Consider the following 65458-nt stretch of genomic DNA (forward strand, 5'->3'; position numbering starts at 1 on the left):
GCAATCCCCCACCTCCGCAGGCTGCATGCAGAGGAGGGCGGGGAGCAGGGGAAGGCCGGCCGCACCCTCCCACCATGTCCCGGGCCACAGACCACATCCAACCCGGGAGGGGAAAAAGGGGAGGAGATTTGCAGTGGCCGGAACCCGACTTTCCCTAGCTGAGCCCTCTGAGATCTGCCGGAGGTAGAGATCATGGAACAGCCGGCCAGCAGAGCTGGGGGCAGCACGGACGGAAGGAAAAGAACCTTCTGCTTTGTCCCCCCAGGAATGCAGGCTGCTCAGTGAACCGGTAGCAGTGAATTAGGAAGCTGGGCCTTGTGAAGGAAGAGACGGGGGCTTCACGGGGCACCAGGCTGCAGCCCAGCTGCAGGAGGCCCCCATCCACCAAGTCAGGCCCCCACCTGCCACGCAGACTAAGGGGGTCTCCGTCCGCTCGATGACTTTGCCAGTGGCCACCAGCCTCACACATCAGGAGCCCCCCCCTCCCCAGAACCCCCCAGGCTGTACAGATGAGCTCAGGTCTACGCAGACCCAGGAAGCTGCACCCGCAATGACCACCCAGCCCTCGGTCTTGGGGCCCCGTCCAGCTTAGATGGCTGAGCTGGTGAGAGCATAGCGGGGCAGGGGGAGCTAAGAAATAGAAGACTCCCCCAAGTACAAGGAAGGACAAGCACAGGCCAGTCTCATCCAGAGACACAGATGCAAACATCCTGAACAAAAATGAACAGACCGAATCCAGCCGCCTCTGCAGAGGGAAGGCTTCACGTGCACGCACAGCCCATTCGGGAGCCTGGCCTCACCTGTAGGGCAGGTGGGCCGGGTACTGGAGACGCAAAAGGCCATTCCATCGTCTCAACGGGCACGGGGAAAAGTGCTTAATGAAGTCAACGTCTTCGCACAGACTGGGGTGGCGAGTAACCTGATAAAGTGTGTAAATATATCAATTCCACTCCTGCAGAAGATTGAAGGCAGGGCTGGACGAGCCCATGCCTAGTGTCCAGTCTCATCTCAACACCGATGGCTCTTCCAGACAACAGCGTCCCTCAGCACCTCCCGGGCCGGACCCATCACTCTGCTGATGTCGTACAACAGCACTGGGTCCCCACCTGGTGGACTAAATACCCCGTGGGCCGTGCAGAGCCCTTGCCTTGGGGCAGAGCTAGCTGCCCTGGGGCTTTGGGAACAGGCAGCACCGGCCCTGGCGCCACCACGCCAGCCTCCCCGGCCTGCCTTTCCCCTCCCCACGGGAACATCACGGCCACCGTCTTTAAATTGTAGTCATTTATACATAGCACATAACTGTAGTAAATACACATAATGTAGAATTTACCATCTAAACTGTTGTTGAGAGCACAGTTCAGTGGCCTTAAGGACATTCACACTGTTGTGCAGCCGTCACCACCATCCATCCCCAGAACTTTCTCATCTTCCCAAACTGAAACTCTGTCCCCATTAAACACTAACTCCCCCTCCCCCATCCTGGCCCCCACACACATACACCCGCCCATCCTCCTTTCTGTCTCTATGGATTTGACTGCTCTAGGGGCCTCATATAAGTGGAATCATACACTATTTGTCGTTTTGTGTCTGGCTTATCTCACTGAGCAATGTCCTCAAGGTTCATCCATGTTGCAGCAGGTGTCAGAATTTCTTCCTTTTATGCCCAAATAATATTCCATTACATATACAGACCACATTTTGTTTATCCATTCATATGAATGAATGAATCAACCCTGGGGTGTCCAAGCCAGTCCACCTTTGGCTATTGTGAAGACTACTGCTGTGAACATGGATGTGCAGACATCTGTTCAAGACCCCACTTTTTTTTTATTTTTTTTTTGCAGTACGCGGGCCTCTCCCTGTTGTGGCCTCTCCCGCTGCGGAGCACGGGCTCCGGACGCGCAGGCTCAGCGGCCATGGTTCACGGGCGCAGCCGCTCCGCGGCACGTGGGATCTTCCCGGACCGGGGCACGAACCCGTGTCCCCTGCATCGGCAGGCGGACTCTCAACCACTGCGCCACGAGGGAAGCCCAAGACCCCACTTTTAATCATGAAATGGAAATATTTTATGCCTGGACAAAAACATGCACCCACCAAGTGAAAGCATTTCTCTCAGAGTTTGCATTTTTTTCCCCACTGTTTTTAGATTTTAAACCCAAGTAAAAGCTCTATGTGGTCACATAGAAAGAACAATAGTAAGTCAAGTTCTGCTTTTCCATCTTTATAATCCCCGTGCAGTCACCGATTATTTCCAATCACTGCCTAAACATGGGTAGTTGGCACCACAGGCAGTAGAGACACCAAATGCACCGTAAGTGGCCTCGGTACTCTGAACCATCACCAACTTACCCCCCAAACACATGCCTAGAGCTGAATCCACAGGTGCCAGGGCGACTGGATCACGGGGACTTCAATGAAATTCCACATACAACATAATGCTTATGAAAAGATACGTCATCAAAATTCGCACATCCGAAGCACGCATCTATGTTATTCAAACAACCGTATCCACAGCAATGGTTGGGCACAGTGAAGTATTTTATCCTTGACCTCTTTTTAGACGTTTTGGCGCGTGGTGATGATACAAAGCAGACTGCCTTTATTATTGATTCAAATCATGTACAGGCAAGGCCCCCATGTTCGTTATCAGGGGCATGGGGGGCTGTTCCCCCTGGTCCACACAGCCCTGGGAAGTCGCCAGCTGTGAGAAAGGGTCCTGCTCCCCAGGCCTTGCCCTGGGGCCACCACGCGGGCCCTGTGGCTGGAGCCTTTGTCTTGTTTGCTGGGCCCACCCGGTGGGCATCAGATCAACAGGGTCTTCGCCCTGACTGTGTCCCACCTGGAGTGACCAGCAGGCCTCTGATCTGAGTAGTGGCAGGGCTGGCCCGGGGGGGAATCTCTGAGGATGCGGACATTTCCGGCTCTGCCCTGTTACCCCAGAAAGACACTTGTCAGGCTCTCTCTGGCTCTCGTTTTCCCAGCCCAGATGGCCGCGAGCCCACCACTGCAGAGACGTGACCCAGCAGCCAAGCCCCGTACCAGCAGGGAGGCCGTGCCCAGCAGGCAGCCTGGATCAACCCATGGCTGCTCTGCCAGACTGATGACCCTCATCCCACGTGCAGACGGGGCCGGCCAGAATCCCTCCTACGCACAAAAGGCCTTTGTTCTGCTGCCCTTGCCCCTGGCCCCCCATCTCAGCCTTCCCTGAGGCCAGGGAGGAAGGAGGTTTCCTGCCTAGCATCTACCACCGCCAGACCCTGTGCAGGCCAGCCCTTGTGTTGCAGCTGCGGAAAATGCTAGAAAGGTCAAACGTGGGCTTTGGTGTCACACCCAAGGGGGCCACTCCTGATGGCCAAACACCAGCTACACAAGTCTGAGCCCCACTTCCTGGACAAAGAGATGTTCTAACTCCCGAAGCAGATCTTAGGGCAGTGGGAGTCCCCGTTGTCCCCATGTGTCCCCTGCTCCTTGCTGTGTCCCCCACCCCCCAGCCTGCCTGGACCCTGGGCCCTGGCGTCTGTGGAGCCCTGTGTCTGGGCCCTGGTGTCACCGTGGCCCTGATCATGCTGAGCAAGCAAGCTCTCCCTCTCTGTCTGCATTCTTACCCGGTGTAACACCTACAGGTGTATAACCCAGTGGGCCGCAAATAGTTTCCTCTCTGGATCCTTTACTAGGGTTGCCAGGTTTAGTACATAAATAAAAATACAGAATGCCCAGTTCAATTTGAATTTCAGATAAATGACAAGCAATTTTTTTAGTGTAAGTGTGTCTCAAATATTGGACATACTTGCATTTTATCTGGCAACCCTCTCCTTTACACTCTTAACAATTATTGAAAACCTCAAAGAGCTTATGTTTATGGGATTATAAACATTGATCTTTACTGTATTAGAAACTAAAATGGAAAAATTGCTAAAATATTTATTTTTGAAAAACAAGAAATAACGTATTTTTATGAAAAAGAGCTCCGGGGCTTCCCTGGTGGCGCAGTGGTTGAGAATCTGCCTGCCAATGCAGGGGACACGGGTTCGAGCCCCGGTCTGGGAAGATCCCACATGCCGCAGAGCAACTAGGCCTGTGAGCCACAACTACTGAGCCTGCGTGTCTGGAGCTTGTGCTCCGCGACGAGAGGCCGCGACAGTGAGAGGCCCGCGCACCGCGATGAAGAGTGGCCCCCACTCGCTGCAACTAGAGAAAGCCCTCACACACAAACGAAGACCCAACACAGCCAAAAATAAATTAATTAATTAATTTAAAAGAAAGAAAAAGAAAAAGAGCTCCATTTTGGGCTTCCCTGGTGGTGCAGTAGTTGGGGATCCGCCTGCCGACGCAGGGGGCTTAGGTTCGTGCCCTGGTCCGGGAAAATCCCACATGCCGCGGAGCGGCTGGGCCCGTGAGCCATGGCCGCTGAGCCTGCGCTTCCGGAGCCTGTGCTACCACAAAAAAAAAAAAAAGAGCTCCATTTTGCAAAACAAAAGAAATTAATAAGAAAAGTGGCATTGTTTTGCACTTTTGCAAATCTCTTTAATGTTTGGCTTAATTGAAGATAGCTGGATTCTGCATTCAGTTTACTGTGACATGTGATTCTGGTTGGACGTCGTGAGGAATACCTGACCTCACACAGATAATGTAGTAAGCAAAGGAAGGAGTATTCTAATAGCCTTTTCAGATTGCTGTGAATAATTGTCTTTGCTTTCACACCAAAACTCAACAAATGGTAATTTCTTAAACTTCAGTTGCTACATGGAATCTGAAAACATATGAATGAACTTTTCATACTTGGTTACACAAAAATCCATTTGTCTACCTTGCACTTTGAATGGGTCTTTTATTTACACAGGATTTTGTATTAATAACAACCTGCATTAGTCATTTGAGAAATACAGGTTTCCTGGTCTTCCTAATGTTTACATATTTCATTAACTAGCTACTAAACTTCACATGTGTTGATAACACTGCCTATCTCATCAGAAAAGCCTTAAAGTTTTGGCTTCTAGTGCACATGGAAGTTTTCCCATATTCTAAGTTTCTAGCTCAAATTTTATCACTGGCAACAATTACTGTCAGCTGCTCCCCTTGAAGTGACAGCTCTCTTCACTTTCGAGAATATGTCTGTCAGATGCCCAAGTCTGGATAACCCGTGCTTTTCTTTCAGTTTTCCTTTCCATAAAAAGGCAAGTGGTCGAGCTAGCGCCTCAAATAGTCATACACGTGCTTTTTCCTGAGACAACCATCATACTTGGGGCTGCTTTCTGTGTGCTTCCCATGTCTTCACACAGAATAGGAAAAAGACGCGTGCTCAAGAGCAATACAGTCAGTTACGTCCTCGCTTTAGCAAGGACACAGCGCAAGGGCATGGTGGTGAAGAGTCCAAAGACCACTACTGCAGCTGTGCTGTGGCCCTGATCCATGCTGGACCTGCCATTTTTTGCATCATCAGTGCAAGTATCAGCAAGAGAAAAGGGCAAATAATATCTTAGGATTATTAGGAAGGTAGTTTTGACCTTGCGGATCTTCTAAGAGAGTCGTGGGGATGGCCAGGGCTGTGCGGACCACACTTTGAGAACCTCTGCGTTAGCATGGACTCTTAGCCCCTCCACCGGTGCCTGGCACTTAGGCAGTGCTCCCTAACATACCACAGAGGAGGCTGATGTCTCCTTAAGACGCAGGATTGACCATCACGGCTTCTCCTCACTGCCCAGAGGGACCCATGGCCACGACTCTGCTGCATAGACATTCAGACATTTTTCTATGGGTTTCAATATATGTATAACACACACCCCTAGTAAATAAGTAATATTAATTCAACACATACTTCCTGAGCACTGACTCTGTGCCCGTCACTGCTCCAGGCACTGGGGACGCAGCAATCGACAAGTCAGATTCTCCGCTCTCATGGACCTAACGGCTTAGTGGAAGAGACCACTGGACAAGACAGTGTGTCCGACGGTGACTCAGGCAGCAGGAGAAATGCAGGAAGAGCTGGCACCTGCTGGAGGGTGAATATTTAGCAGGGAGTCAGGCTCCTCTGAGAAGGTAACATGTAAGCAAAAAACCAAATAAAATGATGGAGTAAGCTGCGTGCATATTCAGGGAAAGAATGCACGTGCAAAGGCCCTGAGGCGGGAATATGCCGGCTTCCTGTATTAGCCAACAGTACACGGGTTCATTCAACACCCCTGAGATATTTACAAAGTAGACTGCCAGGCACTGTTCTAGACCCTCATGGAGCCAGACACAGAGAGAGGAGAGAGACAGTAAAAAAGAATAAATGAACAAATAAATAGGTAACATGTCCGAAAGCGGTAGGTAAAAAAAAATACATCGGGGAAGGACAAGGACAGACTGGTTGCTGTTTTTAAAACAGAAGCTAGGGACGGCCTCCCCGAGGACGTGACATGAGGAAGAAGAGGAGAGCCTTGCTGGCTTCATTCCCATTTCACAGACAGGGAAACTGACCTGCCAGAGGCACAACCACCCAAGGGCACGCAGCTGTACAAGAAGGAGGCAGGAGGGGACCCAGGGGTCCCAGAGCAGAGCCCCCTCTTGCTGCCTCAAGCCAGCGGGGCCCAGAGCTCAGGGTGGGGCTGCAGGGGGGCTGGGCAGCTCTCACTACCAGGCTCACACTGCCCCAATCACTTCACGAGCACCCAGTGAGAACGCGCAATTGTTACCCACATTATATAGGCAAGGAAACTGAGGCTCAGAGAAGACATCTCACACTTGGGGCTACGGGCACACTGACTCTAAAACCATGATTTTTTTTTTACAATTTTCAATACAAAACACTTCATTATTTAATACTGACGTATTCCTATATGCCATTCCAGGTCCGACCACAGTGTAACAGGGGCCAGCCCTTTGGGCCTTGTTACGGCCCAATAACATTCCGCTGTGTGGACAGACCACATTTACTGTACACGTTCATCCACAGATGGACATTTGAGCTGCTTCCACTTTGGGGCACACATTTATTTGCACGAAACTGTAAACCATAGTGCCCGTCCACACCCACGTGAAGGCAGAATACTTCCCCACATTGTCATAAATAAAACAGTCCAGGGCTGAGGATTCAAAGTGAGAAATTTCACACCACAATAGACAAAGCACTTTGCTATCCTTTAGGATTTGCTTCATGACTTTTTACTACCTCAAATTTCCAGCAGAAGTAGACAGCACGGTGTAACAGCCACGGCAGGTGCCCACCGCGAGGCTCCCTGAGTTCCCGACCCCAGGACGAGTCTGCCCTCACCCCGAGACCACCACAGCCCAGGGTCCTGCGGGGCTGTCAGGAAGGGGTGCTGGCACTGGGCCTGCTAGGGGATCGTCCAACTGGTGGCCACCCAGGTGTCCCTGGTCACACTGCCAGCTTCCCCCAATTGAAGATTTTGGCCTGGGCTCAGGCAGCGTTATCTCTGGGTGGATACCTTCCCTGTGGAGCCGTCTGGGCAGGATGGAATGCTCAGAGGGCGGGGCCTCCCTGAGGGGGCCCCAGCACTGTCCCCACCTGGGCAGCTGGCCACCGTCCCCTGCCTCATCTTTCCCTGCCCCTGACCTCGTAATCCCCTCCATCCATCCAAGGACAGCCTGGCTGGAGCTGGAGTTGGGGAAACAGAGGCCCAGAAGGGTCAGGGAAATCTCCCCACATCTCTGGGGGCACACTCCTCAGAGAGCTCCTCCCTGGGGTGCCGCAGAGGGACGGCCGCTCTGTCTCAGCCTGGCGCTGCCCGGGGTGGGGAGGGGAGATGGGGGTCAGGTGGGACGGGGCTTCCGCAGCGCCCCAGGGCGTGGGGTGAAGACGCACCTGCAGGAGGGAGCCAGCCTCAGCCTGAGCCTGTGGGTACCTGTGGGGGCAGCTGGGCATCCCTTTGGTCACACACGGTGACCACCGTGGTCTCACTCTGGGGCCTCACTTCCCTCTGGTGGTGCTTAAGTCTTCACAGGGTTTTCTAAACGGTCCAGCCCTGGTGCAGGACCCCAGCACACTGAGGTCAGGGCGTCAGAGAAAGGTCACCCCCAGCCCACCCCAAGGCCTGGAGTCATGGGTGAGGGGGGAAAGACACTCAAGGTCAAGTTCAGTGGGGGCACTGTGATCCAGCTTCCCCACCGAGGAGGCTGCCCTTCCAAGACCAGCCTTGGGGAAGGGAAGCACCAGCTCTGAGGACGACCAGGGCGGCTGTGTCTAGTGATGCTAGGACACGCGGGCATGGGAAGCCGTGCCCCCCACCAAGCCTGAGCACGCCTGCTGTGTCTGCTGAAGGGTCACCTTCTTGCAACACACTCAGAGGCATTCTGAGGTCTACAGCTGCTCTGCGGGGCCACACAGGCTGGGTCCGCTGGGCCCTGCCAGCCCACCCAGGGATGGAGATCTGACCCCAGGAGTCCTGGCCCCAGGCCTGGAAGCCTGGTCCCGGCTCCCTGGCTCCGCACGCCATCTGCCAAGCCCTGCTAGACGTCCTCCCCTCACTCTCAGCAGCTCCCCTTCCCCGCCTCCCCAGGCCACGTGTCCAGCTGCCACAGGGAGCTCCCCGAGTCAGCCCTGTTCCAAGCATCCTTTGGGGAGATATTTGCTCACAGCCTGCAGGCTTCCCCAGCTCCCCTTTCCAGCCCTCAGTGGGGAGCACTGCTGTTTGCTCTAGACCCTGGCCAGAAGCCCCTGGCGCTGAACCTGGCGGGCAGTGCCCACTCTCCGTCCCAGGCCCAAGAGAGCTTGGCAGACCCCTACCCTCCCGTTCCTGGGATGGACCCAAGTTCCCACGGGCAGAGAATCTGTCTCTGGGTGGGCGTCGTCCGAGAGAGGCAGCCGAGGGCTGGCCTGGAGGTTCCCAGGGCCATGGGAACCAGAGCCGGTGCCCACACTACCCACATCTGCATCCTCAGCTCCCCGGACAGAGAAGGGGGGATGGAGGTGGCCAGAGGCACAGAGCACCAAGTGCTTGCGGGCTGTTGGTACACACGAGGGCCAAGTTGCACACGTTGGGGGCATTACTTCCCCGCTTTGTGGAAGAGGAGTGGGGACTCAGAGAGGAGAAGGGTACTGGCCAAGGTCACACGGCCGGGAAGCAGCCCAGGCAGGATTAGCACCATGGCCCTGTCTCCTCAATGCTCCTCAGGCCGGCCTCTCCCTGCCTGGGGCCCGGGCCTTCCTGACCAGGGAGGGAGGGGACAGCAGCCTCTCTCCCATCAGCAGGTAGGGCTGTGGGCCCTGTCCTGACCACGACCCTGGGGCCTGAGTGCCCACTTAGTAGCTGTCTCCCTGCTGGGTCATGTTCATCAGGTCCTATAACTGGGCTCCTGCCTCCATTTTCCTGCTGCCCCAAAGGCTGGGCCCTGCTGCCCCTGCTGGTTCCAGCAGGCAATAACAAGAACCCACATGGGCCCAGCCCATCCCCAGGATCCACCTGGCCCGGGACAAGCTCCCCAGGCCAATGTTATAAATCTCCCCCCAGCTTCCCGAGGGCCCCTGTCCCATTCTGGGCAACGTGGTCCTTCCACAGCCCAGGAGCTGCCACTCAGCCCAGATCCAGATGGGTCAGGGTGGGAGGAGGGGGTGGTGAAGGAGTGCAGGCAGGGACTCTGGGGGAGGTGCCCCACCCCTGGAGGCGCACCTGGGCATCTTCTCCCTAAAAGGGCAACGGCCATTTCTGCCTCTCACATGCCATCAGGAGGTGGCTCCCGGGGCCCTGCCCCGCCCGCTGCGCCCCGTCCGCCGTCCCCCAGGCCTGGAGTGGGAAGGGCACGTGGAGACCCACAGCTCCATCCCCTAGTTTTCGGGTGGAAGCAGGGAATGGAGGGCCAGAGAGCACCAGGCCTACCGCTGGCTACCCAGGGCATGACGCGGTCAGCCAGGGGCTGTCCCAGGCCAAGGAGCCGGGGAAGCCAAGGGGCAGGGGGGCTGCCAGGGGCTGATGACTGCCGTCTCCTCCAAACAACAGCGTGGGACGGCGGCCAGGCGGGTGGGGACAGCTTGTTCTCACAGCCGGGCCCAAGGGATGTGACTGACCACATCTCAGCTATGCTGGACCTCACATCTGCTCGGCAGCAGCCCTGTCCCCACCGCAGCCTCGGTTTTTAATTCTGCGCAAAGGGGGCCGGGACATGGCAATATCCGGGGCCATAAGTCCACCGTTTCTACGGCCAAAGGAGCTGTCCCCTGCCTCTCGGGGCAGCTCCCAGGCTAAAAGAAGGAAGAAGGAAGACAGAAGGGGAAGGAGAGCAGGAGGGGGGAAGGGGCTTCCACCTACCCCGTGTCTATTGGCTCACAGCTTCCCTACGCACCGGGTCCACTGAGGCTCGAGGCCAGACAGACCTACTTCACCGTAACAGTAGAACCCACAAGAACGATGACTTACAATCATAATAATCACGGCAACGCAATTCTGGAGTATTCATTCTGTGCCAGGCATTATTCTAAGTGCTTTGCGTGGGCCGACAGCAAGGCTGAGAGGTAGGCGCTGATGTCATCCCCATTTTACGGATGAAATTGAGACCAAGGACGTTAAGTCACTCACCCAAGGTCAGAGGAAAGTGCCAACCAGCACCATCCACTTCACCCCTGTGGATGGAGAGGGTGAAGCTGCGCTCCTCCCGTGCCCGCCAGCGTCTCACCCCGAGCCCCCCAGCTTGGCTGCCAGCAGCTCCTTGGAAGCTCCAGGTGGAAAAACAATTGTGGTGTTGGCCCGGGGCTGCCGGAAGGGCCCAGGGCTCCCTCCTCCATGCCCCACAGATGCCAAGCTGCCCTGACGGAGAGACCTGCGAAGGGCCTGGGCAGGGGCTGGGGATGGGCAAGTGATGGGGCACTTGCTCAGGATTCAGAGGGGGGGTTGGGCTCCCCCCGCAGACGTGGGATGGGGAGGTGGTCTCTAGGCTTGCCTGGCAAAGACTGCTCCTGGCCTGTCCCCACGCCCAGCCTGCAGGGCGCAGACCAGCCTGACGGGCACCAGCCGGTCCCCCTCGCCGCCGGAACACAGATGGAGTGCTTACGGAGCACCTACTGCGTGCCAGCTGGCCCTGTTCCGGGGATGGTGCTGGGGGGCAGACCCCATCCCTGAGCGCTTACTGTCCGGCGGGGAGCACAGAGAGCGGAAGCAGAAAGGGCCCGACTGCTTCCCACACCCTGCGAAGTTCCATCTGATGGATAAGGAAACTGAGGCTCCACACAGTGAAGCGACTTGCCACCACGCCCTGTGCCAGCCCGTGCGCTGAGCACCCTCTAGGTGCCAGGGTGCTCCCATGCCCACCTGACCCCCCCGACGACCCAGCAGGTGGGTGTCAGCTTTCCGTCTCTTTTGAGAAGTGGCAACTACGGCTCCGAAGCAGGGAGCGCTTGCCTGGAGTCATCTAGCTGGAAAAGGCCACGCCAAGACGCCACCCCAGGTGGTCCGACACCAGAGCCCCCAGCCTTCCCCAAACCTTTCCTGGAAGCTCCCGGCATTTCAAGTCGTGAGCTCTCCTGAGCCGGGCAGAGTGGGGTCAGGGCGCTGGCCTCTGGGCAGACCCTCCTGTGCAGGGGACAGCTGGGGGCTGGACCTCGGCCAACACCATCCTTTCACAATGATACGTTATTTATCTAGCTTAAGCCACACACACATGTGCCCTCTCCAGATAATTTTGGTCTATCCTTTTAAGCAACAACACAGTTATACTTAACCATTCAAGAGGAAGTGAAGCCCACACAATGTCTCCTCTGTGCTCCTAAAGAAAAACAACCGCGCCGACCATGTTCAGGCCACAGCACAGCAGAGCAAGAAACTAGGTGCTTGTGGAGAGAGGGGTGGTTACTCACGCCTACATAAAAGGCACCAAACTGATACTTTGTTGATGCTGTTCTTGTGTCTGCTTTTAATGGTTGTTCTGTTTCCTCTCTTATTGTTGGACTGTTACTTCCAGAAGCACCTAGGGTTTGCTTGGAAAGCGGCTAACAAGCTTGATGCGTCTTGCTGGTCAACGACTGGACAGTCAAAGACTCTTAACGACAAAGGGATTCATCACGAGAACAAATGCCACCAAGTCCTGCTCGAGCTCCGGATGCTCTGGGGACTCCAGGACTGAACTCGGGGACGTGACACTGCAAGGCTGCCATCCTGGACAACAGTTCTGTGCCAAGTACAGCAAGGTTCCACTTCCTTGAGACACTTTACTGCCACCTGCTGGAAAACTGTCCTGATAAATACACACATCTACCCCGATTACTGTGCGAACAGGACACTTCAGAGTTGTGCCGTGCGCAACTTGCACAGCTGTCCATGGCAGCCCTATCTTGACGCCACCAGGATTCCCTCTTTCTCCATCATGTTTTATCTTTTTCTCCCTCCATTTCACTCTCTTGTACCTTAGACAGGCTTTATCTTTGTGATTGAAGTAGGGCTGCTCTGTAACTCGTTAGACAAGGTCCCTTCCCTTCCTGCCCCCAAATTTAAAAATCTAGGTAAAGACTCTGGTCCAGCTTGAGTCACACTGCATCACTGAACCATCCCCATGGTCAGGGGAAGGGGACGGGTATCAGTCAGGACCGTCAAGGTTGTGCTGTGCAACACGCCGTGGAAACCCTCAGTTCATTTCTCGCTCACACTGAATGTCTGCCCCCGTCTGCCTGGGGGCTCTGCTCACCGGGGGCTTTCAGAAACCCAGACTAACAGGTGCCACGGCTCAGAATGTGCTCCCGCCATTGCTGCAGCCAAGGGGAGGCACTCGGAGAATCGCCCCCTGGCTGGGGAAGCTTCCCCCCCGGGAGACACACAAGCACTGAGCTCACACTTCTTGAAGCAAGTCCGTGGACACATCCGAGTTCCGAGGGCGGGGAGGTGCAGCCCTCTAGGGTGATTGACCTTGAATCACATTCTACTCTTGGGGCAGCGGGGGCTGGGCTGAGGGGGGCAGGGGACCGTGCCTGTTACAGGCTGGGACTGAGGGGTGGGAATTCCTCCAGGAAGGGAGGAGGGTGCCAGCGGCTCTAAACAATTGTTCAGAGCAGCAGCTAAGCGTGAGCCAGGCCAGGCGGGAGGGCCGTGTGTGAGCGAGGCCGCCGAGCGGCCACACCAGCCTCCGGACGCGGCCGCAGCAGGAGCCCCGACGGACCCACAGGGACCAGCACCCCGGGAAGAAGAGCACGAGGGGCCCGGCCTGGACTCCACATGGATGTTTTAGATGAGGAGCCTCTGTATTCGTTTCTCCTCTGGTTCTAGGGATGGCTGTGGGTGGGCGGAGGTGCCAGGTGAGTCAGGAATGATTATCGACATCCCTCAGAGCTGTAGACCCCATTCGACAGAGGCTACTGGCGCTTGGATTGGTTAAGGAACTTTCTTGGGTTCATGGAGCTGATTGGGAAACTGGTGCTGACTAGGTACCCACCACATGCCAGGCTAGTGTGCCCCCCTCCAGGAGCTCCTGTCTCTGCTGCACGGGCGAGGAAGCACAGAGGCCAGGGGCACATAACACAGCCAGGCACCCCCCTCCAAGGTCTTAGCCCCCCACGGCATCTCAGGACTCCCGGGGAAGGAGCCGCAGCCTTTAAAAGGATGATGGGTCCTCACGTGATCGAGGATCTCGGGGAACCAGATGGGCGTTTGCCGGCCTGTGTTCTCGGCACATTCCTGAGCTCCGAAAGGAGAAATAAAAGTGTTGCCTTGTCTGCAAACTGAAGAGACAGCAATATTGTGGTGTAACTAGGACCAGATGGGCTCCAGGAATTTCCAAAGGCCTTTTAACATATTAGACAAAATAGCCTCCCAGCCACACACCATAACTCCGTCTGGCCGCCTGGGTATCGGTTACCGCGACGACTGGCGGGCTGCAAGCACTGGCTCGGGGGTCCCAGCAGGGAGGAGTCTCTGGCCGGGCCCTGCCCACTCCTCCTGGCCCCGCGGGAGCGCCCCTCGGATGTGACCCTTCCCTGGACCTCCAAGGCTTGCCAGGGAACCTGCCAAGAATCTCACGCTCAGAGTCAGAAAGGGGTGGGAAGTCCCAGCAGCCACCTAGCTGGATCCCTGACCACCCCTCGCTAGCACACCCCCTGGGAGGGGAGGTCATGGCCAGGGGGCACCCAAAGGTGGGGTACCTGCAGCATGCTGGGCCCAGCCTCTGGGGTGGGCAGGGGCCATATCCGGGTGGAGACCCACCCTCCCTGCGCCCCTTTCCTCCTCCACAGACACAGTTGTGTTGAGAACAAAGCGGTTGAACACACGCTCGTGCGTGAACCGTGCCGTGAACCCAGAAGCTGCATTGTGTCCCGGCTCTGAGAACACCCGTCTCGTTCCCACCTGAATGACATCATTAGCTAACGTTAACTAAGCACCTGTGCTGATGCCAGGGCACCGCACGGGGGGAAGATCGGGGCTCAGGGAGGTGACTGCCTTCCTCAGGGCCGCACAGGTGGCGGAAAAGCCAGGATCCGACCACCATGTACACCGCCTCCCGATGGATGAGCTCCCACATGCGGCGAGGTCCCCGTCTCTCCGGGTCTCCATTTCTGTCTGTGCAGCGAGAGGGTGGGGAGCAAGCCAGAAGGATGCATCCCACACTCACGCTTTGGACACTAATTCTGCCCTCAAGTGACCCAGAGAGTATAGGCCAGCACACTTCCGTCACCTCACACAGGCCTCTGCAGAGGGAGGGCCAGCTTCCGAGCGGGGACACACCTGCCCAGGGTCACTCGCAGGCCAGTGGCAGAGCAGGTTCAAACCAAGGCTGGCCAACCCCAAAGTCCACGTCCTTTCTCCAGAGGCCCCCCGCCGTCCCGGCAGAGCTCAGGACTCCCACTTGCCCTGTCAACCGTGCCTTGACCCTGGTGGCAACAAGGGGTGCAGAGGAAAACGCCCGGGGTGGTGGCGGAAGCGATGCTTGGCCCGCCATGGGAGGAAGCCAGGAGGCGGGCTCTGGTACCAGTTGGCCGCCAGGGGTGTCAGGCTCCTTAATAGCCCTCCCTGGGCCTCACTTTCCCCATTGATAAATTGACGGTGGTGACCACCAGCAGCGAGCCAGGATCCCAGCGGGCCCTCCACGAGGACAGCCTGCCCTCTCCTGCAGTGCGTCCCACCCACCATCCAGCTGCCATGCACGAGGTGGCCTCTGGGTGCCATGTGCACGAGAGGTGAACAGGTGGCCCCGGGGCAGGACGCGGAAGCCGCCTGAGCAGACAGCCACTTAAAACCGTCACATGTACCTCAGCCTGGCCCTGACACCACACTGCAGGACCCAGGAGGGATGCCTTCCCTTTGGGGTCCGCTGTCTCATCTGGACATCGGGGTCTGACACCTGCCTCTCCCAGGCGTGAACCAGGGAACAGCTGAGAGGTCCAGGTGGGCAGGGGGACACCATGCCCCCCAAGATACTCTCATTCCAAACCTTTGCCAGAAGGTCTGGTTGTGGGAAAAGGGCACTCGTTCTAGTCAGGTGGCCTTGGGTCCCTTCCCTGGCCTTTCCATTGCCTGACTGTGTGACCTTGGACAAGTCACTTGACGTCTCTGAGTCTCGATCTCATCATCTGTAAAATGGTAATGATGACGATGATGGGTAACTTGTACTAAGTGTATGCTCCATGCTGGGACTGCGCTAAGCACTTTAGAAATATTAACTCGTTTAATTCTCATGACAGTCGTCCCCATTTGGGGTATCATCCCACTTTACAGATGAGTATATTAAGGCACGGAGAGGTCGAGTCACCCAGCTAGCAACGGCAGGAGGTAGGACGCAAGGCCAGTCCAGTGAGGCATGGATTAACCACTGCCCCCCGCAGCCTGGCTAACAATCACGGGACGACATCGCTCCCAGGGTGGCACCGAGCTTCCCCGTGTTGGCCCTGGGCTACGAGCGGAGCATCTCCAGCCAGTGTTGGCTGAGCTAAATGAAACCAACTCAAGGGCAGGCGGCCCTGGAGGAGTTCCTGGCCCTAAACCCCAAGCATTTGGCCGAGGAGCCAGGGAGGTGTCCTACGTCTCCTTCAGCTCTGCCCAGGAGTCCTGCTAGGCTGGGGGGCCCTGCCAACGCCCCCGCCTTTGTTTATGCGCCAGGCATCAGGCTGGGTACATTCGTTCCTGCCTCTGCCCCCACCAGCCTCAGGAGGGGGTAGGTGGGGGGACACTGCTGCCCCAGTGCTGCCTGACAGCCCGCCACCGGCCCCCGGCAGAGAACAGGGCTAGGGCTCCGCGAGGGCACCCCCTTCCCCTAGGTGCGAGGGCACCCCCTTCCCCTAGGCCTAGCAGGCTCCCGCCAGCGCCAGGCACGGTGCGGGGTCTGGGGGGGGGAGGAGAGGGACGGCAGCGATCACACAGCACTCACGTGGTGCCAGGTTCTGAGCTGCCTCCGGGGTCACCCGACACCCCTGCTCAGCCCTGCAGGCTCAGGATGTGACCCACCAGGAGGGCTGAGGAAGGAGGCTCCGAGAGGCTGTCACTCGCCCAAGGCCCCACACCCAGGCCCAGGCCCTGCAGGGCTCCCCACGTGGCGGGCTTGGGGTCCCAGGTCTGCCCACTCCCCAGCATGCTCCCCAGCACATGGTGGGGGGAAGGGGCCTCATTTGAGCTCAGACATTCAGGAGGCTCTGGAGCCGTCTGTTGCAGAAATCCCACGCCCGCCAGGACCTGGCTGGCCCACACGGGCTCCTTTTTGGAGGTTCTCCCCGGAGCACGTGTCTGACCCCAGAGCTCCCGGCCCGGCCCCAGTCTCATCCTGGGCTGCCCCACCCGCCCGGACAGCCAGGGTTTGGAATGTGCCCCCTGGGTTTTGATAACTTGGAGAATAATTTGCAAAGAGGACAAAGTGCACAGACCTTAAGAACAGATTCTGAACACCTCACCGGAACTGGCCTTGGCTCTTCTCTCTGCCCTTCAGGAGAATCACCCTCATTGCTAACACCCCCTGGGCACTCGCGGCGTCCTAGGTGTTTACTCCTGGGCCCACCCTCCAGGTGACTACGGTGTCCTTAAAGGCCCAGAATACAGAGGAGGAAAGAGCTGCGGGTTCTGGAACCAAGGCCTCGGCTGGAACCCTGCTCCTCCGCCTGCTAGCTGTGTGCTCTGAGCAAGGAACCAAGCCCCCGTGCCTCGCTGTCTGCCTCTGGAAAACAGAGAGGACGGGGCCGTGCCAACCTTCATCCCCCTCACACCTAGCACAGGGCCCACCACCCCGATGTCTTCATCTCCTGCCCTTGCCCCGGCGCTGACCCTTGTGGAAGCGCCCATTCCCCACCCAGGCTGTGCCACTAACCCTGGGGGTGCCCTGGTCACCCTGCCAGGCTGAGGACAAGGTCCTGCTCCCCAGCGGCCCCCACCCAGCCCATCCGCACCTGTGCTCCCAGCCCAGGCCTGGAAGACCCCACACACACACACACCACCCCACCAGGGCCCCCAGCTGCCTCCTACACTGGGCAGAGCCCAGCCCAGCCTGCCCTCCCATCCCCACCCTTCCCCGCCCCTGCACCCCTCTCTGTCTAGAGAGCACCCTTCACCCTTGCCTAACCTGACACAGCTGAGAACACATACTTTGGAAACTGGCAGAGCTGAGGTCAAACTTGGCTCTACCATTCACGAGACATGTGGCCTGAAGCAAACGCCTCGCCGACTCTCAGCGACCTCATCTGTAGAATGGGAATAATGACCTTCTCCATGGGACTCTGTGCATGGGCTAAAACACTAGCGTTTATCAGGCAGCTACCCCACGCCAGGCCTCTTGCCGTGTGAACTTTCAATCTTTATTTCCTTTAATCCTTAGGAGTTATGGATTCTTCACCTCAAGAACACACGGCAAGGCTTCCCTGGTGGCGCAGTGGTTAAGAATCCATCTGCCAATGCAGGGGACACGGGTTCGAGCCCTGGTCTGGGAAGATCCCACATGCCACGGAGCAACTAACCCGGTGCGCCACAACTACTGAGCCTGCGCTCTAGAGTTCACGAGCCACAACTACTGAAGCCCGCGCGCCTAGAGCCGGTGCTCCGCAACAAGAGAAGCCACCGCAATGAGAAGCCCGTGCACCGCAACGAAGAGTAGCCCCTGCTCGCCGCAAGTAGAGAAAGCCCACGCGCAACAACGAAGACCCAAGGCAGCCAAAAATAAAATTAATTAATTTTAAAAAAACACACGGCAGCCAGGTCGGATCAAAAGAGCCTTTATGGTTCTCTGGAGCAGAGGCTCCGTGGTGACAAGCCTGTCGCCGCCTGCCCCACAAGGCTGCAGGCCGTGTCGAGGTGAAGTGGTGTTAGGTGCCTCGAGTCCGATGCAGGGACCAAGGGCAGGGGCGGGGCAGGGACGGGGTGGGGCAGGGCGGGGCGGGTGCGACGTCCAAGCCTAAGGAGTTCAGCCTGTTTGACACTTGGTGATCTTGGAACCCTTCCTGCCCCGCCCCCTCCAGCAGAGGGAGCGGCGAGAGGGGTGTGAGGGAGAAGGTAGGAGAATTCAGGAGACCCCCAGATGGCAATGAGCACAAGTCCCGTGGGGGGGTTGATCAGGGACGGCCCTCTTTCCCTCCCCACCTGCTTTGACCACTAAGAACACACCCAGGCAATGGAGCAGTGGACGCTCCCCCCGACCCACAGCTTCCTGTGGGGTCCTGAGCATCCCCTTCAGAGTAGAGCTGACGACAAGGTCAGGGCCCCCCTGGGCAGTGCACATCAGGGCCTGGCATTTTGGATGAGCCCAGTGGAGGCTGCAGCCCCCGCCGGGGCCCCGCCCCAACCCCCTACGCGTACAACCCTCTGCTCCCCTCCAGCAACGCCAGCCTGGCCTCGCCAGCGCCTCACTCCCCACCTGGGCCTCAGGGCCTGTGGGACCCAGCTTGGCCACCTGTCCCTCCCCGATTACCTGGTCCAGGCCTCACCTTCCTCTGTCCCTCAAGCCTCCAGAGCTAAGGCCTGTCCCTGAGCCAACAGTTCTTTCCCCCAAACCCGGCGCCCTCCCTGGACGGGCAAGATGCTGCTGAAGCAGGGGTTTGGGGCTCCTCAGGCCTCCCCTCCCCTCCCCACCAGGGAGGGGCTCTCGGACAGCAGGTCCAGACCTCGCTTTATTGAAGGAGAAGCCAGATGGGAAAACCCACCTGCATCCCCTTCCCTGCCACCCCCTCACATCCAGGACCAGGGCCCCTGCCTGCTGGCTGGGAACCCAGGGACCCCCGACGCCTGGCTCCAGCCCCCTCTCAGGTCTCCCACCCCTGAAGGGAGGAGGAGAGGGTGCAGAAGAGGAGGGAGGGGGCCCAACTGTGGAAGAGATGGAAGCTTCCTTGGTCTGAAACGGTCGCACTGTTTTGAAAACCAGAACACCCCACCCCTGGGGGCCCTCCCTGCGCCTGGGAGCTTCAACTGCCCTCCTCCCTCCTGGGAGAACTGCCGCCTGGTCAGGCCGTGACCGTGACCGTGTGGGTCTTTCTGGGACTCAGGCCCTGCCCTCTGCCCCCACCCGCAGAACGGCCCGGAGACCGCGACACCCAGTGCGGAGAGTGCAGCTGCGCGCGAGGTCCCCCCCCCTCATTTGGAAAAGGAGAAGCACTGAGGGGCAGGTGGGCGGGCGGGCGGGCGGGCGGGTGGGCGGCAGGCAGGGAGCCACTCAGAGGGCAGTGTCGTCAGGGCACCTCCAGGGGCAGCAGGGGTGTGTCTGAGTTCTGTGCTGAGACGTTGGCTGGCTGGGGCCCGATGAGCCCCTGGCCATACAAATTAAGGATGGAGTCGGCAATGATGCGGGCTGTACGCTTCTGGTACCCGCCCGAGGTCACCATGAGGATGGGCACCTGGTGGCCTCGGACCAGCCGGAACACCAGCTCATCCCGCTTCACGACACCCTGGTGTGGGGGATGGGGAAGGCTGGAAAGTCCTGCTGCAGGTCTAACCCTGCTCCAGACCGCTGCTGCTTTTGCCCTTCCCCTCTGGCTTCAAGAGAAGCACCACTGCTGCCCACCTGCCCTGCCGCTGCTGTGTCCCTGGACCCTCCCCTGCCCCAGGGTCAGGAGGTACCTGCGGACTGATGGACAGCCCCCCGAGGCGGTCCCCCTCAAGGACGTCAGTGCCTGCGTTGTACACCACCACGTCGGGCTGATGCTCCTGGAGGGCTTTCTCCAGGTTCCTCTCCACCTTCCTCAGGTACTCATCATCCTCCGTGCCCCACTCCAGCTCCACCTTCCGCCTGATGGCCTCTGCGAGGGAGACAGCAGTAGCCCCAATGTGCAGGGGTGGGAAACTGAGGCTGGGGAGGGCGAGGACGGCCCATTTCCCCATCTGACTCCCCAGTGCTCGACCTCTTATTCACCCAAAACTAGGCTAAAAAAAGAGCACACAAGCGGCAAGGGGGACCCAAAGGAAAGCAGGGGGATCACAGATGAAACACTGCCTTGGGGATTCAGGGACCCACGTCAGGTGTCTGAGCCCACTGTCTCCGTAAGTCCTTGCCTGGACACCCCATGTGCCCTTAGGTCCAAATCCAGAACATCTGACATTCAGTTCAGAAACGGGTCCCTGGGGCGGCAAAGCGGCTGAGGTACGCACAGCAGCTCCGCCGGCTCTTACTGCGCAAATGTCCCTTCCCCACAGGGTGGGCAGGTCCCTGTGTTTCCAAAGCTCATCTGAGAGTCTCTACCTTTTAATTAATCCACCTGCATTTACTTAGTAACTATTATATTTGAACTAATTTCTGCCGTCTTATTTTATATGTATTTTTCCTTCTTTTTTCTTTTTGTCCTTCCCTGTTTTTGACCAGACAGCTGCATACCTAGTAGAAAAGGCTACTTTAGTCTTCTGGTGGTTACCCCAAAAGAAGGACTCACAGTGTTTATTGGGCAGGTTTATGTGGTCTTGGGTGGGTCAAGTGACCTTTTTAGGTCTCCGTTTCCTCGTCAGTCTCCCCCTCGCAGGGATGCCGAGGATAAATAAATGAAGGGGCCTCTGCAGGTCCCAGCATGTAGGAAAGGCCCCAGAGAGAGCCCCATCCAAGCAAGAGGCCCTGGGGCTGAGGGACAGGGCAGCTTACGCTTGGCAAAGCGGTCCCCGGGGTAGATGTGGCGGTTGTAGACGTCCATGATGTACACGCGCTTGTCGCCCATGAAGTCCCGCTCGTGCCCGTTGCCCTGTGGGGAACACACGGAAGCCACTCACAGGCAGGTGCCCCGGGAAAGGCACCCCCAACCACACCCCAGGAAACACCCCACGTGCCTGGGTGCGGGCGTGCCTGGGTGTGGGCGGCAGAGGCCCAGCCTGGGGCTTGGGGGATGCTCCTGGGGGAGCAGAGCCCACAGCACGGTGGTGCGCGTCAGAGGCAGCTGGGGAGTGCGGGGAGGTGGCCCGGGGGGCGGGCCTGTGGGACCCCGGGCCCCACCAGGCACTCACCTGATGGGCATCGAGATCAACGATGGTGGCTCTGGAGACACCCTCCACTCGCTCAAACAGAAACTGCCCAGGGCGGGAGAGGGGAGAGGTAAGGACCACACAGGCCAGAGGACACAGCCCTGTAGAGGCTCCCAGTTAGCGAGGGGGTGGGCCGAAGCCTGTACATGCTTATGGGAGATCAGGCCACCAGGCAGAGCCCTCGGGAGCTGTGTGGCTCTGGAGAAGCCTGTGTGTGTATTCAGGGAAGGCTCCCTGGAGGGGCACGTGCTGTGCCCTGAAGGGCCAGAGGTGAGGAGGTTAAGAGAGTTGGCCCTCCGCGACAGCTCAGGATTCCCGGGGAAATGCTGGGGTGCAGAGCGGGGAACCCCCCTCGAGGCTGTGCCTGGAACTTCATTCTGCCATCTCCACCTTCCTACAGGGCCCAGCCCTAAAGCCTCCTCCTCTGAGAAGCCCTCCTTCCCCTCCCCCACCCTCCAAGAAGGTCTCCTTGCGTCCCCCTCTCCGAATGCCCAGGGTCTGCTGACTTGTCCCTCCTCCCCGTGGCGACAGGAGCCACGGGGCCCATGCCAACCCCGAGCACGAGGCCACGCGCGGGTGCTGAGGCAGCACTGCGGTCTGACCGACGTGGAGACCGCTGCCAGCTCTCCCCTTCCGGCTGTGCCCTCGCCCCTCTGGGCCCGTTTCCTCATCTCCTCCTCTGTAAAACGTGAGGATGCAGGGGCGAGCCCTGGAGGATGGAGGCGGCCACAGGGCCGGGCCCGCGGTAAATGCTAGCCGTTGTCACCACCATCAGGGTCATTATTTCTATCTCACCCTTCTCATAATTTAATATTGACATGGAAACTGTTCCCCTCCGGTCCCCTGCCACTGTTGAAGGCTGTCACCTCTGGACCGTCTCAGGCAACACGAAAAAGCAAGTGTCGCATCTGGGTTTGGGTCCCAGCCCGGCTGAGGGACCCGGGCGAGCTCCCGCCCCTTCTGGGCCTCAGCTGTCTTCTCTACAATGCGGGGTGAGCACACCAGATTGGGGGATTCCAGGGAGGCTCTCGGAGGTGACCCCCCCCACATGCTCTCGGGCACACCTTGATGGCGAGCGTGATGTCTGCGTAGGCGCAGAAGCCCCCGCCCCGGTCGCTGGAGCAGTGGTGGAAGCCGCCGCCTGCGAGGACAGCCGAGGTGTTGCCAGGGCCAGGCTCAAGGCCCAGACGCCCCCCTCCCACCTTCCTCCCAGGGCCCCCCTCCCCGCTCAGCTCCCAGGGACGGCTCCGGGCTCCAGGCTGCCTAAGTCAGCTGACCCCACGTGGGCATGTCACCATCCCTGGGTCAGGAGGCAGCTTTGCCATCGCGGCCACCCCTGTCCACAGTGGCACCAGAGCTGCTGCCCCCAGGACCCAGGCCAGGCCACGGGGCACTCACCTATGTTGATAGCCCAGCCTCGCTCCACGGCCAGCTTCCCCGCCTTTGGAAACAAGCACAGGATGAGGGGTGCGGGCGGCCAATTCCTGCACTTACTTATTCATTGAATCACTCATCCCATAAACACCATTTCCAGCCAGCTCCAAGGTGGGGATGAGCTGGGAGGTGGGGTACAGGAAGCACCCACCCATCCCCAGCAAACCCCGAACTGGCTGGCTTATGAGACATGCGGTGCGTAAGCCCCTGTGCAATTTGGTGAGGAGACTGGAGGAAATCAAAGTTCAGTTCTTAGGATGGAACGTGAGCTGACAAGGGTTCTCAAGCAGCTTTTAAAGGGAAAATGGACAAATTTTTGTTCCTGGAAATACTGTCGCCTTATTACTGAAATCCTATAGGAAATCATAATTTTGGGGTGGGCAGTAATATTCTAATAAACTTTCAAAATGCACAAATTTGCAAAGCTGAAAAGAAAACTATAGGGGTCAACAGGTATTAATCCCTGTCTGGGTTGGATCATTGTACATTCAAATCATTTCAGCTCCTCTACCTCCAATCAACTCAGCAGTCTGTGGTGAATTTTAGAGAAAACTACACACAGAATGTGAAACCCAGTTTTGCTGCAACTGTTTGTGACTGTCACACCCACGATGGGGGGGAGGGGCACCATCCATCGCTGACGTCATAGGGGTTTGTTTCCATCTGAAATTTGAGTAGCTCGGAGTCACAGTTTTAGGACATACTCTCCAGGGGGTGGGATACATCTTATACACCAGCAAATACGGTAACTCTAACAGGTGGTCTTGGGGGCAGAACAGTGAATTCTAATGTCCCAGCCAGGCAGGAGAGGCTTTGGAAGAAAGAGTTCTTGTTGCTGCCTTGAGGAATATTTAGGATTTTGCTCAACTACTCAGCAGCACGAGGCATTCTAGATGGAGAGCCCAGGGTGGGCAAAGACCCAGGGTGGGAAGGAGCCTGGGGTGGAGGGCCCAGCCCAGCCGCTGCTCCCCGCCCCAAACCAGCTCCCCACCTACCATTATGGTTCCTCCCGTCTGGGTCCGGAGGGGCTTCAGCACCTTCCTCTGTACCAGGAAGTTGGGCAGGAAGATGACAGGGGGGATTTCTGTGATGGTTGCGACAGCAAAGGACCACTGTGGAAAGAGATGTGGGCCATTGGCCTCCCTCTGCCCGGTGAGCCCAGAGGCAGCAGCGGGGAAGCAGATTCCCCCTGGGCCAGCTTCGGGGTGGCGCGGGGTGGGGGGACTTTGGGCGAGCGCAGCTCCTTGGGTGAGAAATGGGAGCTCCCACCGTGGCTGAGCTCTGGGCTCAGTACAGAGATGCTCACAACCGCACTCTCCTTAAAGCTAAGTCAGCCCTCGGTCCTCGTGCTCCAAGGCCCTCGGCTGCCCTCTTGTGCCCAGAAGGAGAGCTGCAGGGGACTCCAGGTCACCACGGAGCCCACCCAGAACTGGCCCAGCCCGCCCACTGCACAGAGGGGCACTGAGGCCCCGGAGAGGCGGGGGGCTGGGGGGAGGATCTTTCCTTCCAAGGTCACAGGGAGTCACTGACGGAGCCAGGACTGGACGCCCAGGGCTCCTGCTGTCCAGGCACAGCACAGCCTCCCCATCCACCGGGAATCAGTCATCCCTTCAAATGGGGCTGGATGTCCTCATCCTCCACTGCTGAGGCAGGAGGGTCTGGAGCACCGAGAAGGCGTCTGCACCAAGATAAGGACACAGGCCTTCCCTATAACCTCCCGAGCCCTGGGCAAGCATCCATGCACCCCGCTCCTAGACCATCTCCTGCCTGCCTGGGAACGCCCGAGGTCCAGACCCTGCTCTCCACTGACCCCAAGCAGGGCCCTGGAGGGGCCCCAGCACTTGGTAGGTATTTACTAAGCGCCTGCTAGGCTGCAGGTCCCAAGATGGCACTGCTCCTGGCCTCACGGACACATAGCAGCCCAGCAGGGAGGCGCTGATATGCAACGCGACAGCCTTGCTGGGGAGAGGGAGAACATGGTCTGGCTGGACAGCTGCGAGACCCATGTGTGTGTGTGTGTGTGTGTTTTCGTGCATGTGTGCAGAGGTGTGCATATGCACATGCATTCATGTGTATGCGTGTGTGGTAAGGGGCAGACCCAGAGAAGGGAAGACAGCCAGCTCCACCCATCTGTCCCGCCAAGCCCATCACCCAGCACCGGTCCGGCACACGTGAGGCAGAGAACCACTGTTCGCTACAAGTGAGCAACGAGCCCGTGAAGGAAAACACTGAGTCGATGCCCCCCTCCCACCCTCGGCAAGCCAGCAGGGGACAGAGAATGAAAGAAGAGGAAGCCATAGCCCCAGACAGAAATTAAGAAAGCAATTTCATTTACAACACCTTCAAAAAGAATAAATTTACCAAGCAGGTATAAGACTCATACACGGAAAACTACAAAACGCCGCTGACAGAACTTAAAGAAGATCTAAATAAGTGGAAAGACATCTTGTGTTCATGGGCTGGAAGACCTAACATTGTAAAGATGTCAGTTCTCTCCTAATTCATCTCCAGACGCACAATTCCTGCCAAAATCCCAATGGCCTTTTTTTTTCTCTGCAGAAATGGAGAAGCTGATCCTGTAACCCCGGGCGTCCTGTTTCCCTGGGACTCTCCGAGACTCGCCCCCCCGGCTGCTCCGTGGCACACACGGGGGCCTGTGTCTCTTCTCCCACAGGCGCCGGGCGCTGTGAGGGTAGCAACAAGGCCCAAGTTGTGCCCAGACTCCCTGGGGCTCCAGCCACAATTTCTGGGACATCCTTGGCATCCTTGGCTTCCTTGGCTTGCAGACCCCACACCCAATCTGAACAAAAGAAAATCCTATTGTTCCAACTTCATAACAAACCCCAAGTTCTGCCACGTACCCCCCCCAGGTCACAGCTACTTCCAGCCTCATCTGAGAGGCCAGGCTCTCTCACCAGGATCATTGCAACCACCTGCTCCCTCCCAGGCTCCCTGCTTTTGTTCTGACAGACTGGTCTCAACCATTCCCATCACAGCTGCCAAGCAATCCTGTTAAAATCTAGGTCAGATCACGTCCCCCTGCTTGAAACACTCCTGGGCTCCCACCTCCTTCAGAGCAAAGCCACAGCGACCACAGGCCCTCTGTGGCCTGGCCCCAATCATTTTCCGACCCCACCCCTTACCGTTTCCCTCCCATTCCTCCCATCCAGTCACTTAGTCCTCGCTGCTGCTGGAACACACTGGAGATACTCCTGCCTCAGGGCCTTTGCACTTGCTGACCCTTCTGCTCGGAATGCCTACCCCCAGATGCCCACCGAGCCCACTCCCTCAGGGCCCTCAGTCCACGGTCACATGGCAGTGAGACCCCCGACCTCCTATTTTGAAGGGCGGTCCTCCCCACCCCCTTTCCTGCTGTCCTTTCCCCAAGGCACTGAGCGCCTTTTAACACACCAACTCCGTCCCATCAAGAGAGGGATTCAGTCTCTTCTGTTCCGCCATCATCCTACACCCAGAGCAGAGCCCGGTCCTCTAAACACTCACTACATAAATGTGTCCCGAGCACTGCCCAGCACAGGGCACACAGGGACTACATGTCGGGTCTGCATCCCACCACCCGGCGCCCCACGGCAAACTGTCACAGGGTCAGCACAAGGCAGGAGCCTGGCCCTGGCCCGACCCAAACCCCACCCTCAGTGGGGCCGACTCTGGGCCTTGCACACAGCAGGCGCTCAATAAACACTTGTTTCCCTGAATGGACGTCATCTGGCAAACATCAGGCCACTGCACCTCGTTCAATGCCCAGTGTATTAAGCATTGAAGGCCACACCAGTGCAGGGCCAGGCATGAGCCCGGAACACGGGTATGGGGCAGTACGGGCATGGCACACACAGGACCGCTGAGGAGAAGCAGCCCTGGGGGTCCTGCAGCAGAGAAAAGAGGAAAGAAACGTCATGGACATCAGGGGCCAGGGGGCTGTTCCCGAGAGCAGCCCCTAGACACCACACAATGCCTGGAATGTGCATGGGTCTCACCTGAGCGTCTGGGGCATCGGACCCCACATCACTCTCCTGTGGCACCTGGAACAAAATCCAAACTCCTCCTGAGGCCTGCAGGGCTTGTGGACCAGGGCTGCTGGCCTCCCTGACCACATCATGTGCCACGTCAGTGTTTCATTCCCTTCAACCTGGCCACTCAAGCAACCCTCTCCCCTTCGGGAGGCCAAGCCCCCTCCCTCTCCAGGCCTGAGACTCTGGACATTCTTCTTTTAAAACTCCACGAGTATCACCTACTCCTCATTCTTTGATCTCTGCTCACACCTCACCTCCTCTGTGAGGCCCTCCCTGACTGCTCAAGCTAAATGAACGTACCTCTGCCTAATTACCCTTTTTTTTCCCTTCATAGCCCTTGGTGCTCTCCGAAATGCTCTTGTACGGTTACTTCTTATTTTCAGTCTTCTTTAATGAAATACAAATCCATGGGAGCAGGGAAACTTGCTTATTCTTTTTTTTCTTTGCACCCAGTACACAGTCAGTATTCGATATAGACGTGCTGCGTGACTGAATACTTCTTCATCTTAGTAGGTCATGTGGAAATCATCATGTTTCTCCTTTTGCTCTGGCTGCCAGGGAGCTCCAAATACATGGCACAACCATAGCATCTTGGTTATGTTGGCGTATCCGAAGTCTCCTCCTGTCCTTGACCTCAATTTTCTATTTGGGGCTCTACTTGTTTGCATTATTGCTTATCACATAGTAAGCTGCCTTCAGGCTTCTGGGGTCCCAAGGCCAGGCATGCAGTCAGTCCCACACCGTTTCCTGAAAAGCCCCTCAAACGGATGGAGCCCTGGAGCCCTGGAGCCCATCCCCCATCCCCAGCGTTATCCTGGCACTGGCTCCAGCCTGGCGCCACTCTGTTCTGGTCTCTCCCTGCCCCCACCCTCACCCTCCGGACTCTGGCAGGCATGTCCTCCTGACCGAGCTGCTGGGCTGTGACCACGCATGTCCGGGCCCTGGGAAACCAGAGCAGCCAAGTGCTGGGCTTCGTGCCAAGGCCTCGCACACCTCGCTCTCCCGGGAGCCAGGTTTCAACCTCTTCCTGGTAATCTTTCATGAGCTCACACTGTCACGGATCCATCTAGAATTCTCACAGCTCAGGCCGGCGTGGAGGAGGACGGAGGGCAGCTGCCGTGGCCTGGAACCCGGAAGACCTGACCGGATGCCCTGCCTGGGGTCTCCCCCGGGCCTGCTGGACTTCCCAGGTGACCTTGAGCAGGTGGGGCCTCTTTCCGGGGCTAGGTGTTTCCACCTATGGGGAAGAAGCCTGGTGACCTCTGGCACCCACTCTAGCTCTGAGTCTAAGATGAGTCCTGCTGGGAAGCCTAGCGGTCAGGGGTCAGGACTCCACGCCCTTGGGGACAGAGAACCTGTGGCATCCCTGACACACCAGGTTCTGATGCCACCCCGAGCCCAGCCTGCCCTCTTCTCCCACACAGGGGACTGACTGAACGCCTCTACCCTCAGAACCACGCTGAGGAGAGCCATGCAGCTCCTCTAGAAGGAGGTCACCACGGGCAGACCCCATGTGCTCTGCAGGTGGGCTTCAAAAACCTTCCAATGAGTTGCTACATTAAGAAATCAGGAACTGTCACTTAACATCTGGATTTCTGGCTTCTCTTTGAAAGCTAGGCCCACGGTGGACGCTGAGTGACGGCCACCAGCTTGGGAAGGGCAGGAGCTCCACTTGTCCCAGACACCACCCACCCCTTGTTTATGTTTCCTGCTGGGCCCTGGGGCGTAAAAACTCGTTTGCAGCCCAACAGTTTCCAACACGTCTTTAGCCGCAGAAGCCCTTGAAACAGCATCTTATACTTTAGCCCGAGGTAAAAGTAGGCCAAAGTGGAATAGCTTTGGTTGAATGGGGACAAGGGACTGGGCCCCCCCCCCCACCCATCATCCCAGCAGGGGTCTTTGAGGCCTGTCCACATAGCACAGACTGAAAGTCACTCATGCAGAAGCCCAAAACCCCAATGAAGGTTCAACCCCCACCAAGTGGCCATCCCTGCTTTCATACTCCCAAGGATGGGGAGCTCACTCTACCCTGGAGTAGCCTAGCCCACCCCTGGCATCTGCCTTTCTAGGACACCTCTCTCCTGTCGGGGATCACAGACTCACATGCTCCCCCTGCACAGGGACAGGAACGGAGCCCCTCGAGGCTGTGCATCCCCAGGCTAAGGGCCCCCTCCTCCAGCCCCTCCTTCTGGCTGGCAGCCCCCAGGCCCTGTACCTTCAGCTCGTTGAGATAGCGTCTCGTGTGCACCACCAGCAGGTCTTCGTCCGAGGCCTCCCGTGCCTCCACCAGCATGCTGTCTGATAGAAGTTTCTCTTCTGAAACCACAAAGCAGGCCCCATGCATCCCTGCCGCCTCCAGGCCGGGCCCAGCCCCAGCCCCTCCCACAGGCTGGCAGCCCTGCCCCAGGACAAGGTGGGCCCTGGTGGCTTGTGGGCGGTCTGAGAACGGGCCACCTCTCAGGCCAGTGGGGACAGCGGCCAGGCCCTCGGGCCAGGGGACATACGACATTGTGCACAGTGATCCTCGTGCTTCCCAGGCCCCTGACAGCCGGGAGGCGAGCTCAAGTGTGACTGGATACCTTTAGAGGCAGGTAGCACACGGCTCATTAACGCTGACTCTCAAGGTGAGAAAAAGCTCTTCTGCTCGATTCTCCCTCCACCTTGGGATGACATCATGGGGGGTTTGGTATACGGGGGGCCTCTCTTTAACACCTGCCTGACCCTTGTTCATCTCCCTTTTTTTAACCCCCCAAAAGGAGCAATCAGTTTCACGGTACGCAGCAACAGTAAGCTGCCTGAGCTGAAATAACACTGTTGTTTTCATTGCATTTATTTTTTACCGTGACCTTCTATTTATGGCAAATGAAACTGGCTTTTTCCATTTAGATGACATGTTTCCTTTTAAAACAGGTTTATTTAAGTTTCTTAAAACGAAGGCTAAGTCAATAAAAACTATGAAGTAAATAATGGAACAGGTGGTATGAGGCGATGGCAAGGGACCAAGAGTGGTTTGCAAATGACTGATGTTTGGGAAAAACCATGTTATTTCATTACCATATACGCATACACCAGACAAGACTTGCTCCCTTTTGCAACAGAAGAAATAAGGCAGAGAGGACGAAGTGCTCTAGGGCACAGTGACAACAGGACCATGATGCTCTGGTTCTAGGGAAGTCGAAGGACAAGGTCAGAATCTAGGGGACCTATGCTAATGTGTCACTCTTAGAAACCAACCCTGGTAGAAACCAACTAGTTCCATACACTTCTCACAAAGAGCTCCACATATAGCAGGTATCCCCCCCAAACACTCCATGGCTCCCCACTGCCTTCCGGCAAGGAACCAGCTGTTTTCTTGGCGGTACCCAAGGCCCTTCACCATGTGGCCCTGGCTCCTTTCCACCCACATGCTCAGTGGAAACTCAGGAAAATGGTCAGCTCCGAGTGAGGGGGACAAGGAACCCTTATGTTGCGTTACTGGGTGACACAGGAGCCCAAGAAGGGGCAATGAACACAGAGACTCAGGACCACTGGAAGCAGAGCATAAAGGACCCCATTCAGGAAGGCATGAGAACAGCCAGGGGAGAGGCAGGATGGCTCCGCTCACCTCACCAGAGCTCTTGCCATGGCTGCACACCACTTGTACTCTTTTCTACTTAATATTTTTCTTTGAATATGCACTCTGGTCACTATTGCAAGTGGAAAATCAGTATCCCTTGCCATAAACAGAAGTTAACCAAAAATAAAAACAAAAAATATAAAAACAAATAACAGTGTTATTAATCTCTAACTTGACTCTATTTTCTGCCAGGTGCAGAGACTGAGGCTCGCTCTAGATTTGTTAAAAAGGGAGATGGGCTTAGGTGTTAAAGACGGGCTAGCCCCACAGTGAAACTTCCCCCAGGTGTCATCAGAGGGATTGTGCGATTTAAAGATATGCAGTGTTTCATCCTATGCCAGGTAACATTTCAGGTAATATTTCCTACTTCCCTCAGTTAAAGAACCCACAATACAAGGAACTAGAATATTTTTTTTCACCAGCCTACTGTGATGCCTGAATTTTCCACATGAACCAGACCCCTAGATTACAAACCACAATTGAAACAACGTGCTCCCCAGAGCACCACCCCACTCAGGGGATGAGCCATGAAGCGGACGAGCCTGGGGCTCTGAGGTCCAGGCCCCATTCCCCCACTCAATAGCTGTGTGCCTTTGGGCACATTTTCTAACTCTCTGGGCCCCAAGTTCCTTCATTTGTAATCCGTGAGGTTGGAGCAAAGGTTGTCCACTTCCCAGACTCTAGGAGCTTGTGGGCTATGGACAATGCATTCCTCCAAGCATCAGCTCCCCTTCTACTGGGTCTCCAGGGGCAGAGACAGGACTTAGGTCCACAGCGATGGAGAGCCAGTGAAGGTGTGATACGGGAGCATATCATGCTTAGAAGTCTGTGTTGGAAAGATCCTTTTGACAGCACGGGTGGGAGGCTGTCTCAGGGCTGACACTGGAGGTGGGAGGGCCTGACGCTTGTGCCAGGGAAAGAGCAGCAGGTGGTGGCAGGTGGGCTGGAGAAAGCAGATGTAGGGTACGAGTGGGGCCTTCCATACCTTTTAGGAAGCTGATCACTTTGCCCCATTTTCCTGCATCAAAGGGGTGCAGCTTCTCCAGGCCCAGGAAGGTTATGTTGTAGCGCGGTGAGTACACGATGGGCCAGCGTGACTCCGGCACATGCTGGTACAGCTGGGTTGGGTGTGGCCTTCCATGGGCACAGAGACAGACATGCACAGACAGGAACAGTCTCACCGTGGGAAGCAGCTTCCCCTTCTGCGCCAGCAGGCTGGGATTGAGCAGACAGCCCTGACCCAGCACCACCAGCTCCCTCGGTGGCAGAAAAAGGGCCACTTACCAACAGCAACAACAGTAATAATAGCGGTTCCTTACTGAGCTCCCTGAATCATTCAACCCAATCCTCACAGCAGCCCTGGGGGGTAGGCACCACCATCCCACCGGAGGCTCCGGGAGGGAACCAGGTGCGCCCAAGGTCACACGGGTCTGTGGAACAGCAGATGTGAACCCAGGTGTGTCTGGCTGTAAGGCCTCAGCACCTCACCTCCACATGATAACAATTACATCAACAGCTCTGTGGCCGTAGGCCTCGCTTTCCTCAACTGTAAAATGTGTGGCTGTTGAGAATGAGATAACGCATTTAACAACTGAGCACAGAAAGCGCCCTTTCCCTGAGAGCTGAGGTGACAGTTCCCAGAAACAGCAGGTCGGGGCTCACGCAGGCTGCGGCCCAACCCGGAGCCAGGAATGGGGTCACCTGGGGCCCCGCCGCGCAGCTGACCCCCATAACACCTCCGCAGCTGCCGCACAGGGAACAGAAACCCGGCTGCCACTGCGGGGCCTCCGCTTAGCTGGTGGGGCCCGAGGGCAGACGTCAGAGCTGCGCTTGTAGCGAGCCCCCGCCGGGACGGCGCCCCGCGCCGGCGCCCGTCCCGTGGGCCGCAGATTGGCGGCGCTGGGCTGGTCCGGCACGCGGGGCCGGCCTGGCCACAAGAGGCCCGAGCGCCCCTCAACCGCCATACCTGGGCCCGCACCTGGCGGGCTCGCCCGGCCGCCCGCGCACTGGTGCTCCCGCCCACCGGGACCCCCGGAACCCCCGGGGCTTGGCCCGGCGCCCCACCCCGCGCCCCCATCCCCGCCCCCACCGCACTCACATGCCGGGGCCGGGCCCTCCCAGCGCTGCCACCGCTCCGCGACCGGGCGGGCCGGGGAGCGGCCCCGCCCAGGACACGCCCCCAGCCTCTGCCGTCTCCACTGGGGGCGGAGCTCCGAAGATTCGGCTCCGCCCCGCCTCCACTCGCGCCTGCGTCACAGCACAGAGGGCTGGAGTCCCGCACAGAGCGCCTCTGCGGGAGGGAGGCCACGCCACCCAACGCCCTTCAAGCGCGAAGTCCCCCCTTCCTCAGACTGACACCCAGTGAGATCTCGCCCGGCTCGGAAGCCGCGCCCCTTATGGGGAGGACCGCTCGTCCCAGAGTTGGAACGGGAGGCATCGCCCCGCCCCGTGGGAAGGGCCAGTCTATGCCCCGCCCCCGGCCGCCAGGCCTTCCTGCGCGGTCTCAAGGCTTGGGCGTCCTGGGTGTTAGGGACGCCGGGCTTCCCGGCGGACTCCGAGGCGGAGCCGCAGTGTGGCCTTGGGCAAGCGTCCGGGCTCTGTGGTCTCTGTTTCCACGAGTAAAATGGAAGAGTGGGGGCCGTGTGTTCTGGCCCTGACATCTCCGACCTAATGGGATGCATGACCACACTGACTTGAGGCCACCCACTACCCCCCACTGCCCAGCCCCATCTGGCGGCTCTGACATGAGACAAGCGCTCTCCACACAGTTCTTTAGGCTCTCTGAGCCTCAGTGACCTTACCAGTAGAATCAGACTGGTGATCCAGTCTTCAGGGTACAGTTGTTTATCTGCACACTCACCCCGGCCCCGCCCCGGGAAGCCAAGAGGAGCCCGGCGACAGCTGAGAGTGTCTTGGGGCTGGATCCTGGGAGGAGGCCCCAACAATAGAGCCCCAGAGGACAGAGACAATGGGCTTCTCTGTAGGCCCAGCTGCCCCGCCCACCAAACAGAAGCAGCTGACCCCAGGGCTGCCAGGGGCAGGGCAGCTGAGATCGCTGTGTCGGTGTGACGGGGGTGGAGGTGAGGGGGCACCATGAAGGGGAAGGGCACAGACGTTTGAACAGTGCCCTGCATGTGCCCATCACCTGATTGCACGATGACCCTGGATTCTCACAACCTAATCCTATGAGGGTTACCATCATCACCCTAATTTTATCATGAGGTAACTGAGGTTCAGGTCTGGATTAAACCCAGACCGCCGCCTGCCCGCAGTGCTGTGGCCTTGGGTAACTGGCTTCGGCTCTCTGGTCCTTCATTTCTGTGTCTGAAAATGAAGTGATGCCTGTCCCTCCACCCTTGGGGAGGCTGAGAGAATCCAAAGAGATAATCATGCTAATTATTATTTAAATAGCACATAGCTTGCGTTAGGTTCAATTCTAAAAGCTTTATGCTCATTTGATCCTTACAGCACCACTAGGAGTGGAACTATGGTTATCCCCATTTTACAGATGAGGAAACTGGGGCACAGAATGAAGTAATTTGCCAAAAGGTCAGGGATGTGGACAGAAAAAATATAGCCACAGAAAGAAAAAATTAATATTTAATAACAACAAGGGAGAAAGTGCACACAGTGGTCCTGTGTCATTGAGAGAGGCTGACTTCATCTCAGGAGCTTGCTCTGTGGTCTGGGAAGTCACAGGGATGAACCTCTTGTTGAGAGAACAAAGATCTGGGGCAGACTGGATAGGAGAGCTGAGGCCAAAAAGAGTGGGATTGCTCTGGGGAAGAGGGTTTTTTAAGTTGTGTCCTGTGTGGCTGAGGAGAGAGGCGCTCTGAGGAGCCCTGGGGCTTGAGAACACCTTCAAACCTCCATGCCAGCCTGGACCACCTACACACGCTATTACTTCTGGGAGAAATAAACTATGTTATTCGTGCTGAGTGTTTGGGGGCCTCTTTGTTACAGAATCCTAGTCTATCTGCTCACCAACACACCACACTGGGACAAAGCAGCGAACCCAGCAGGCAAGATCTAAAAGGCTTTGTCAAGCTCACAGGTTAGGGGGAGAGACAAATCTTAACCTACCCAGGAAACAAATAATCATGATTACAAAGTGTTGAGAAGTGTTGTGAAAGGGACAAGGTGTGATGGTGAGAGAGAATGAGGGGGCCCCTGATTTAGACAGTGATTAGGAACACCCCTTGGAAGAGATTATTATTTTTCACTTTTTAAGCATGTATATCTTATTTTAAATGTCAGTGCGACGAAATGAGACCCTGAATTATCGAACATTTACATTATTTCCCCCCTTTCATGAAGTCTTGGAATATATTTCAACTGAAAGTGAATAAGGAGCCCCCAAAACATAACACTTCTTTTGAACAATACAGTTATACAAAGGACAACATGAACTGTAGAAATGTACCAAAGGTGAGTAAATAATTGGCACAGACCCAATATTTCAGTATTAGTTAATACTAGTTAAATTGACATGGTTTTAAAACCATGTCCTTTAAGTTCACGTAAGCACCCCTCTTTCCATTCCACTGCTGTACCTTGGCAATTTTGTCCATATTTAACACCACAGCAACAATAACAACAATTATATTAGCTAGTATTCGTTAAACCCTGAATCAGGGCCAAAGCACTGCCAAGTATGTAAAATATGTTTTGTTATTTGTTTATTGATGAAGAGAAGATTTTTTAAACAAGTAAAGAAAACTGCAAGTGCAGAGGCATGGATGCCAGAAGGAGCTTGTATTCAAGAAACAGAAAAAGGCGAGTGTATATTTTATTCCTGCCACAACGTGAAGCTCTAAGTAATAGGCAGGGTCTCAGGAGAAAAGAGAGGACCCACTCAGTGGTTTATTGAAAACAGTTTAATGAAGGGGTAATTTATCTGAAGTGTGTGTTTGGAGAAGGTGTTCAGGGTGTGTAGGAGAATCAACAGGGGACGGTACAGTACTTGCGCTGGCAACAGTGGGAAGCCTTCATCCCCTAAACCTGAAGAGAGTGGGGGAGGAGTGGTTTTCTGGAAGAAGTGAGAGCTGCAGGTATGAGTCAAGGATCCTCTGAGAAGAGCAGCGTTTAGAGAGATTCAGCCACTGCCAAAACTGGGGGTTGGTAGAAAAAAATACCCCAACTTTTCTCTCCTCCCACCCTCGGATGCCCACTGATGCTTCCCATTGGCTGTCTCCCACTGGTGCCTCCCATTGGCTAGGTCCCATTGGCTATCTTCCTTTGGTGCCTCCCATTGGTTGAAGCCAACTTGGAGCCTAGCCAAGGAAGCCCAGGTGATGATGTCCACAGAGGTGAGCTTCATGAGGGGACACAAAGCAGAGTGGAAAGCTGTAGCAAGTGCATCTGGGGGATGGGGATAAGCGGAGAATAACCACTGGTGTTCTAGGTGACCTTGGAGATTTCTGCAGACCCTTCTGAGCCAACTCTATAACAGGAGTGAGTTAGACTTGAAAATCGACCCTGTCCCCAGTACCGTTGACCCAGAGCACTCACAGGGCCTGTCACCATGGAAACCTGAAACTCGGCTTGGCCACCTCAGCCTACCATCCAAACCGTACCCCAAATCAAAGAGCTGGTCCAAGAGCTGACCGGGTGGCGCATCTGTAGAGCCTCGGGCCTTAGCCTCAGACAGACAGGTTGGCAGGGCCTTCTGAGACCAGCAGGATGTTTGGGCGCCCTGGGTGGGATGAAATCATCGCTCCCATCTCTGGGCTCCTAGCGGCAGTTTGCTCCGTCAGGGAGGACTGGCCCTGAGGGAACTCACTCCACAGCCACGGCATCTCAGCCCACAGCTGCCTGGTCTCTGTCACTTGCGGGCCCAGGAGGCGAGCAACAAACAGCGCACAGGCACTCGGGGTGTCCCTCAGCTGCACACCCGCAGGGACACACACCCCACAGCCACAGGCAAACACCCACCGCGTCACACCCAGATACACACAACAACGCATACGCGCCCACAGCGCGGTCCACCACGCCCAGCCCGCAACCCTCCACCCCGGCCAATTCTTCCGTTCTTCCAGTACCAGTTTTCCGGACTGTCCCGGGATGAAGGTGGGATGCCCCTCAGTGTGCCCCTGTGGATCCCTGATGTCTGCTTCATCGAGGTGCCTCTGCCCCAGAGGGGAATGTTCCTGGAACACAGATCTTGAAGGAGGAAAGGAAGGATGGAGGGCAGGAGGGAGGGAGGGAGACAGAGACATAGATGTGTGAGAGCACGATATAAATATGTCAGGGGCAGATTCAGGTTTTGTTGGGCCCGATGTTTATTCATTGGGGGAGGGAGAAGTTTTTCCAAAAAAGGAGACTCAAACTATGAAAACAGATTAGAGACAGACCTTGGAAGGGGCCTGTGTCAGTGAGGGCCCTGGAGTTTGACAGCAAAGCGACTTCTAACACATGCGTCAAACACAGACGTGTAAGCCCATCAACACATGTGGGAGCACAGACACAGGTGCCCGGACTCCAGACCCGCTCCAGGTGGCTAGCAGGGGCTGGGCCCCTGTGGGCACCAGCTTCAGAGACCCCTGCAGCCCTCGCTTGGAAAGCGGGCTTCGGCCCAGCTGCTTCACACCAAGAGAGCATCCTCTCGGAGCCATCCCCATCTGTGTTCTTGCTGTTTCTGAGGAGTGGACCCTGCTCCTGCCTCCTCACCTGGACCCCAGCTCCAAGCTCACCTCCTCCCTATGAGCTGGCTTCACACCAGATGGGCAGGACGAGGAGGGGGTGGCATCTGCCTCTGGAGAGAGGTTCCCTCTCTCAGTGAAGTGGACCCCTCCCCCAACCCACCTGTCCCAGCCCTTCCCCTGAGGATGGTAAACAGGCCCAGAGAGGGAGGGCATGAGTTCTGTGCGGATCCTTGTGGGGAACAGCTGTACATCTCTCACATACACACACACACACACACACACACACACACAGAACCATCACACATTTGTCTGGAATGCAAGAGATTTTACAAGGTTTTCTTTTTCAATATAGAAAAAAATAATGAAAATGGCTCGTAATGCCACCGCACAGATAATCCCAGTGGCATTTAAAAAATAAAGTTAATGTACACGCACATGTAGAAAATGTAAACAGTTCCAAAAAGATAATAAAATAAAAACTAAAAGCTTTTCTATCACAGTCCCTCTCCCTGGAGATGATCGCTCTTTGCATTTCCTTCCTGAATACTTTGGTATAGCAGCGTTTTTACTGATTAACAAAGGATCACACTCTGCCCACTATTTTGTACCTTGCAAGTTTTGCACCTAAACTATATCTCTGCTGAGCTCTCCAGATCAAGACGGCCTGATCTCTACCTTCTTTTTTTTTTTTTTTTTTTTTTTTTGCGGTACACAGGCCTCTCACAGTTGTGGCCTCTCCCGCTGCGGAGCACAGGCTCCGGACGCGCAGGCTCAGCGGCCATGGCTCACGGGCCCAGCTGCTCAGCAGCACGTCGGATCTTCCCGGACCGGGGCACGAACCCGTGTCCCCTGCATCGGCAGGCGGACTCTCAACCACTGCGCCACCAGAGAAGCCCCTCTACCTTCTTTTTAATGCTTGTACTCTATTCCCATTGTAGGATTGCATTCCCTGTCTCTGCGTGTTTATTTACAGTTTCTTTGCTGTTACAAAGCCCCGACAGCAGCTCCTTGTTATACCTGGATGTATGGAATTTCCATAGGGTCAGTTAGAAGTAGAAACCCTGGGAAGAAAGGTCTGTGTGTTTTTAATTCTGACGGAGATTGCCAAAATGCTCTTCAAAAAGGTGTCACCAATTTCCACCTTTATCAACAATGTAAGAGAGAGTCTGTCTCCCTACACTCATTAATTTTGCCAATCTGGAGAGTGAAAAGTCATCTCTCAGGGTTTTTTTTAACAGCTTTATTGAGATATAATTCACATGCTAAACAATTCACCCATTTCAGGTGCACAATTTAATCATTTTAGTATATTTAGTGTTGTGCAACCGTCAGCATATTCAATTTTAGAACATTTTTGTCCCCCCCAAAAAAACCCCTCTGTAACCACTAAGAGACACTGCCCCATTTCCCCCAGCCCCAGGCAACCATTAATCCACTTTCTGCATCTATAGATGGGCCTATTCTGGACATTTCATAAAAATGAAATCGTATAATATATGGATTTTTGTGTCTGACTCATTTCACTCGGCATAATGTTGTCAAGGTTCATCCATGTCGTAGCAGGTCTCAGTATTTCATTCCTTTTGATGACAGGATAATATTCCACTATATAGATAGACCACATTTTGTTTATCCATTTAGCAGATGATAGACGTTTGGGTTGTTTCCACCTCTTGGCTATTGGAATAATGTTGCTAGGCACATTAGGGTTCATTTACTGTTGGGTTGTTTGTACGTTTCCTGTTTGTGATACTGTGATTTATAATAGCTGGTCTTCATCCTGTTGTTACTGGCACAGAGCTCCAAAAACCCTTGGAATTTCTTGACTTGAGCCTTAAATGTGTCTTTTGTTATGTTAATGACGTGCCTCTGGGACACCTCCTAAGGGGGCGGGGCTGGTTGCCAGGGGAGCCAACCCCTTGATTAGAGGGTTGGAACTTCCAGTCCCAGCCCCCCACCACCTCCAGGGAGGGGAGAGGGGCTGGAGGTTGAGTTCAATCACCAATGGCCAATGATTTAATTATTCATGCCTGTGTAATGAGTCCTCCATAAAAACACAAAAGGACGGGGTTCAGGGAACTTCCTTGTAGGCCTGAGCCCTTAACCTGTGGGATCTGACACTACCTCTGGGTAGACAGTGTCAGAACTGAATTGTAGGACCCGCAGCTGGTGTCACAGAATTGCCTGGTGTGGGGAAAAGAACCCACACAGCATAATTGGCGGGCAGAATTTTAGCTGGTGTCAGAATCATTTTAGTTGGTGTCTAATCAGCTCTACTGATTAGAGCTCTTTGTTAATCATGAAAATGTAGTTCATTGTCTGGCACGCATGTTCTAAATAGATTTTTCTACTTCTTCATCCATCTTTTGACTTCATTTACCATATTTTGTGACATTCAGAAATCAAATGTTTTTATGTTCTTAAACTTACTAACTTTTTCTCTTTAGGCTTATAACCAGCTTTGGAAGGTCTTTCCCACCATGATTATAAACTTATCCATAACTTCTTCAAGAACCTTCATGGTTTTTCCTTCCCCTCCCTCTTATTTTGTAGCATTTAAGACTTTGATCCATATGGGATTTATTTTGGTGCCGGGAGTAAAGATCCAATGGTCTTCCCAAACGATCAAGTAATTATCTCAGAATCTCTAACTGAAGAAGCTTTCTTCTTGCCACCAATTTGAAATGCCACTTTACCAAAAATTACATGTTCTGTGGGCCAAACCCGCTTCGGGACTTGCCAACCCAGTTGTTCTCAATCCTGGCTACATAACAGAATCCTCTGGAGGCATTTAAGAAAATACAAAATTAAAAATTTGTAGATCTAAAAATTATTTTTTTTATTTTGCGGTACGCGGGCCTCTCACTGTTGTGGCCTCTCCCGCTGCGGAGCACGGGCTCCGGACGCGCAGGCTCAGCGGCCATGGTTCACGGGCGCAGCCGCTCCGCGGCACGTGGGATCTTCCCGGACCAGGGCACGAACCCGTGTCCCCTGCATCGGCAGGTGGACTCTCAACCGCTGCGCCACCAGGGAAGCCCTAAAAATTTGTTAAAGGAAGAAAAGACCAATATCCACTTGCCACCCTGTAGGATCAGAATCTCTGGGAATAGGGCCCAAGTTTTTTTTTTTTTTTTTCATTTGTTTTTTAGAAGCACTTTAGGCAATTCTAACAGGAAGCCAGGGCTGAGAACCACCACTCAGTAGCGCTCCACTGAGCTATCTAGCTACTTCTTTTCTACCAGAGTGTGTCTTTTTAGGGTTGGCCCCTGTCACTACTCTTCTTTTTCAGAATTATTTTGGCCATTCTTCACAGATGTAGTTTTCCAGATGACCTTTATTATCATTTTGTCAATTCGGGGTGGGAAAAAAGCCTGTTACCCTCATTTGAGCCACACTGATCTAATCTTCAGCCAACAGATATTTACTGAGCACCTACTATGTGCCAGGCACTGTTGTAGGCAGTGAGGATACAGCAGTGAATGAGAAAGATAAGAATCCCCACCTTCAAAGACCTTACCTCCTAGGGGAAGGGACAGACAATAAACACGTTAGTGGAGTCCAGGAAAGCTTCTTGGAGGAGGTGGCATTTGAGCTGAGGCTGCAGGAGGAAGAGGGAGTGAGGTGGGAAAGCTGGAACGGAGGTGGAGAGGGGCAGTGGTGGCACAGAGGCCTGGAGAAGAGAATTCCTCCTGAAGCTGGGACGGGTGTCACTGAGGATGAGGCCCAGGCAGTAGCCACTGGTGTTGAGAGCCTTTTGGTTATGGAGACAATAAGAGCACAATTGGAGAGGGCTGAGAGGAGAATGGTAGGTGAGGCGGTGGGAACCGTCAGTGCAGATCACTGTTTGAAGGAATTTGCTGTGAGATGGAGAAGTAGGTGGAGGAGTTACGGGGCCAAGAGGAAGGCTTTGCGAGATGAAACTATTAAAGCAAAGGGATGCTCAGGAGAGAGGGGGAAGCTGTTGATGCATCAGGTGCCAGAGGGCAGGGGTGGAAGCCTGGGTGGAGGAGGCGGTACGGCTGGGGAGCCCAGTATGCGGGCAGGGGGAGGACACGGGCAGTGCCGGCCTCTGTGTCCTCTGAGCAGTGTGGACACGGCATCCGCCAGGGGGCATGTGGAGCAGGAGGAAGGGGCCATCTGCGGACAGGTAAGAAGATGTAAAACGATTTCCTGGGCCCGTGGAAAGGTGAGTCTCCTGGGGGAGGGTGGGGGGCTTGGGGAGAGCACTGTGCACCCATCTTTGTCTGTGCTGGAGGTGAGAATGGACAGCATCTCCATGGCGTGTCTCCCTGTGGCTCCTGTCACGCCCCCACGGAGTCTTACTGCAAAGGTCTGTCCTGTACACTCTTCACGCCATCGACTCCTAAGCGTTTTGTGAGCAGAACCTTTTCTTCTATTATCCTTTCTGCTGACAACCTACTTATAAGGAAAGTAATGACTTTTTTTTTTTTTTAAGCCTTTCTTATTTATTTATTTATTTATTTATGGCTATGTTGGGTCTTCGTTTCTGTGCGAGGGCTTTCTCTACTTGCGGCGAGCTGGGGCCACTCTTCATCGCGGTACGCGGGCCTCTCACTATCGCGGCCTCTCTTGTTGCGGAGCACAGGCTCCAGACGTGCAGGCTCAGTAGTTGTGACGCACGGGCTTAGGTGCTCCGCGGCATGTGGGATCTTCCCAGACTGGGGCACGAACCCGTGTCCCCTGCATTGGAAGGCAGATTCTCAACCACTGCGCCACCAGGGAAGCCCTGAGGTCCCTTGTTTGAGCAGGAGGCAAGAGCGGCCCACGGGTCTCTCTGCTGCACTGGCTGGGGTGGGGGTTTGCTGCAAACACTCAAATTGCTCCTTAATTGGAGTCTCCTGCTTAAGTAGCCACTTCCTGAGCAGACTGTGCTCCCTGTCTGGAAATCTCAGTCAACACCATCATCTCTAAACTGGTGCCACCTCGCTCTTCTCATCTCATCTCATCTCTCTGCGCTGGGATTTGCTTCCTGGTTTTGCCTGGTGGGTAGGACAGCTGGGTAGCTGATGGGTCGTGCAGGCATCCTTCAGAGAGGGAGCAGCTCTTCTCACCATCACCCCTGCTCCCGGGACTTGAGAGCACTTGGCAACCTCACCACGAGGGGCAGGACCTGAGAACAGGCAGACTGGCCTCAATCCTGGATTTGCCACTAACCCCCGTGTGCTCTTGAGCAAATCTCTGTCCTTCCGTGGCCCTCAGGGGCCACTTAAGGTTTCTCCCAAATTAGGGTTACCAGGTTTAGCAAATAAAAATGCAAGCTGCTCATTTACAGTTGAATTTCAGTAAACAGCAAAGAGTTTTTTTAAGTACATCCATGCAATATGGGACATACTTATACAAAATTTTTTTTGTTGTTTATCTAAAATTCAAATTTAACTAGGCATCTTGTATTTTATCTGAGAACTCTACTCCAGACGAAAAATTCTGTTCCATTCCGCTCTCTGGAGGCAGCCTGATGCAGCACTCAGAGCAGAGACGGGGGGTAATACAGGCCTGCGTGTAAAGCCCATATCTGCCACCCATTCCTGTGTGATCTTGGGCAAGTCACTTCACTTCTCTGAGTCTCGGTTTTCTGAATTATAAAATGGACAGGTTAATCCCTGGTTGGTTCTCTCTCAGGACTGATGTCAGCACATAAATTAAAGAACATTAATTAAACCCCCTTTACAGACTATAAAATGTGCTGCAATCTTGAACATTTATTAAGAAGTTACTATTTCAATTAAAAGAAAAAAGAAGCTACTCTATGTAACACACTCTACCAAATATGAGAAACAGAGATATTTGGGAAGATATTTGTGTAAAAAAAGGAAAGCCTGACACTATCTATTTTTCACAGAATCCTTCCATAAAGGGAAATTCCATCATGAATCTGAATTATGACTGCTATGAACTGATAAGGAATTAGACACTTTAGGAAAAAAATAATCTGTGCAGTCTCGGGAAAGAGTCACACCTGGGCTTGATTCCAGAAAGAGTGGGAATAATTCCTTGGACACACTGGGCTTTCAAATTCCCATTTGGGACGGGATCTGACTAATCCAAAGTGATCGAATTAATCAATTTGGGTGGAATCTTTCCCATCTTTCCCTTGGGCCTTGGATGTGCCTCTGCTGTGACGGAAGAGCAGACTAATTCCCACCTTCCAGAAACCTAGACCAATAGGGTGGATGTCAGTGGAATTGCCTGCCCAGCACCCCCTCTTGTTAAAAGGACCCATCTCAGCCACCCAGAGTATGGGAGAAAATATTTGCAAATTACATATTGGTAATGGATTCCTGTCCAGAATATATAAAGAACTCGTATAACCCAATAACAAAAAACCAAACAATGCTATTCAAAAATGGCAAAGGGCTTGAATAGATATTTCTCCAAAGAAGATATGCAGATGGCCAATAAGCACATGAAAAGATGTTCAACATCACTAATCATTAGAAAAATGGAAATCAAAACTACAATGAGATACAATTTCACACTCATTAGGATGGCTATGAAACACACACACACACACAGAGAAAATGACGAGTGTTGGTGAGGATATGGAGACGTTGGAAGCCTTATGTACTGTTTGTTGGTGGGAATGTAAGGTGGTGCAGCCACTGTGGAAAACATTTGGGCAATTCCTCAAAATACTAAACCAGTTCCACTTCTGGGTGTACACCCTAAAGAATTAGAAGCAGGGTCTCAAAGAGATATTTGGACACCCATGTTTCTAGCAGCATTGCTCACCATAGCCAAAAGGTAGAAGCAATCCAAATGTCCAAAGATGGGCTAGTGGATACACAAAATGTGGTCCATCCGTACAACGGAATATTGATCAGTCTTGAAAGGGAAGGAGGGCTTCCCTGATGGCACAGTGGTTAAGAATCTGCCTGCCGGGCTTCCCTGGTGGCGCAGCGGTTGAGAGTCCACCTGCCGATGCAGGGGACATGGGTTCGTGCCCCGGTCTGGGAGGATCCCACATGCTGCGGAGCAGCTGGGCCCGTGAGCCATGGCCGCTGAGCCTGCGCGTCCAGAGTCTGTGCTCTGCGGCGGGAGAGGCCACAACAGTGAGAGGCCCGCGTACCGCAAAAAAAAAAAAAAAAAGAATCTGCCTGCTAACGCAGGGGACACGGGTTCGATCCCTGGTCTGGGAAGATCCCACATGCCGCAGAGCAACTAAGCCCGTGCGCCACAACTACTGAGCCTGTGCTCTAGAGCCCACGAGCCACAACTACTGAAGCCCGCATGCCTACAGCCCGTGCTCTGCAACAAGAGAAGCCACCACAATGAGAAGCCCGTGCACCGCGATGAAGAGTAGCCCCCGCTCGCTGCAACTAGAGAAAGCCCACGTGCAGCAATGAAGACACAATGCAGCCAAAAATAAATATATAAATTTATTTTTAAAAAAGGGAAGGAGATTCTGACTCATGCTACAACGTGGATGAACCTTGAAGTCATTGTACGAAGTGAAATAAACCAGACATGAGAGGACAAATACCGTAAGATCCCACCTATATGAGGTCCCGAGAGCACTAAAATTCATAGAGACAGAAGATAGAATGGTCGTTACCAGGGGCTGGGGGGAGGGAGAATGAAGAATTATTATTTAAGGGGTACAGGGTGTTAGGTTGGCGTGATGAGAAACTTCTGGAGCTAGTAGTATGTTGCACAACAATGTAAATATTGATAATCACTGAATTGTATACTTCAAAATGGTTAAAATGGTTAAGTTGTGTTATGTGTATTTTACCACAATAAAAAAATGAGGGGTAAGGAAGTGGCCTTTATAAAAAAAGGGCTCATCTCTTCTATTTGGGGAACCAGTCCTCCCCACTCCTCCCCCGTCCAATGGGCTCTCCAGGGGTGGGCATTTAATTCATGTGATCAAGGACATGTGACTTGAGCTGGACCAATGAAAACCCTTCCTGAGATTGTTCCTGGAACTCTGGGAAAAGGCAGCTTCTCCCCTGAGGCTGCTAAGTTAATGGAAGAAGAATCTACATCAGGAGCGCTGGGGACCATCTTTGGGGCAACTCGGGAGAGGCTGGCTGAGAGGGAGGCCGATGCATCCTCACCGGGCAGCAAAGCGGGGCAGCTGCGGGGACGAGGCCCAGAGGGTTTGAGCCGGGCCCAGAGCCAGGTCAGTGCGACCAGCTCCCCTAAGCTCCCTTTGTGCCAGTGTGAGCTGGATTTTCTGTCCCTGCCACGCACAGACACACGGCCCCAGTCTGCTAAGATGCACGGAGAGAGGCTTCACACGAAGACGAAATCCACCCAGTGGCTCAGCGAGGTGTTTCTGGTAGGCTCGTGTGGGGTTCCTATACGTCAAGCGCCCACTGCGCTGATGTCTCGCGTGGTGGCGCCTTCTCCCTGTGTTTGGGATCCAGCAGCCACGATCTCTGGGCATCCTGAGCAGGGCTTCTGGGGGTGGGCCATCTCCCCGGCCCCCCCACCCCCCAAGCTCACCCCTCACGGCGGCACTCAAGGCTCCCCGTGACTTGGCGCCCCCAGCTCTCTAGCCCGGAACACCCCACCCACTTGACACTGCGGCCACACTCTCTAATCCCCAGGAAGCAGGCTCTGCTTCCCAGCCTCAGCCTCTTCCTCTGCCGGACATGCCTTTCTGCTCTGTTCACCCCCATCTTTCACAGGTGGAATATCGACAGGAGCAAAGCAAAGCGCTGCCCCTCAGAGACATGTCCCCGATTTCCATCCACTTAACTGGCACGTACTTCACTCTGACAGCCTGCCAGAGCCCTCAGTTTGAACCAGGAGCAAAGAGTATTCTGTGATGTTTTGGGCAACAGGGCTCCAGCCTGAGCCTGTGCTGAGCTTGCTCTGGGGTTAAGCCATCCAGGCATATCTGATGAGCCAACGGGACTGAGGAGGGGTCACTAAGTGGCCATTTTCAAGCCCTGAGGCTACACACGGGCCATCTCTGACTTTCAGTTTCCACATCTATAAAGGGTGGATGGAAAGTAATACTATCCACCTCATAGAGCTATTGTGAGGTTAAATGACACACTGCATCCAGGACCACTACACCCCATGTTACCATTTACACTCAGGAGCTATATCATAGGCACACTGAACTTAGAACAAATCCAACCTGAGAGAGACAGCTCTTTTAACCCCTAAGCCTTCTGTGGTTCCCACCCCATTCAAATTAGACCTTGGTCTCCACTGTCCCAAGGCAAGCCAGGCCAAATTGAAAAGAGAAAAAAGTTAATTATGAGCTTTGGAACTTCCCAAGGCCTTAACTTCTGTTAATTTCAGGTGTTTTAGGGAATTTTCAAGCGTAAGTTGACTATAACGCATTTGAGTCTTGTATGCGGGCTCTAGAACCTGGTGTCCACAGAAGGCCCTTTATCTTCCTTGTCTCCTCCTCCAAACCGGTGGATCTAGGGCCCTGGGGGCTGACTTAATCCAAGGGGCCCCGCCCTGCAGGCTAACACCGGGCAGAGAGAGGACGAACTGGCAAGTCGCGTCTGCAGCCTTGTTGCTGTAGTCGCTGCCTCAGGATTCGCTCTGAAACGTCAGCACAGTGGAATCTCGCTTTCTGCCTTGCTGGTTCTCTCCTGGCCCAGATACCTGAGCAGCTCTGTAAGGATGAGTCCGCGTGTGGCGTCAAGGACAGGGAGAGAGCACAGGCATCACTTTTGCCGGTTGTGATGGGCGCTGTGATGATGGGTGGTCATTTACCTGGTGCCGCAGGTGTCCAACTACAGGAACTTAGGGTGCGGGTTCTGTTTCGAAGTTGCTTTTTAGAAGTTATATTTCATTTCTTTGTCTAGATGAACTCAAAAAGTCACTTTAGAGTAAATTGTTATTATTTAGAGAAGAATTATAAGTGGCTCCTCTTAGCTTACCTGAGTCTACTTAACTAAGTTATTGACTTAGTTTATCCAAAAAAGCAAGTGTGGAGGGCACCCAAGACCTTGGGAGGAGGAGATTATAATGGGCTCCACTAGCTATCAAAGCTGGTGGCTGGGGAAAAGTTAAGAAATTTTGCATTGGGACCAAATTACCTCTTGGGCATAAAGTAAGCGAGATCCCAGCCCATTCTCTTTTGAGATTCCACTATAGTAAACCTGTCTGACAGACTGGGGTGTTCCTGAATGAAGACACCTTGCAAGAACGGACATGTGGAGCCACCCACGGAGAAATCACCACTGGGGCATTCTGACTGGGGCTCCACACCAGGCCTAGTTGTGTAGGGGGAGGGGAGAGTATATTGTACCCAAACTAGGAACTCTGGCATGCTGGGCGTGATTTGGGGACAATGGCTGAATATGAGATTGTGAATGCAAGCCTTAAACAGTGTGGGACAGCACCGTGCCAGAACAGTGAGAACGCTGGCCCACGGCCAGGCTGCACAGGACAGGTGCTCCACAGAAACAGCGTGCGACAGCACGGAAGTAATCCCAACCAAATCGCGCCCTGCTAGGGGCTGGATCCAGCTCTTTCAAGAGTTCCTTTGAATTGCTGGACTAATTCCTCAAAGTTTTCCAAAAATTCAGGAAGATAAACAACTTACCTAGTATGTGCACACTCAAATCTGTTTTAATTTGAAAAATTAGACGTGGACTTTATTTGTACCCCCAAGCTGCTAAATAAAGCACAAGTTACCCTTAATTTTGTTGCTAAATTGTCTTTTCAACCAGCTTTCCTCGCTTTAGGCACAGTCATTCCTGAGGTTTCTTTTCTGCTTTTCTTGTTTGCTCCTAGGTCTGCAGTTATGACTGCAAAATCCTGGGCTTGATTATTGGATAAGGCTTAATGACCTCCCACTTAAAATGGAAAGGGGAAACTAGGCCAGGTGCATCTAAGACAATTAATTCCAATTTGTTTCCCAGCCTCGGCATTCATCCAGGACCGCCAAGCTGATCAATACGCCTGGATTCCGTCTAATCAGGGGTCAGTTTCCCAGGAAGCCTTGGTTGTGCTGGAACTTTGTGCAGGGGGAGGGAAACTTGAGACTTGGGGCTGGCAACGAGATGATGCCCCCCTCTAAGGACCCCATCTGTATCGTCAGTGTATTAGAACCCTCCCTTTTATTTACTGTCCTTTCAATACCCGTTCTTCCTTTTATAGAATCCTTTGAATTGATTGCGTTAAAAGCTTGGCTGCTAAAACTAGAAATAACAGCGAGCTTAAATCAGCTAGAATTTTATTTCTCTCTCATAAAAGTCAGTGTGGGTGACCCAGGACAGGTAATCCAACTCTGGAATAATCCAGGATGTCACTCTGCCGTCTCCCGTGCATGGCTTCTTGGCTCTAAAACGACTGTGCCAGCTTCCACCGGCCTGCCCTCTGTCCCCTTTCCATAAGCATCTATATAGGAAGGGAAGGGCAAGCCCCTTCCTCCTGAGTCCTCACCCCGGGAACTGCTCCTGTGACTCTGCTTTTATACTACTGGACAAGAGCGGCTCATAGGACTGCTTACATCCTATTGGCCAGGAGTGACTCACATGACTCTGCCTACATCCTATTGGCCACAACTTAGTCACATGACTGCGGCTGCAAGAGAGTGGGAAATGTGTTTGGCTGGCCGTCCGGGGCACTGCTAAAGTGCATGGCTTCTGTTAGGAGGGCAGGGAGAGCTGAGTGGCCCAGGAGCCCCTGTGGAGTGGACCTTTGGTGGCAGTATATAGAGCAGCCAAGGGCAGAGGACGGAGAGCCACCCTCTCCGTGGCAGGTTGGGTTCCCAGGGAGCCAATCTCAACAGGGGGGAGGGGGTCTTGGACTAAGGGAAGCACGACTGGGCAAAGCAAGCAACTTAACTGCCACACAGTTGCAGAAAGGCCTCAGGGGATGCGGGGGTGGAGGAGCTCGTGATGGAAGGAGCTCTGGAGCGGAGCTCGCCCTTCACAGAGATGAGCGAAGTTGAAGCGGCTGGTGGGAAAGGACACACAGCGGGCCTTTGTAAACACCCTGCCGTCCCTGTCACTGGGTGTGGTCATTAGATGTGCTGCATTCGCTTTGGGTGAAGCGACCCCCCACTTCCACCCAGGACAGGCTATGAGGGAGGAGCGCAGATGAGCTGCCAGTGGGCAAGCGTTCTGACAGCCAGAGAAACAGCGCCTCAGCCCAGAGGGAGCCTCAACCCACAGCGTCCATTACATCCTCCTTCACCAGCCCAGCCGGGGGAGCGTGGAGAGGCTTGTGAGGTAGGTTTGGCCGACCCACTGCTGTTACCCAGGGTTGGACCCTTCAGCGGGGAGCCACGGTCTGGTACTGAAGCAAATGCGGGTCCGCTGGCCTGAGCGCAGTAAAGCCGATCTGCTGACACCGGGTTGTGGTGAAGGAAATCACAGCGTTCATTGCAGGCGCCAAGCAAGTAGGCAAGGTAGCCAATGCTTAAAGGGCCCAAACTTCTCGAAGGCTTTCAGGAAAAGGTTGTTTTTTGTTTGTTTGTTTTTGTTTTTTGAGGTATGCGGACCTCTCACTGTTGTGGTCTCTCCCGTCGCGGAGCACAGGCTCCGGACGTGCAGGCTCAGCGGCCATGGCTCACGGGCTCAGCCACTCCACGGCATGCGGGATCTTCCCGGACCGGGGCACGAACCCGCGTCCCCTGCATCGGCAGGCGGACTCTCAACCACTGCGCCACCAGGGAAGCCCAGGAAAAGGTTTTTAAAGATGAAGTGAGGGAGGTATGTTGTGGGGTGTGTGATCAGCTCATGGACATTCTTCTGATTGGTTGGTGGTGAGGTAACCAAGAGTCAACATCATCAACCTTCTGATTCCAGCCCGTCTGGGGTCTGTGGGCTTGTAGGCAGCATACAGTTAATTTCTTCCACCTGGTGGGGGTCTCAGTGTCCGCAAAACTGCTCAAAGGACATGATTCAGAATATTATCTATAGCCCTTGAGGAGGAACTAAAGGTCCTTGACTTTGTTCAATGGCTAATCTTATTATTTTGTCTTGCTTGACTGTTTTCCTTTCTTTGTGCATGTTATCACTTCTCTGATTAAATGTACTCTTTGGAACTTGGGGAACGCCTAGGAGACAGAAGTTTTCCTACAGAAAAGAGGCAGGCAGAGGACACGGTTGGGGGCCTGTTTCGGGAAGGTCCCTTAGGGTCCTTCTCGGTTACAGCTGGAGGCCATACTGACTGTCCTGAAGTGGGGACATGCAGAGTGGCCCATTCCTGCTCCTGTAGCAGGACCTCTGGTAAAGATCCTGCTGCCCGACCCCCTACCACTAGCACCCTGGGTTCTGGCCCATATTGCCAGCCTTTTTCTCCAGGCTCCCAGTCATCCTGGAGCCCCTGGTACCCTTCAGTAAGCCCCACTTTTGGAGTAAGTGAGCCAGAGTAGGTATTGCCAGACTCAAGAAGGGCAGGCCCTCCCGACCAGACTGGTGTCTTTGCACTGCCCTCACCCCCAGCCCCTGGTCAGAGCGATCAATCCTTCACCCCTCTGCTTTAGACCTTACAAGGGTGAATAGGAAGGGACCAGTTCCCTTCAGGGTAGGGTTTGCCCCAAATCCTCAGGACACATCCTGCTTCTACTCTCTGAGGCCCAGGGAGCCACGGGGTGCAGCCTTGCCTTGGGATCAAGGAGATAAGCTTCCAGACAGGAAGTGACTTGTACCCTAGGTATTGCTCACTCACAGGTAAGCAGGTCACCAGGAAAGGCAAAAGAACATGGGCCATCTGAAATGGGCCTAGCACAGCATTTCCAGACACTGTCCCCTCCTTCCCTTGGCTCCTCATTGTACAGGTAGAGGAACTGAGGCCCAGAGAAGGGCAGTGACTTACCGGGTGTAACACAGCACAGGAGTGGGGAACAAGAGGAAGCCCTACGGGTCTCTGAGGGTCAGGCCACGCTCCTGTGCAGTGTTCCACCAGCTGTTGCATGGCTGCAAGTGAATCACACCCTTCCCACTCATCTGGATTTGTGGGACTGGTTTATTGGTAATGTGTCCCCTCCCCACGAAGAGCCAGACTGCAATTCCTGCACCATGGTGGTCACAAGATAGGGGATCGTGTGGTCTGTCTTTCAGCCCCAGATTCTTCAGCTACCTGTTGTGTGATTCTTGGAAGTTACTTGGACTCAGTTTTCTCGTCTATTAAATGAAGATGATTATCCCTATCTCATAGGACTTTAAGGATCAAATTCCCTCACTCCAGAAATACTCTGTGAGCAAATCCTAGCTACTGGGATACGGAAATGAGCAATACTGGCAACAAACCAGACTGCTTCCTGCCCTCAAGGAACGTATATTCTAGGTGGGAGAGGCACACAAAAGACACTAAGGAGATATGTAAATAAGCCATTTCTGCTGTGGGAAGGATGAGACGGGGTGACGGCTGAAGACCGAGTTAGGGGGCCGCTTTGTCTGGAGTGGGCAGGGAGGAGGCGATGTCTGAGCTGGGGCCAGAGTGATGAGCAGGACACAGGCAAGGTGCGGGCTGGCGAAGAGAATTCTCAGAATGCCGGGGAGAAAGTCCCCTGCCGACTGTGAGAGGTGGCCCCGGATGCCCATAGCTGCCGTTCCGAGGCAGCTGAAGGACCACGTGACCAAGAGAAAGGCCAAGGCCAGCTTTCTATCTCGGAGCAAGGCCTTCAGCTGTCTCACGTGCACCTCTGTGAAATGGAAATAAAGATCACCGAAGGAAGTTTGTCGGGGAGGGGGAACTTCTCCTCTATCCTTCTTGAGTTCTTGTGGCTGGACTAATAAAATTGACACATGGCAGATGAACAGGAGGAAAAGAAAGAAGTTTCACTTGTAGGGACGGAGGTCTCATAGAAATGGGACCTCCATAAAAGCAGGCAGTTTTTATACTTTTTAGACAAAGAAACAATACATTTGAGAGGAATTGACAGGACAAAGAAACACGTTTGGGTGCTTAACTAGTCAGGAATGTAAGCTAAGTTTGGGCTTGGGTGGTAAATCAGTAAAGAAGTAATGAGGTTTGTTTATACAGGCTTCTCGGCCCTGAATTCCCTGCGTCTGGCAATAAGGATGTTTCTCCTGGTATAGGGAGGGCACCTTCCACATGGAAGATTTACTTCCTGCTTTCGGGGAGACAGAGAGGAGGGTCAAAGTGTCCCTCTTGCATCGGCCATTTCTTAAGTAACTTTAATTTAAAATAATCAATATGCTATTGAGGTATATTTGGGGGCAGCCTGCCCTGGGCCCCAGCAAGTTCAGCCTCAGAGGTAACCTCAGAGAGGTACCCTGGCGAGGTCCGGCAGCTTAGAACCCAAGTGTGGTTGGGTGTTTTACAGAATTAGTCCCAATCGTCTACTAGTCTCAATATCTGTACCTCTTTTGTTTTCATTTTGGTAAAATACACATAACATAAAGGTGACCATCTTAACTATTTTTAATTGTACGGTTTAGTGGTGTTACGTACCTTCGTATCGTTGAGTAACCAACCTCCAGAACTCTTCACCTTGCAAAACTGAAACTGTCCTCAGTAAACGACACCTCCCCCTCCCCCTCCCCCAGCCCCTGGCCCCCACCCGCCTACTGCCTGTCCCTAGGGATCTGACTACTCCAGAGACCTCATATGAGTGGAATCATACAATGTTTGCCCTTTGGCGACTAGCTTCTTTTGCTTAGCATAGGGTCCTCGAGGTTCATCTATGGTGTTACGTGTGTCAGGAAGAAATTCCTCCCTTTTTAAGGTTGAATGATATTCCACTGCATGTACAGGCCACGTTTTGCTTATCCATTAATCCGTCAATGGACACTTTTTGGCTTTTGGGAAGAGTGCTGCTGTGAACATGACTCTACAGATAGCTCTCTAAGACACTGCTTTCAGTTGTTTTCTGTATATCCCCAGAAGTGGAATTGCTGGATCGTGTTAATTCTATTTTTAATGTTTTGAGGAACCACCGTCCTGTTGTCCTCAGCAGCTGCACCGTTTCACATTCCCACCAGCAGTGCACAAGGGTTCAGATGTCTCCACGTCCTGGCCAACACTTGTCGTTTTCTGTTGCTTTGATTGCAGCCGTCCTGGTGGGTGTGAGGTGGTATCTCGTGGTGGTTTTGTTGTGCGTTTCTCTAATATCCCTGCCCGTTGCTAGGTGATGCGGCAGATCTTCCCATCGAGAGGTGGCATCTGTGGTTTACCCCTTGCCTTCATGGTTTACCGCCACTGGAGCAAGGCTGCACCAGTAACGAACCTTGGCCCGAGAGGCCCCTCATGCTTCCCCTCTGTCCCTGAAAGAAGCCCAGCTGCCGTGTGAAGGACCCCAGGCGGTTCTGCTGGAGGGTGACAGACCCGTGGCCCAGTGACTCCTGTCGTCGTCCCAGCCAACAGCTGGCCAGCTGCCAGGCATATGTGAGGCCATCCTAGACCTGCCAGCCCAGCTGAGCTGCCCGTGGACTACGGCTAGGATCCGCCAGGCCTGACTCACCTCAGAACCACCACACTGACCCACAGAGCCATGAGCAGTAAGTGATGGTTTTCTGAGCCACGAAGTTTGGCGGTGGCTAGGTGTGAAACGACTGCTCACAGGTACATCAGGCCCCAGCGCCTGCCCTAGGGTTTCATTCCCAACGTTCCATGGACTCTCCCGATCTGGGACAGAGCAGGTGAAACTCTCACCTAATTCCTGGAAGAAAGCAGACCTACTCTTACCTGGCATCTGGGACATCAATGTGGAATGACTCTCTTGGAATCCCAACCTCCCCCCCCCCCCCCGCCCCCAGTTTTATTGGGATATACTTGACGTGTGTCACTGATGAGTTTCAGGTGTGCAGCATAAAGGTTTGCCTTCCACGGATTGTGACATGATTAGCACAAGAAGTGTAGCCAACATCCATCATCTCATATACCTACAGTAAAAAGAAATGGGAACAATGTTTTCTTCTTATGAAGAGGACTCGTGTTTTATTCTCCTGATAACTTTCCTATACACCATAGAGCTGTGGTCGCTGTGGCCATCATGCTGTACGTTACGTCCCTAGTAGTTATTTCTCTTATAACCAGAAGTTTGTATCTTTTGACCACCTTCCTCCAATGTCACCTCCCCCACGCCACAACCTGTGATAACCACAGATCTGATCTCTTTTTCTGTAAGTTTTTGTTTTGCTGTAGATTCCACATTTAAGTGAGATTATGTGGTATTTATCTTTCTGACTTACTTCACTTAGCATAATGCCCGCAAGGTCCATCCGTGTTGTCACAGGTGGCAGGATTTCCTCTTCTATATGGGTGAACAATATTCCATCATTTATATACATGCATATACCACATTTTCTTTATCCATTCATCCATCTATGGACACTTAGGTTGCTTTCATATCTCGGCTACTGGAAATAATGCTGCTATGAATGTGCGGGTACAGGTATATTTTCAAGTCAGTGTTCTCATTTCCTTTGGATATATTCCCAGAAGACGAATTACTGGATCATATGGCAGTTCTATTTTTAGTTATTTTAGGAACCTCCATACTGTTTTTCATAGTGGCTGCACCACTTTACACTCTCACCAGCAGTACACAGGGTTCCGTTTCCTCCACATCCTGGTCATTGCTTCTCATTCCTTGTCTTTTTTTTTTTTTCATTCCTTGTCTTTTTGATGATGGCCATCCTAACGTGTGAGGCGGTATCTTGTGGTTTTGCTTTGCGTTTCCCTAATGACCACTAAAGTTGAGCATTTTTCATATACTTATTGGCCATTCATATATCTTCTCTGGAAAAATGTCGTAGGTATTTTGCTCCTTCTTAAGTTGGATTAGTGGGGGGGGGGTTGCTATTGAGTTGTATGAGTTCTTTCTATATTTTGGATATTGTTTTTGTCTCTGGCTTCATTCATTCAACACTATGCCTATAGCATTTGTTTCCATCTTCATGTGAAGCGCGAGTTTGTTCTATTTTACTGCTGGCTGGTACCCACTTTATGAATACACTACAATTTAGTTATGAGTCCTACTGCTGTTGGGCGATTAGGTTACTTCCAGTCTGAAGCAATGATAAGTATGGCTCCTATGAACATCTGCATACAAAATTTGTGTGTGTGTGTGTACATATAACTTTAATTGGGTAAATATCTAGCTGGAATTGCGGGATCATAGAGTTAGTTTCATTTTATAAGAAACAGCTGAACAACTCTTGGAAGCCATTGTACCGTTAAAAACTCCCACCAGCAACAGGTGAGACTTCTGTAGATCCCTGGGAACACTGGGATTGTCACTTTCCTTCGGTACAGCTGTTCTAGTGGGTGGGAAGTGCTGTCTCATTGTGGTATTACCTTGTATTTCCTGATGACTAATGACAGTAGACTCTTTTTCATATACTTATTGGCCATTTGTGTATCTTTTATAAAATGTCAGTTTTTGTTTTTGTTTTTTTGCGGTACGCGGGCCTCTCACTGTTGTGGCCTCTCCCGTTGCGGAGCACAGGCTCCGGACGCGCAGGCTCAGTGGCCATGGCTCACGGGCCCAGCCGCTCCGCGGCACGTGGGATCTTCCCGGACTGGGGCACGAACCCGCATCCTCTGCATCGGCAGGCGGACTCTCAACCACTGCGCCACCAGGGAAGCCCCTCTTTTCACTTTTAAAAACGGCTTTGGGGTGTAAGTGACTTAAAATAACTGCACATATTTCAAGTGTATAATTTAATAAAATTTTAATTATGTACATCAGGAAAACCAAGACTACAATCAAGGTACTGAGGTATCCATCACCGCCAAATCCTTCCTGATGCCCCTTTGTAATTCCTCCTTATTCCACCCTTGGCCCTTCTCCTGAAACCCACACCCAGACACCCATTGATGAGTTTTCTATTACGATAGATGAGTTTTCATTGTCTACATGTTTCTATATATTTGCAATCATGCAGTGTACCTCCCTTTGTGTCTGGCTTCTTTTATTCAGCTGTTTTTTTTTTTTAATTTTTTCGTTTCTTTCACTGTTTTGCATTGTTTTTTCCTTTTACACCTCCCTCAATCAGGTTCCCTCAAACCTATCTCACTCAGCCTCCCTCTCTCCCTCCCTCACGCAGGATCCCTCTCTCCATCCCTCACGCAGGCTCCCTCTGTCCCTCCCTCACGCAGGCTCCCTCTCTCCATCCCTCACACAGGCTCCCTCTGTCCCTCCCTCACGCAGGCTCCTTCTCTCCCTCCCTCACGCAGGATCCCTCTCTCCATCCCTCACGCAGGCTCCCTCTCTCCCTCCCTCACGCAGGATCCCTCTCTCCATCCCTCACGCAGGATCCCTCTCTCCCTCCCTCACACAGGCTCCCTCTGTCCCTCCCTCACGCAGGCTCCCTCTGTCCCTCCCTCACGCAGGCTCCTTCTCTCCCTCCCTCACGCAGGCTCCTTCTCTCCCTCCCTCACGCAGGCTCCCTCTCTCCCTCCCTCACGAAGTCTCCCTCAGTCGCTCCCTCACGCAGGCTCCCTGTGTCCCTCTCTCACGCAGGCTCCCCCTCTCCCTCCCTCCCTCAGGCTCCCCCTCTCCCTCCCTCCCTCAGGCTCCCCCTCTCCCTCCCTCCCTCAGGCTCCCTCTCTCCCTCCCTCACGAAGTCTCCCTCAGTCGCTCCCTCACGCAGGCTCCCCCTCTCCCTCCCTCACGCAGTCTCCCTCTGACCCTCCCTCACGCAGTCTCCCTCTGACCCTCCCTCACGCAGGCTCCCTCTGTGCCCCCCTCACGCAGGCTCCCTCTGTGCCCCCCCTCACGCAGGCTCCCTCTGTGCCTCCCTCACGCAGGCTCCCTCTGTGCCCCCCTCACGCAGGCTCCCTCTGTGCCTCCCTCACGCAGGCTCCCTCTCTCCCTTCCTCACGCAGTCTCCCTCTGTCCCTCCCTCCCTCAGGCTCCCTCTCTCCATCCCTCACGCAGGCTCCCTCTGTCCCTCACGCAGGCTCCCTCTCACCCTCCCTCACCCAGCCTCCCTCTCTCCATCCCTCACGCAGGCTCCTTCTCTCCCTCCCTCACGGAGGCTCCCTCTCTCCCTCCCTCACGCAGTCTCCCTCTCACGCAGTCTCCCTCTGTAGCTCCCTCACGCAGTCTCCCTCTGTCCCTCCCTCAGGAAGCCTCCCTCTGTCCCTCCCTCACGCAGGCTCCCCCTTTCCCTCCCTCACTGAGGCTCCCTCTCTTCCTCCCTCACCGCAGGCTCCCTCTGTCCCTCCCTCTGTCCCTCTCTCACGCAGTCTCCCTCAGTCGCTCCCTCACGCAGGCTCCCTGTGTCCCTCCCTCACGCAGGCTCCCTGTGTCCCTCCCTCACGCAGGCTCCCTCTGTCCCTCCCTCACGCAGGCTCCCTCTGGCCCACCCTCACTGAGGCTCCCTCTCTCCCCACCTCACGCTGCCTCCCTCTCTCCCTCCCTCACGCAGGCTCCCTCTGTGCTTCCCTCACGCAGGCTCCCTCTCTCCCTCCCTCCCTCAGGCTCCCTCTCTCCCTCCCTCACGCAGGCTCCCTCTGTCCCTTCCTCACGCAGGCTCCCTCTGTCCCAACCTCAGGAAGCCTCCCTCTGTCCCTCCCTCACGCAGGCTCCCTCTGTCCCTCCCTCACGCAGGCTCCCTCTGTCCCTCCCTCACGCAGACTCCCTCTGTCCCAACCTCAGGAAGCCTCCCTCTGTCCCTCCCTCACACAGGCTCCCTCTGTCCCTCCCTCACGCAGGATCCCTCTGACCCTCCCTCACGCAGGATCCCTCTGACCCTCCCTCACGCAGGCTCCCTCTCTCCCTCCCTCACTCAGGCTCCCTCTCATCCTCCCTCACTCAGCCTCCCTCTCTCCCTCCGTCACTCAGGCTCCCTCCCTCACGCAGCCTCCCTCTCTCCATCCCTCACGCAGTCTCCCTCTGTCCCTCCCTCACGCAGGCTCCCCCTCTCCCTCCCTCACTGAGGCTCCCTCTCTTCCTCCCTCACCGCAGGCTCCCTCTGTCCCTCCCTCTGTCCCTCTCTCACGCAGTCTCCCTCAGTCGCTCCCTCACGCAGGCTCCCTGTGTCCCTCCCTCACGCAGGCTCCCTGTGTCCCTCCCTCACGCAGGCTCCCTCTGTCCCACCCTCACTGAGGCTCCCTCTCTCCCCACCTCACGCTGCCTCCCTCTCTCCCTCCCTCACGCAGGCTCCCTCTGTGCTTCCCTCACGCAGCCTCCCTCTCTCCCTCCCTCCCTCAGGCTCCCTCTCTCCCTCCCTCACGGAGGCTCCCCCTCTCCCTCCCTCACGCAGGCTCCCTCTGTCACTCCCTCACGCAGGCTCCCTCTGTCCCAACCTCAGGAAGCCTCCCTCTGTCCCTCCCTCACACAGGCTCCCTCTGTCCCTCCCTCACGCAGGCTCCCTCTGTCCCTCCCTCACGCAGACTCCCTCTGTCCCAACCTCAGGAAGCCTCCCTCTGTCCCTCCCTCACACAGGCTCCCTCTGTCCCTCCCTCACGCAGGCTCCCTCTCTCCCTCCCTCACGCAGGCTCCCTCTCTCCCTCCCTCACGAAGGCTCCCTCTCTCCGTCCCTCACTCAGGCTCCCTCTCATCCTCCCTCACTCAGCCTCCCTCTCTCCCTCCCTCACTCAGGCTCCCTCCCTCACGCAGCCTCCCTCTCTCCATCCCTCACGCAGTCTCCCTCTCTCCCTCCCTCACGCAGGCTCCCTCTGTCCCTCCCTCACGCAGGCTCCCTCTGTCCCTCCCTCACGCAGGCTCCCTCTGTCCCACCCTCAATGAGGCTCCCTCTCTCCCCACCTCACGCTGCCTCCCTCTCTCCCTCCCTCACGCAGACTCCCTCTGTCCCAACCTCAGGAAGCCTCCCTCTGTCCCTCCCTCACACAGGCTCCCTCTGTCCCTCCCTCACTCAGGCTCCCTCTGTCCCTCCCTCACGCAGGCTCCCTCTCTCCCTCCCTCACGCAGGCTCCCTCTCTCCGTCCCTCACTCAGGCTCCCTCTCATCCTCCCTCACTCAGCCTCCCTCTCTCCCTCCCTCACTCAGGCTCCCTCCCTCACGCAGGCTCCCTCTCTCCATCCCTCACGCAGTCTCCCTCTCTCCCTCCCTCACGCAGTCTCCCTCTGTCGCTCCCTCACGCACGCTCCCTGTGTCCCTCCCTCACGCAGGCTCCCTGTGTCCCAACCTCAGGAAGCCTCCCTCTGTCCCTCCCTCACACAGGCTCCCTCTGTCCCTCCCTCACGCAGTCTCCCTCTGTCGCTCCCTCACGCAGGCTCCCTGTGTCCCTCCCTCACGCAGGCTCCCTGTGTCCCAACCTCAGGAAGCCTCCCTCTGTCCCTCCCTCACGCAGGCTCCCCCTGTCCCTCCCTCACGCAGTCTCCCTCTGTCGCTCCCTCACGCAGGATCCCTCTGACCCTCCCTCACGCAGGCTCCCTCTCTCCCTCCCTCACGCAGGCTCCCTCTCTCCCTCCCTCACTCAGGCTCCTTCTCTCCCTCCGTCACGCAAGCTCCCTCTCTCCCTCCCTCACGGAGGCTCCCTCTCTCCCTCGTCATGCAGTCTCCTTCTGTCGCTCCCTCACGCAGTCTCCCTCTGTTGCTCCCTCACGCACGCTCCCTCTGTCCCTCCCTCAGGAAGCCTCCCTCTGTCCCTCCCTCACGCAGGCTCCCATGCTCCCTCCCTCACGCAGGCTCCTTCTCTCCCTCCCTCACGCACGCTCCCTCTGTCCCTCCCTCAGGAAGCCTCCCTCTGTCCCTCCCTCACGCAGGCTCCCATTCTCCCTCCCTCACGCAGGCTCCCTCTGTCCCTCCCTCACGCAGGCTCCCTCTGTCCCTCCCTCACGCAGGCCCCCTCTCTCCCTCCCTCACTCGCCCTCCCTTTTACCTTCCTTACTCAGCCTCCTTCTCAGGCTCCCTCACTTGGAGTTCCTTCACACCCTCCCTGCCACCCTCCTCACTCAGCATAGTTATTTTTAAATTCATCCATGTTTCTGTAAGTTAATACCTTGTTCTATTATTATTGTGACGTATTCCATTCTATGAGAAACCACAGGGTTTTTTTCCCCCACTCTGCTGATGGTGATTTGGGAGTTTTCAGTTTTTGGCTAAAGCAACTGAAGCCAATATGTATATCTGTATTCAAATCTTTTGAGACATATGCTGTCATTTCATTGGGTAAATACCTAGGAGTGAGATTCCTGTGTCATATAGTATGTATATGTTTAACTTATTAAAAACTTCCAAGCTGATTTCCAAAGTGTCTGTAGAATTTCACATTCCCACTAGCTTTCCATAAGGATTCCAATTCCAACACAATCTCATCAGCATTTGGTTTGGTACATCTTTTTCATTCTAGCCATTTTAATAGCTATGTCAGTGTATCTCACTGTGCTTTTAATTTGCATTTCTTTTATGAGTAAGGATGTTGTGTATATCTTCCTTTACTTATTTGCCACCCATATGTCTTTGGTGGAGTGTTTGCTCTAATCTGTTGTGTATATTTTTTTATTGGATTTTTTGTCTTCTTATTTAGTTTTGAGCGTTCTTGTTCTGAGTACAATTCCTTTATCAGATACATGATTTGCAAATATTTTCTCCAAGTCTGTGGCTGTCTTTTCATTCTCTTATTGGTGTCTTCAAAGAGGAGAAATTTAAAATTTTGATGAAATCCATTTTACCACTTTTTTTCTTGTATGGTTTTGTTACTTAGAAATCTCTGTCTGCCCCTAGGTCACAAACGTATTTTTCCATGTTTTCTTCTAGAAGATTTATGGTTCTGCCTATATCTCAAATTATTTTTTTATGTTTTTGTGCACTCTTCCGAAAAGCTTGCATTTCCCAGCTGAAATTCTTTAGGAGCTTTGTCAATATTCAGTTGCCTATGTATGTGAGGGTCTCTTTCTGACTCCATTTTGTTCCACAAATATATTTGTCTATTCTTATGTCAATACCATAAAAGCTTGATTACTTTACAGTGAGTGTTCAGATAAAAAAGTAGAAGTCCTCCAAATTTGTTCTTTTCCAGAATCATTTTGGCTCTTCTAGATCATTTTCATTTTCATGTAAATTTTAGGATCAGCTTGTCAGTTCCTACTAAGCAGCCTACTGAGTTTTTTCTTGGATTTGTGTTAAATTGTAGGTGAATTTGGGGATGATGGACAGCTTACGAATTTTTAATCCTCTAATCTATGAACATGGTGTATCCACCCTCTCAGCGTTGTTTCATAGTTTTCAATGTAGAAATCATGCATTTATTTTATCAAATTAATTTCTAAATGTGTGATATTTTTATGGTATTACAAATGATGTCTTTTTACATTTTTGTTCCCAATTTCTTGCTGCTACTGTATGTAAACTCAAATTTTGTATGTTGATCTTGTATCCTGTGGGGAGGAGCAAAATTTGCCATGCCATATGTATCTCTTGGGCATGGGATTATGTCAAGTTGAAAATAATCAAGGCCCAAAAGATTCTGGAAGAATCTTTGATATCCCCCTAACTGCCTAAAAAGAATGTAGATAGAGGACCTGTTCCGGGAAGGGAGCTATCTCCACAGATTACTATAGATAACGTGAACTAGGTGTGTACACAAGGAGGAACCCAGCAAAGTCTGTTGGTTAAAATTCCTCTCTGTGTCCCATTGTCTCTGCCTGGCCCAGCAGCAGCTTGTTTACCAAACATGTGCTTTTCCATCTCTGTGTGAATTGCCTTCTTCCCCTTTGAAGTCACAAACTACTTCCCCCAGCATCCTCTTTGTCTTTAGCTGAAGATGGTATTTAAGGTGATGGATTCAGCCACTTTATTGAATTCCTGCATTTTCCTTGGTCTCTCCCATATATACATGTTATTAAATTTTGTTTGATTTTCTCCTGTTCATCTGTCTCATGTCAGTTTAATTCTTAGAACAGCCAGAAGAACCTAGAAGGGCAGAGGAAAAATTCCTCCTCCGTATCACCTGCCACATTGTTAAATTCACTTACTAGTTTTTGTAGTTTTTTGGTTTTGTTTTTATGATTTTTTGGGTTTTCTGTATACAGGATCATGTTGCCTGCAAATAGGAACAGCTGTATTTCTTCCTCCAATATTTTTTTTTTCTTTTTAAAAAATTTATTTACTGATTTTACTTATTTGGTTTTACTGGATCGTAGTTGTGGCAAGCATGTGGGATCTACTTCCCTGACCAGGGATTGAACCCGGGCCCCCTGTGTTGGGAGCATAGAGTCTTATCCACTGCACCACCAGGGAAGTCCCCAGTATGTTCTTTTTTTCCCCCTTTCTTTGCTGCACTGGCTAGAACTTCCAATACAGTGTTGAATCGACGTGGTGAGATTAGACATCCTTGCCTGGTTGCTGATGTGAAGGAAAGCTTTCCACGTTTCACTATTAAGCAGGTTGGTAACTATGTGTATTTCATAGATGCATTTTATTAGTTTTCTTCCTACTTCATTGAAAGCTGTTAGCATGAGTGGGTGTTGAATGTTCTCAAATGCTTTTTCTGCCTTAATGAGTTGGTCATATGATTTTTCCATTTTAATTCCTTAATGTGATGATATATACGGATTGAGTTTTACTGTTGTGGCCTCTCCCACTGCGGAGCACAGGCTCCGGACGCGCAGGCTCAGCGGCCGTGGCTCACGGGCCCAGCCTCTCCGCGGCATGTGGGATCTTCCCGGACCGGGGCACGAACCCGTGTCTCCTGCATCGGCAGGCAGACTCTCAACCACTGCGCCACCAGGGAAGCCCCCTGATTGCGTTTTGAATGCTAAACCAAACTCACATTCCTGGGATAAGTACTTCTTGGTCATGATGTGTTATCTTTTTATATATTTCTGGATTCTATATTCCAATATATTTTTTAAACATCTTTATTGGAGTATAATTGCTTTACAATGGTGTGTTGGTTTCTGCTTTATAACTATCATCCAATATTTTGTTAATAATTTTTGTGTTTAAAAGGGGTATTGATGTGTACTTTTCTCTGCTTGTAATATCTTTGTCAGAGTTTGGTATCAGGGTTATGTTGGCCCACTAAAAGGAGTAGGGAACATCTTCGCCTCCTCTATATTCTGGAAGAGATGGTGTAAATTAGAATTATTTCTTCTACAAATGTTTGATCTGCTGTCCCTAGGGAAGCCATTTGACCTGGATTTTTCTTTGTGGGAAAGTTCTTTATTACAATTTAATTTTTTTTGACAGTTAAGGGATCATTCAGATTTTTTATTTCTTTTTGTATCCATTTCACTGAGTTGTGATTTTCAAGGAATTTGTTACTTTCATCTAGGTTGTCAAACTTATTAGCATATAATATTGAATATTTTAACACCTCCTTTCAGTAGACAAAAAAGTACATGAAACGTGAGTAAGGATACAGAATATTTAAGCAACACTGTCAACAAACTGTCCTAGTTGATATTTATAGACTGAACGCTTGCAGAATACACATTCTATTCAAGTAGTCATGAAATATACATTGCGTATAGTCCACATGCTGGACCATAAAATAACTCTCAAAAATCATGTTAAATTAGGTATTAATAAAGATAAGCTATTTTTCACACCCATTAGGGTGGATACTATTTTTAAAACCCCAGAAAATAACAAGTGTTGGCAAGGATGTAGAGAAAGTGGACCCTCACACATCGCTGGTGGGAATGTTAAATGATGCAGCTCTGGGGAAAACAGTATGACAGTTCCTCAACAAATTTAACGTAGAATTACTATATCCAGCAATTCCACTTCTGGGTATACGTCCAAAACAATTGAAAGCAGGGTTTCAAGAGACATTTTTACACCTGTGTGCCAGCAGTACTATTTGCAATAGCTAAAAGGTAGAAGTAACCCAGGTGTCCAGCAACAGATGATAGACAAACAAAATGTGGTCTCTGCAGACAACGGAGTATTGTTCGGCCTGAAAAAGGAAGGAAACTCTGATGCATGCGACAACATGGATGAACCTCGAGGACATTACGCTCAGTGAGATAGCCAGGCACAAAAAGACAAATACTGTATAATTCCACCTATATGTGGTCCCTAGAGCAGTCAAATTCACAGAGACAGAAAGTAGAAGGGTGGTTGCCAGGTGCTCAGGGAGAGAGGAATGGGGAGTCAGTGTTTATTGGGGACAGAGTTTCAGTTTTGCAAGATGAAAAGAGTTCTGGAGGCGGATGGGGGTGATCGTTGCCCAACAACGTGAACGTACTTATGCCACTGAACTGTACACTTCAAGATGGTTAAGAAGATAATATCTGTTACGTGTATTTACTACGATGAAAAAGGAAATTAAAAAGCTATCCAGAAAATCTCAAAAATATTTGAAGATCAAACCACCTACTTTTAAATAAGCAATGAATAAAAAACAAAGTAACAAGGGAAGTTTCAAACTATTTTTAACTGGATGAGAGTGAAAACACAGCAGTTCATAATTTGTGGGAAGCCCAGAAACCAGTGCTTCTGGAAAATTAGTAGCTCTTATGTTGGTTAGGTCCCGGGGGCGCTGAGACATTTGGTCAAACAACATCCTGGGTCTCTGCGTGAGGGTGTTTGTGGATGAGATTAACGCCTGAATCGCTAGACTGAGTAAGGTGAATTGCCCTCCCTAATGCGGTCCAGTCAGCTGAAGACCCAAACAGAACAAAAAGGCTGAGTAAGAGGGAATTTCCTCGGCCTGAGTGCTGAGCTGAGACTCGGGTCCTCTCCTGCCCCTGGGCTGGAACTTACCCCATTGGTTCTGCCGGTTCTCAGACCTTCGGACTTGGGCTGAACCACAGCATGGGCCCTCCCGGGTCTCTGGCTTGCAGACCACAGATGTTGGGATCTGTAAGCCTCATTAACCATGTGAATCATTCCTTATAATAAATCTCTTGAGGGACTTCCTGGGCGGTCCAGTGGTTAAGACTTTGCCTTCCAATGCAGGGGGTGCGGGTTCGATCCCTGATCCCATATGCCTCGCGGCCAGAAAGCCAAAACATAAGACAGAAGCAATATTGTAACAAATTCAATAAAGACTTAAAAAAAAAAAAAGGTCCACATCAAAAAAATCTTTAAAAATAAATAAATAAATACGTAAGTAAATAAATAAATGTCTTGAAACGTACACACGCATGAACGTCCTATTCCGGTTCTCTGGAGAATCCTGATTAATACAACTCTAAGCAGTTGTTTCACGAAAGAATAAAGGTGCGCAATCAGCTCTCTCAGGACAGAAAGGAAGTCGAGGTGACCTGGCCAAGGTCCCGCCATCAGTAGTGGAGGATCCAGGACTGGGGTGCAGACCTCCAGGCTCGGAGTGGCGTCGGGGCCTCACCCTCAAGCTGAGCTGTGTCTCGGAGTCCCCTTCTCCCGCAGGCCTGTGTCAGGAGTGTAGAGGACAAGCAGTGGGGCGAGGGCCGTGTCAGGCTCATCCTCAGCGGTGCTCCCGAGGGGAGAGTTTAGGCCGCCGGATGGAGGGAAGCTGTGGGAAGGCAGATCCTGGATTGACTGGGGCAGAAGAGCCAGCAGCCGGCTTAGGTGGTGATGAATCCTCCATCCCTGGTGGTGCTATAGCTTGTCTGTGCTCACAGTCACAGCCTATCATTCATGTTCGAACAAGGATTCCA

At 53.6% G+C, this 65458-nt stretch overlaps 1 protein-coding gene across 3 annotated transcripts; it reads right to left on the reverse strand.

The window, feature by feature from the left end:
• Positions 1 to 4354: 4354 nt before the first annotated feature.
• HDAC11 (histone deacetylase 11) lies at positions 4355 to 32837 on the reverse strand. Of its 3 annotated transcripts, XR_013830304.1 has the most exons (12): positions 32494 to 32837; positions 31381 to 31529; positions 28995 to 29095; positions 26744 to 26788; positions 23747 to 23863; positions 22716 to 22758; positions 22382 to 22458; positions 21300 to 21362; positions 20944 to 21040; positions 19935 to 20113; positions 5816 to 5992; positions 4355 to 4428 (listed from the first exon to the last, which is right to left on the reverse strand). XR_013830304.1 is itself a non-coding variant. In XM_079935187.1 (11 exons), coding segments are annotated over exons 1-11 (1089 nt in total). In that variant the 5' UTR covers positions 32496 to 32837; the 3' UTR covers positions 18092 to 19546. The 3 variants fall into 3 exon arrangements, 2 of the variants coding, with proteins under 2 accessions (XP_079791313.1, XP_079791314.1); XM_079935187.1 differs by lacking the exons at positions 4355 to 4428; positions 5816 to 5992 and adding an exon at positions 18092 to 19762; XM_079935188.1 differs by lacking the exons at positions 4355 to 4428; positions 5816 to 5992; positions 26744 to 26788 and adding an exon at positions 18092 to 19762.
• Between the last annotated feature and the right edge of the window lie 32621 nt (positions 32838 to 65458).

The sequence above is a fragment of the Stenella coeruleoalba genome, assembly GCF_951394435.1.
Source record: "Stenella coeruleoalba genome assembly, chromosome: 10".
Lineage (NCBI taxonomy): Eukaryota > Metazoa > Chordata > Mammalia > Artiodactyla > Delphinidae > Stenella > Stenella coeruleoalba.

Coding starts and splice junctions, on each gene's coding strand:
- HDAC11 (XM_079935187.1), bottom strand. Junction 22,759..23,746: donor AGACGGGAGGAACCATAATG/GTAGGTGGGGAG, acceptor TTGTTTCCAAAG/GCGGGGAAGCTGGCCGTGGA. Junction 22,459..22,715: donor AGGCTGGGCTATCAACATAG/GTGAGTGCCCCG, acceptor CTGTCCTCGCAG/GCGGCGGCTTCCACCACTGC.